At 42.2% G+C, this 72,089-nt stretch overlaps 1 protein-coding gene across 1 annotated transcript; it reads right to left on the reverse strand.

The window, feature by feature from the left end:
* Positions 1–702: 702 nt before the first annotated feature.
* Positions 703–53,532, reverse strand: Jam2 (junctional adhesion molecule 2). Its single transcript, XM_052158795.1, has 10 exons — positions 53,088–53,532; positions 22,252–22,320; positions 17,068–17,175; positions 14,811–14,963; positions 10,859–11,058; positions 8,695–8,794; positions 7,591–7,698; positions 4,782–4,797; positions 2,109–2,151; positions 703–804 (listed from the first exon to the last, which is right to left on the reverse strand). The coding sequence occupies exons 1-10, from the start codon at positions 53,152–53,154 to the stop codon at positions 772–774; spliced, it is 897 nt and encodes a 298-aa protein (XP_052014755.1). The 5' UTR covers positions 53,155–53,532; the 3' UTR covers positions 703–771.
* Positions 53,533–72,089: the final 18,557 nt, after the last annotated feature.

Genomic DNA, 72,089 nt, shown 5'->3' on the forward strand with positions numbered 1-72,089 from the left:
TTTCTCTCCCCTGTGCCTCTCCATCATAAGCAGATTGAGAACCCTTTATCTTCACCAGGGAGGAACTAGCTCAGTTCAGAATTGCTTTTAGAGACAAATAAAAGGTCACCATTCAAGCACAGAAAGATGTCTGTCTGTGGAGTTGTGTAGGTTCTAGTAGCATATTCTGACGTCCAGGTCATTGAGCCTCTCCAAAAGCTTCTGAGGAAATGGCAATAGCAGCTCCCTTCGTGTTGCTTTTGGTTCTGAGAAGTGAAAGAAAATATAAAGTGCAAACCCTAAGACCGAGTCCTGGGATTCCCTTACGGAGATACAGACACCGGACAATGGAACCCAGATTACTTAGAGGTAAGGAGGATTCTGGTAGGAATTTTGTGAACAAAGTTTCCATTCGTTAGAGTATTTCCAGAACACATGAGCCATTCTTGCATGGAGAGAGCACACAGTGCATTCTTGCCTCTTGGGTTAGCTTCACAGTCAGTACGATAGAGTCATCTCCAAAAATGACATTCTTTTGCATTTTGAAAACTCAGAACATTACCAGACATTTCACTTTAGGTCAGACACAAGATGCCAGATTGTATTTTAGTGATGGCAAGAACATTTTGCTTAAAATATTTCTTGTGAGTTAGAGGTCATAAAAATTATGTTGAATTCCCACTTTCATTTCTTCATCCATCTCTTTGCAAATGTAAGACAAAGTCGAGTTTTACAATATTTTAATAACTTGTGTGACAACTGGTTTTGGTGCATCTCAAAAGTGGAATTCTTTTAAATTATAAAGGATTTTGTGTGCTTGAAATCCTAGAAAAAAAGAAAAAAAGTTTAAAGATAAAGTGCTCTCTGATGTTTAAATACATTCATATAAATCTGATGAATGAGATTCTTCAAGTTACAGTCAGTATGTATCTAACTAAATCTAATTTTATGGACAGTTAAGTAAATGCTAGAAGCCAAGAAATCTGAACTTTGCTGAGAATAAAGAACTCGGACGAAGTTAGAGGCAGGGAGGAGAGTTTGGCTTGTTCGGAGCTAGTGCTCTACCGCTGCTCACGGATCCTGTGTGCTCAGGGCCTCAGCAGCATGGCCTGTGAGCTGGGAAACCCCACCGCAGAACAAAGCTGAGCTAGAGACGCGTGCAGCTCATGAGGGGACTGAGAGGAGAAAAGGAACATTTCTTTTCCTCTTAAGTCAGACACAAAGTCCCTTTTATAGTCTAAAGTCTCTTTAAATTGTAGGGGAAGATAAGATGTGGTATTTGTCCCATAATTAAAGAGTGTACTCTGCGTAGTCAACTATAAAATGCAGCAATTTTACATAGATCCTAAAGTAGGAAATTTTTAAAATAATGTATGGGGCAGGAGGCTAAAGGCCAGTAAGTGGGTGTGAAATGCTAGTGTCTATAAGAATCACTTAAATGTTTTAAGTACCGACACCTGAGGTCTGCTCTAAGACATCTGAGAATCCCTTGCCTAAAGAGCTAAGTAGTTCTGGGATTCCTCCTTCCTCGAGAAAGGGTTGAAGCCTGTGAGAATGTTGAATGTCCCTCTTCTGTTAAATTACCCAAAAGTAGTCCAGCTGGTCCAATGCTGTTTCCTAAGTAATCTCAACTAGATGATAATGGTTTTGAAATGTTCTTTTTCAGCAGTGACAAATGATATTTTATATCCCTAACATTTCCAAGTGCTTGCAATAACCAAAGGCAAGTTCTCTAACCAGACCATGCTGGTAGCCATCTACCGGGTCAGGCTGGTCTCCACCTTTGCCAGCGTTAGCCTGTGAGAACATGTCCCTCAGTTTCCTCATCCAGCAAGAATGGCAGAGAATGCTAGACTCTGTCCCATTAGGAAGGTGGCTTCAGAGCCTAACACCCTTGACAGAAATGATAAAAATCACATCTAGTAATCACTCTACAAATGCTACACATCCTCATTATGCCGACCTGGACGGAAAGGAGGCTAACTGTTGCCCAGATGTTTTAATGTACCAGTAGCAGATACCAGTCTAGAGTGTATTATAAACGAGGTCACAGTGTCCACACACTCGCCCCACTTCCCTGCCACAGCCCATAATGTCCTATTCAGTAAACATGCCTCAGTGATACTCACATTTTCGCTCATCGTCGTAGCTTTAGCTGCAGGACTACCCTTCCTGTTTGTAAAACACAAAAGACAGCATTTACCACACACTATTCCTCCAATCCTGGTACCCATCCTCATCCAGAGGGAAGAAAAACCAGCAGCCCAAACTGGATTCCTGACATTTATAGCAGGATCCAGGGAAGGCATGCAGCAAAGCACAGGTTTGTCTCAAACCCTGAGCAACAAACTGTTGTCTAAGGATAACTAACAGTTTAGGTTCATTTTATCTTTATTATTTTTTTTTGTGTGTGTGTGGAATACACACACGAGACTTATTTTCAACCTAATATATTAGCATTAAATATTTTAAAGTTTGGATTATTATCATGTGAAATTTCGTTTGTCCATGGAAAGTTTTGCGTGTTGAACAGGTTTCTAGTAGAAGCTCAATGAATTTGAAAACTAACTATATATATCATGAATAGACACAAGGTATAAGGCAGTAAATTGCTCCTTCCTGGATTATAAAGATTCCTGCCTGATTTGACAGAAGCTCAAATTAAGAGAGTGTAGATCTCCCTCACTGTTTATTTAAGATCATATGTCATTCTGCTGAAAACCCTCAATCACTTCTCATCTTAATAAAAACTAAGTGCTGGAAATTGGCTGAGGCTGGGGTGGGTTGGGGCGTGTCTACATATCCAGGCAGCTTTGATCGAAACTGTCTGCCTCTTTGCTAACCCTCATCTCTTAGACTTTTTCTTGTTCTTGTACTAGGATATCATGAGATCCAGACACCAAAGTTGAGGAGGGCATCTGAGGGCAGGAAGTCAGTGCAGTGGGAGTCTTCAAAGAGTGTAAGAGAAGCCATGGCAGCTGGGAAGGAGGAGGACTGTGAGAAGGGGAAGGGAGCTCTGCCACAGATCAGATGCAACAAACCTGGGACATGGTGACCTTAGTCATGTCTCATGCAGGACTGCAACATTTTTATTATCAATTAAGGAATTAGAGAGATGACTCGGTGGTATAGAGCACTTAATCTTGCAGAGAACCAGAGTTCAGCTGCCAGTGCCCACACAGTGGCTCACAAGTATCTGTAATTCCAACCCCTGGAGGTCTGACACCCTCTTCTAGTCTCCATGGATACTGTATGCACTTGGTACACACACATATATTCAAACAAAACATTCAGACAAATTACCCAAACTCTAGATTCATATGTATACTATCAATGACTATTTCTACTCTAGTCTAATAAGCTTATCAGAAGGTTCAAGTGCTGCACACCTCTGTGCCACGCCATCTGCAATCTTCCACGTTCAGTAAGCAGAGTGTATGTGCTCGTAACCCTGAAGCCCTCTCCATGTTACTCTTCCTACCAGCCTGAATCTGGATCAGTCAGTTGTGTGGAAAATAAATCCCCTGTGCTATAACCCGTCAAGTGCTCCAACACCACCATGCCAGCCTACGATATATACCACGTTGTCTTGGCTCCCTTACTCCCATTTTCTAATTGGTCGGACTGCTTTCCTCTTTAAATCTTATTCTTAACAGAGAAACCAAGGTGAGCATGAAAGAATTAAAAAGTTTAAAGCTGTAAGCAGCCCTTCCTGGACTTTCTGTTCCTGTGTTACTCAGAACTAGAGCGAAATGCTTCAAACTTCTCAAAACTGCCGGGCAACGTGTCCATATAGTCTTCCCCAGTTCCTGACCCCGTACTTCTGTGTTCCCTGCCTCTCTTTCCCATACAGCTCTAGGCACGATGCTCATCTTTAGATCATGACCTTGAGCTGTTTCTGTTTTCTCTCTCCCTTCTACAAGAACGCCATTGTGGACAAGTGCTTGGCTGGCTTCCTCCCTCAGTCTTTAGCAAGCATCACCTATGTCCTCCCTCCCTCCCTCCTTCCCTCTCTCCCTTCCTTTCTTCCTTCCTCCCTCCCTTCCTTTCTTCCTTCCTTCCTTTCTTTTTTTTTTTTTTTAATTTTTATTTTTTGGTTTTGCGAGACAGGGTTTCTCTGTGTAGCCTTTGCTGCCCTAGAACTCACTTTGTAGACCAGGATGGCTTTGAACTCAGAAATCTGCCTGCCTCTGCCTCCCAAGTGCTGGGATTAAAGGTGTGTGCGCCACCACTGCCTGGTCTGGCTATTGGCCCTCTATTCAAAATGGCAGTCTCCACCCGGCTCTGCGTATTCTCTGCTTCCTTGTTCTGTTTTTCATCGTTCTTGGCACGCTCTGGAGTGGCGCACAGTGAACAGGTTTAGTCATTTTCTGCTTAGTTAGGGGAATGGAAGCTGCGCAATTGATGCGAAATTTGATAGATTTCAACACAGATTTTGTGGGTGATTGTCGCACCTTTCAACTAACATAGTGGCCACACCTAGAGCAGTGTAGGGCGTGAAACTGATCACATTTCAGTTAAGTGTGACAATTACTAAGTGAAAGCTTAATTGAAAACTTTTAGTTTAGTTGGTGATACATAGAAATGTGTTTTTAAAGTTGTACTATGGAAATGTCCACACAGAGATCTCTTGTCATTTACAAATAGGCCCCAGGACAGAGGTAGTATGTTTTTCTTGATGAATCTGGTTAACTTCTCACAGGCTTACTTTATACATACAAATAAGCTACTTTTGCCATTAAACAGATGATTAAAAACTAAAAGTCAGGAAGAAAAAGTGAGTATTAAGAAAGAATACTTACTGGAAAGAAGTTTCTTCTGCAAAAGAACAGGTATATGTCATTAATGCAAGAATTCATATGCAGATATTCATATGCACAATGACTCTGGGTTGATTTACTTTTGAGTCTAACCAGTAACATTTGTTCCATCTAAATGCAAGTTTTCCTATAAAAGGTCATACATATAGCAAATGTTTGGGCTCTGAGGTTTTAGGGATAAAATCAAGGATACTTTGGAGTTAGTTATATAACCAAGAAGAAGACAAGCTTTCAAAAATGACACTAAAGTTCAAAGTAAAATAATAATAAAGTCTCATCAGCTTATTAATGAAAGGAATAGAATCCTTTTGGTGTAGGGTTCACATTTCTTTGACTGTTTCAAGACAGTGTTACTATTATTAAGTAGTTTCAAAATTGCCTTTCTAAAAAATTAGCTTATAGACCCTAGAAAACCAGGTAGGGGACTGAGTCTGGTGGTGTAAACCTGAACTCCCATATACTTGGGAAGCTAAGGCAGGGTGATCATAAGTTCAAAGCCAGTCTGGACAACTTAATGAGACCCTATCTCAAAAAAAAAAAAAAAAAAAAAAAAAAAGGCTGGCTTCCCATTCAAGTATTAATCAGGCCTGACCCTCTTAGCTTCCAAGATCAGAGGAGATCTGGCACATTCAGGGTGGTATGGCCGGTAAATATAATAAATACATAATACATTTTAAAAAGGCAAAGGCTGGCCCTGATGTTTTGTAGCAGAGCGGTTGTCTACCATGTACAATGTCCTAGGTACCTGACCAACTCCCCCGAGCCACCCCCCCACCCCACCCCTCACCCCACCCCCCCACCCTCCCACCCCCCCCGCCCCACCCCCACCCCCCCCACCCCCCCCCCCCCGCCAAAAGTAAAGAAAAACAGATATAAACTGGACTTGGCTAGAGGTTATAGTTTGCTAATGCTGATCCTAAACATAAGTTCAAAATAATGGCGCTCTTGGACAGGTTTTCTGCCATATGAAAAAGGAAGTAATAATCTAAGCTAATGAGCTCCCAATGCCCGTATCAACTCTTTCAGTGTTTTAAGAAATGGCTTTACTGATTCCTCATCAAAAAGTCATTAGGTATTTTTCCTAAGTAGGTAAAAATGACAGGCATTTTGCATGATAATTTCATCTGTACTTTCACTGTTGACCAGCAGAGGGACACAGCTAGAGTATTGATTGAATAGGATAGGATAGGCCAGACTGGACTCTCTCATTCACAAAACGGTTCTTTTTCTTTCTTAGTTTGGAGACCATGTTGGCCTTGATATTATGACCCTATTACCTCAGCCTCCGTGCATGCCATAATTCCACTGTGAGTTCCATGCCCATCAGCTATGCAGAAGGAATCACCTTGAATCAATTTTCAAGGAAACATTTATGATGTATAAGATTTACTTATAAATGCCGTTGTCAGCTCCTTTTGATATTATTTCCGTATGAATCATTTTTAACCTAAATTCTAAAACTGATACTATTAAATGATGTGTTCATGCTATAATTTATAAAGTTAAAAATTCAACTTCGCTGGGCGATGGTGCCACACGCCTTTGATCCCAGTATTTGGGAGGCAGAGGCGGGCGAATTTCTGAGTTCAAGGCCAGCCTGGTCTACAGAGTGAGTTCCAGGACAGCCAGGGCTACACAGAGAAACCCTGTCTCGAAAAAAACCAAAGAGAGAGAGAGAGAGAGAGAGAGAGAGAGAGAGAGAGAGAGAGAGAGAGAGAGAGAATAAAGTGTTTAAATTTCTGTTATGGTTTGTATATGTTTGGTCCAGGGAGTGGCACTGTTAGATGTGGCCTTGTGGAATAGGTGTGGCCTTGTTGGAGTAGGTGTGTCACTGTAGGCATGGCTTTAAGACCCTCATCTTTGCTAGCAGCCTTCAAATGAAGATGTAGAACTCTCAGCTCCTCCTGCACTATGGCTACCTGGAAGCTGCCATATTTTTGCCTTGATGATAGATAATGGACGGAACCTCTGAACCTGTAAGCCAGTTCCCATGAAATGTTGTCCTTCCTTGTAAGAGTTGCCTTGCTCTTGGTGTCTGGTCACAGTAGTAAAACCCTAAGACAGTCTCAAAAATCTACATCAAACCAATTGCATAATCAAATGTAGTTTGAAGTTATAAAAGTTCTAACCAAGAAGAGCTAAAAACCTTGTCTGGAAGCACCTCTAATTCAGTAGGGTCTATGTGTGCTCATTGGTTTTGCTTTGTAATTTTTTTTTGAAACAGGATCTCACTATGTAGTCAAAACTTGATATTCTTATGATTCTATGCTACCCTCCAGTACTGGGATCACATGTATATACCAACACACCCAACTAGGTTTCTAGTTGTGGCTGGAAGTTATTTTTATACTTGCATTAAATTAGACATTCAATTTTATACAGTTGTATACAAAAACATTTCACTGATGGTTTATTTTTAATGAAATTATTTATAAAATTAGAAATCAATGCCTATCCTGAGAGATAATTTCTAATATAAAGTATAAGGATCTCATATACTGTATATGTTAATACACTATAAACATTTGTCTACATTGAATGTCTTTGTGCTGTTACACTCCCATTCTCACACCTTCTATAGAGTTCTCAGAATTTCACAAGAAGGAGGCATTATTTGGTTCACAAGGTATATCCCAATCCACATGCACATTATTGTGAACATTGTCTATAGCACATTAGCAGTACAAAGACTCTCTAGAGTTGGTAGAACATCACAGGAGAAACAATCCTTTTAAAAGAAATTCTATATTCAGAAGACACCATGTATCTGAAAAGGATGAATTTAACTTACTTGAAAAGTAGCCTTTTCTCTGAGCATAGCATACACTAAGGCCACATACAGAAATCACGAAGGCCACCACAACAACAGCCGCAATGATGCCGCTTATGTTGAGAACATCTGGAATGTGAAATAAAGCATGTGTGATGGGCAGATGCTATCATTAAATCCAACAGTCAGGAAATTCCTTGGTAGCTATGCTAATGATAACTGTATTCTTCTGAAACCTACTTAACAAGTTAATTCCAATTCATGGCTCAGATGGACTAGAAATATTCAGAGAACCAAGCTTTCACAAAGTCTTAATTGTTAGGACCAGCAAGTGGGGAGAGGTGCTTGCCCTCTGACCTGGACACACCTGAGTTCCAGCCCTGAAACCCCCCTCTGACACCTACTCATGCCTTTGATTTGATCCCTACTGTTGCGGGTGGGAGGGGGTGTGCTCCAAAACTCATATTTCCTAGGAAAGACTAACACTCTCATTCTCTTGATTCCAAAAGTCATTTTGTGGAATACAATATACTGTCGTTACGTTTTGAACAATCTAGCCGTAACTATTCTGTGTGTCTTTGGGAAAATCTAGCCTGCAATTAGTATAAGCTGAGTGTTTCAGGGTCTTGACAGAGCCATCACCAATGACTTAGTGGCAGTGACCCAGATGGGTAACACTTACATACTGCTCACAGCACACAAGCACTGCTGTGTTATTTTCGTGTGACCCCAGGAAGAAAGAGAGTCTCTGCCACTGCAGACACCACAGCATGTAGCAAGTCAGCGGCAGCAATTTACACGGGCCCCTGGCAGTACATACTGTCGCACACTTGGCAGTGATTTGAAAGACAGATTGCTTAGAAAAGCATATTTTAAAACACATATTTGATTAATTTAAAACCTCTGTGTATATAGGCTAAATTGTCTTGCTTTGATTAGAAGACAGACAGAAAACAACACTGTTGGTTTTATTATTATTATTATTAAGCTTATTTTAAACATTTCTTCCAACGTGTCCATCCATCCCCTTGCTCCTTTTCCACCAAATATTCTACACTCTATTCACACACACACACACACACACACACACACACACACACATTCTTTTCAGTTTCCCGTGCTTACCTACTTGCATTCGTTTCCCAGGGCATCTGCGATGGCCAACAGAGTTCCTGGCCTCACAGTGATACTCCCCACTGTCCATCTTGGAAATCATGTTGAATTGCTATGTGTATGAGGAAAAATAAGCAGACTCTTAGGCTGTAAATCTATGAATAGGCTCCTGAAAGAAATAATGTCCTCGGTAGTGTGTCACCAAGTGGGTCTGCCCTTTTGTAATGACCCAGAAATGTATATTTTTCTTGTGATTGAGGTATCTACCAGAACCTGCCAGGTCTTTGAGCGGTAAAAAGGCCTGTTTAATTTGGCAGAGAAAGACAGGCATCTCTGAGGAAGGCTGTCTCCCTCCTCCGTTCCTCCTGGTACCTTCAACACTCTGCCACTATGTCACCCAGGCTGGTCCGCAACCCTTGAAGCTCACTCTCTGTCTCCCAGCAGCCAGCATCACAGGTAGGTGCCCCCTCAGTCTCTCTAATTTCTGGGAAGCGCCATTCATAAAGGAAGGCCTCCGAAGTGAAAGGGCTGAAAGGGCAAGTACTTTCTCGGCCACAGTGAGGTCACTGCAGGAGCAAACCACAAGCCCTTTCTCCCCAGAGTCAGGGCTATGGCCAGGAAGCAGCTCAAGGCCCAAGAAACTGCAACCGGATGTTCTTAGGATTGTAAATTACAGCAATTCCAGAGTACTTGAAAATTCTGAAAAGAAACATTTGAGCCCGCTGGGCTGTGGTGGCACCTCCTTTAATCCTATAGCTCAGGACACCAAGGCAGGCAGAGCTCTGTGAGTTTGAGAGCAGCCAGGGCTACACTGAGAAATCTGTCTCAAAACAAAAAGACAAAGAACCAACAAATTCAACCATCACTACTCCCTGCCATATAAGAGGTAAGAATTTGGTGGAAAGGACTTTATAATTTGTACCAGTAGTTTTATACCCTTGGAGAGTTTCTGGAAGGAAAGAAGAAAGAGAAGGAGCTGAGGGGAGGAGGAAGAGCTTGCTCAATCCAGTTTGAGCTGCCTGTGGGCATAAGGTGTCCTTACCACACACCCCAAGGGCTGACTCCCTGAGGAGAATGCGTCCCAGCACTTCAGACTTGCCACGGGCTTTTATCACCCACTCAGAAAAAAAAAAATAAACCTGAAGAGTAAATATAGCAGCAGTGGTGGCAGGGTTAGTGCCCAGCTTCCCAGTGTAAAATGGCTCGGACCTGCTGACTGCTCCTGAAGACAGGAAATGCTAGCACATGACCTTATTCTGAGAGCAGCACCCTCCACTGCTCTTCTACTCAGCTACAGAAGCAGCAGTGTGCTTTCCTGGGCATCAGAAGATCTGGCTTCTGTCTGCTACTGCACTAAGAGAAAGAATAAATGGAATTTATTTCCAAGACTCGTTAGTCATTTCCAAGACTCGTTAGTAATACCTTACCTATAAGAGTTTTTTCATAATACTTGTGGTAGTGATTCTGCATTGCTGCAAACAAAATATTTAAAACCTAATGCAGTATTAGCTTTATTGGAAGCAAAAGGTTTCAAATTAAATGATCTGATTTTTTTTTTCCTCTCCTACCTCTATTCTGAAAAACCACAGATGGAAAAGTAAAAATAGTCATGAAGTTTGAACGGCTCATTTAAGGAGCTATATCAGTTCTCTCCAGGAAAGGAGACAATCTGAGCTAAGTTTACAGATCAGGTAACAGATAGGTAAGTCACAGAGACGACAGTGAAGGATCTGGATCCCTGAGAAAGTTTACTGACTCAGACACCCTAACATGGCTTTCCTAGGGTCACTGTTTCCACATGGTTAGCACTGAGGTTCAGGTATCTCCAACTGAGTTTTTTGCACATTTCCTCTGTGGTTAAAATTGAGATTGAGGTTGATGATTTTCCAGGACATAGAGGTAGGTAGCTATAGAGCCCTGCCTGATCCATCACCCTGCCCTGAGTTACTGGCCACGCCCTGTTTACCTAGCTCTCTGTTTTCTATTGCATCTTCCCACTTCCTGCAGCAGTCAGTTCTGTCATTTCTTAGCACACGGACCATCCTCCGTCCTGCTACTACCTCCTCTCTTCACTTAGTAAGCAATGAGCTTGATCTCCTATTATGCATAAGTTAAAATTCTAATAACCCTTTTATCACCATGATAGACAGTAGTTTAGTACCCGAAATGACCTTACCAGAACTCCAGATTTCGTATTCATTGTGTATGAGCTGTTGTTGTGTACACCGCCTTTTGGATTCCCTAGCAAACTTGTGCCATCTTTAAACCATATGTACTCGGGGGCTGGATTTCCTTCTTTATCTTGACATCGTAGCTCCACAACACTTCCACTCATGACAGAAGTGGGGACTTCACATGAAGGAACAGCAGGAGCCACTGGACAGTGAAGCCAAATAGGACAGATTATTCATCAGCTGAACATGGATCTCAATAGTCTGTATTGAGTGGACAATGGAGACACAGATGGGCCACTACTCACTGGGCGTGTTTACTTTTCTTTTCTTGAGCACACAATATACCATATTTTTACCCTTCTTACTGCCAGATAGGTTATATACATTCGTTTGGACAAAGGAATATAAGTTAAAGAGATATGGCGGCCATTTTTGTGTCTGACCTATTAAAATTTCACATGAGCTTCATTGATCACCTTACACTCATCTCTTATTGAGTATTTATCAGTATACTTGAACTTCAAAAGCCTCGTGCTGAGGGGGCCAGTCAGTCATGTCTTTGTCTGAGTCTCTTCATTCCATAAAGTAGGATGTTAGGGTTTGAGGATGAAGCATCCTCCATGGGTGGGCTCACGTGTTTGAACACCTGTCCCGCAGCTGCTGCTGGCATTTGGGGAGATTGTAGGACACTTGTGAGGAAATGTGTCACTGAGACTCCCCCGGAGGATTAAAGTCTAGTCCTACTTCTGGTCCCTCTCTACTTTCTGGTCAGCCATGGTGTGAGCAAGCAGCCTCAAGTTCCCACTTTCACAGATGCGCTGGTCCCATCTCCGTGGCTTCCCCGCCATGCTTCCTTGTCATGTAGGTACTCACAGAAATCAGGAAAGTGACTAATAACAAAAATCAGCACCAAGAACTGGAAGCGTTGCTGGTGGTCCCTGACCACGTGTCTCATGAGCCTTAGGAACTGATTTACAGGACTGTAATAGAGTCGGGAGCTGTAGACTAAAGACGTGCTATAATGCCACAAATGGAGCTTAATGGGTCATTCTGAGGAGTGGCAACAGAAGGGCCAACAGTAAAGATTGTGCCTTTTAAGGCTTGGGGTGGGGATCAAGGACTCAGCTTGTATCAGAAATTAGACTAGAGGGCATTAATATGACACATTGACAAAGAATCTGGCTTCTTTCTGCAAGTGTCCTGAAAACTGAGGTGAGACTGAACTTTAAAGTAGTGGACCAAGTCGTTTGGCAGAGGAAATGTCAAGATAGCCTAGCATGCAAGTTGTGCATGGAATCCATGGTAACTCCAGGATAGAAAGATGTGAAAGTGACTGTTAGCAAGGAGAGGGGCACAGAGATGCTTAAACTGTGGGCGGAGAGGCCAAGGGAGTTCAGACAAAGCAGGTAATTGTTAAACATGCTGGCGCCCTGAAGGAAGAAAGGGTACCTTGAGGGAAAACCTACTTATCAAGAAGAGCTCCATGCTATAACAATTCAAAGTCATGTAGAAGGAGCGTTGCTGAAAACACAGCCTCATAGGTATCGTTCTGTCAAACAGGCATCAAGGGAAGAGGTTTTCCTGAGTTCAGTAGCAAAATCACATCCATCCATCCATCTATCCATCCATCATCCATCCATCCATCATCTATTTATCTATCTATCTATCTATCTATCTATCTATCTATCTATCTAATCTATCAGCTATCTATCATCTATTTTATCTATCTATCTCATCTATCTCATCTATCTATCTATCTATCTATCTATCTATCTCATCTATCTATCTATCTATCTAATCTATCTATCTATCTATCTATCTATCTATCTATCTATCTATCTATCTATCCATCATCTATCTGTATCTGTGATCTGTGGTCCAAGAAGGCCAGGACACATCTTGAGCAGGATATAGTTCTTGGCAGTAGACAGTATGTCTATGCTGTTGCTATTTTTGTGGGTTTTTTGTTTGTTTGTTTATTTATTTTTTGTTTGTTCAGTTGGTTCTTTTTAGGCATTCTGGCTGCGAGAAAAAGGCAGCAATGCCAGCATCCCAGAGAGCTGCTGCACTATCTGTACAGCGGGTCAGAGTCTGTGCACGGAGCTGCTGCACTATCTGTGCAGCGGGTCAGAGTCTGTGCACGGAGCTGCTGTGTGAGCAGTGTGTGGAACTGTGAAGGCCAAGCCCGAGGTGTAGTAGAATCTGCGATATTAGACCTGTAAAAGGCTCTGCACACACCTTCACCGAAAACCACTGAGGCAGCAAATGGAGCTATCCCATAAGAGAAGCCGCATGTGCCTCAGGAAACTAGCAATGGGGTCGTCAAAAGTCACTGAGCCCAGAAGATGCCACCAAGAGCTCAGGTAGTGGGCACGGGGCTGGGGCGCTTGGTGCTTTTCTTTCCATCTTGGCCTTGCTCTGGCCCAGCCTTTCCTTGCTGTGCCCCACTGTTCTCTTTTGGAATAGGAATGTTCATTCTGAACACTGCAGTTTTAAATTTTATTTCACAAGGGTTGACAGTTAAGCAATTGCCTTGAACAATTTAAGACTTCAGACTTTAGAACAGTGTTTGGACCATGAGAATAGTGACTTGAAGTTAGGCTTAATGCATTTCCCCTTATTAAATATCCATGAGTGTTTGGGACTCGGGAGCAGAACAATAAGATCTGAATATGAAGTGACTCATGGACCTCTCGTGTCTGAACACTTGATCTCCAGCGGTTGACACTTGTAAAGGGGTTGTGGAAACTTTAAGAAGTGGGGTCTTTTATCTTATCATATTATATTATAAAATATTTTTTTAAATAAAGGAAAAGAGTAGGGTCTCATTGGAGAAAACAGGTCTTAGAGACTTGGAATAAAACAGAATTTAGTAGGTGTGGTGGTTTGAATAAAAATGACGCCCAAAGACTCACGTGTTTGAATGCTTGACCCACAGAAAGTGGCATTATTAAGAGGTGTGGCCTTATTGGAGTGGGGGTGACCTTGTTGGAGGAAGTGTGTCACTATGGGGGTGGGTTTGAGGTTACCCATTACAACACACAGTTTTCTTCTGCTCCCTGTGGATCAAGATGTAGAACTCTTGGCTCCTCCTGCGCCATGTCTGCCTGCATGCTGTGCTGCATGCTTCCCACCATGATGATAATGGAGTGAACCTCTGAACCTGTAAGCCAGCCCCAATTAAATGCTTTCCTTTACAAAGCGTTGGATGACTGTGATGTCCTATCACAGCAATAAAACCCTAAGTAAGACCATAGATAACTATCAATAATCTGGAAAACTCAGGACTGACCATGGGAGGCAGAATTCTGACTGTTCCTCAATATCCCCATCTTCAGTAATTAAAATTATATTTATATATTTTTATATAAAATTACATTTATAAAGTACTATGAAGAAATCTGGAAGATGTAGTTAGGATTTCAAATCCATTCTCTGTAATCTAGAAATGTCAATATGACCACACAACATTGGTGAATGCTTATAGAAGCCAAAAGAGGGTAGAAGATCTTCAGGACCTGGGGTGACAGAAGTTTGTAAACCTCCATGTAGATGCTGGGAAATGAACTTGGGCCAAACTGGGTCATCTGTAGGAGCACCAAGTATTCTTAACCACTGCTGGATCATTTCTCCAGATCCTAGCATGGACTTCTTAAATTCAGGGTTCATGCCAGCTAATTACTGGAGGAAATGTCTAGTAATTCAAAGTACAAAAAGGATCCAGCATGTCTCTGTGGTACTGAAGACGAAAGGCTGAGGTGACAGGGAACTTATGTAAAACCATCTAGGTACTGAAAGGCAAACAAACAAAAGTCAGAATCTTTCTGCAGGGCTGGAGGCTGAGGATGGGACCGCTGACAGCCATTACATGTGTGTGTGTGGTGTGTGTGTGTATGTGTGTGTGTGTGTGTGTGTGTGTGTGTGTGTGTGTGTGTGTGTGCATGCGTGTATTACCCAGTACTTCTAGCATGACTGTATCCTCCTGTAGGTTCTGGCCTTGCTCAGTCGGAGCGCTGACTTCACAGCGATACTCTCCAGCATCATTTCTTGTAACATTTTTGATTCGTATATTGAAATCTATCATCTCAGCACGATCTTTAAAGTCACCTTTTGGGGGGAAAAAAAGGACAATAACATTAGAAATAATCAAGCAACCATCTATGTAGTATCTTCCTCAAGTCAATTCGTTCAAAACTAAAGCATTTGTTTTCCTGATTAAAAACTGAATTTTAAACCTTGAACTTACATGTACTCCCTCAGCGTCTTTGTCTCTGTTTCTCTTTCTGTCTCTCTATCTCTTTCTCCGAGACAGGGCCTCACTATAAAGCCCTGGCTGGCCTGGAGCTCTCTAAGTAGACCAGGTTGGTCTTGAACTCAGAGATCACCTACCTCTGCCTCCTGAGTGCTGGGATTAAAGGTGTGCACCACCACACCTGGCACCATGTTTGGTTTAAAAAAAATTCCACCAGTTGCCTGCCTCGCCACCTTTCTAATATCTATTTCTGCTTTCAACAAATGAAGAGCTTGATTTAACTGGTCAGAACAGTAAATATATATATATATATTCGAATGATACCAGAGAAGAAAAGGACAAAACATTATCTTGATTTGATTTTGATACTAACAAGCACTGAATTAAAGTTGGCTTTTGTGAACTGGTGATGACTTAGTTGGTAAAAGTGCTGGCTGCCGAGTCCAATAATCTGAGCTTCATCCCTGAGCTCCACATGGTGGAAGGAGAGCCCACTCCTGCTGGTTATCCTATGGCATACATGTCCTCATTCCCCCAAAATACATACATGTAAAATAAAATGGGGTTTTGTGTTATATGCAGGTACCTGAATTGACAGCTGTAGGGTCACTTTCATTAAAGTGAAAATCCCTGCCCTATTAGGCATTTGAAACATATAGTCCTATCTGAATGGAATAGAATCAGATGACACATTTTATTTATTTGATTTCTGATACCTAGTTTCATCACGAAGCTTTGAGCATCCTAGGACTCATTATGTCGACAAGCTTAGCTTTGAACTCACAGAGCTCTGGCTTCCTCTACCCGTGGAGTGACTGGCATTAAAGCAAGCAGGTGGCCTTCAGCGGATAGGATGGTGTGAATGAGAAATGCACTTCATGGGCTCATGACTGTGAATACTTGGCCCTGTGTTTTGGGAGGTTATTGAGCAGATGGCAAGTGGAGTCTTGCTAGAGGAAATGCATCACTAGACATGAGCCTTGAGGAAGTATAGCATCACCTCACTTCCTCTTGGACATCTCTCCTTCCTGTGTACAGATAGTATGTGGTCAGCAAGCTTTCTGCTCCGGCTGCCCGGCTTTTCCTGCTGTGATGGACTCCACGCCTCTGGAACTGTGAGCCAAAGTAAATGCTTTCTTCTTTAAGTTGCTTTTGCCTTAGCATTTTATCACAGCGATGGGAAAATTATCAATACAAAAACCAATGTCATAGTTCATCTGCCACTCTCACATTTTAATTGATAATAAATTATATAACCAGCAGGAAGAGAGAGTAGAGAGTGAAAGGCATGTACAGAAGGTGAAGAGTACGTGCTAACAGTTCTTTTCAGCGAATGGACTCACTCTCCACTCTCCACTGTAACTAGTCGCCCGCCATCTTAACTTAACTCTCCAGGCTACTCAGGGCCTGCTTTCTAGAGAGAACTGGAAGAACAGGGTAAGGCTGCTATTGCCGAGCAGGAACCCGACGTCCAATCTCAGACCCTTTGCTTGTTGGCTTTGTTCTTGTTTTTGAGACAGGATCTCTCTTTATAGTCCTGGCTGACCTGCTAATGTAGACGCCGCCGGCCTTAAACTCACAGAGAGCATCCTCCTCCTGCCTTTGTCCGTACAGGGCTGAGGTTAAAGACATGGGCCATCATGCCTGGTCCAATCTCAGATCAGCCTTTTTCTTTTTCCTCTTTGATCAACACTTTAATTTACTAGGCCAGCAAAATGATTGTATTTTGTGTTAATCACGCAACGGTCCCAGGACTCGGGGGAGTCCGCGGCCTTCTTTTGCTCTGTCTGGTGTTCATGGCCGTGGTATTTTAGTCCCAGACACTACTCTCTTCATCTCACACTTGCAGAAACACGTTTTCAGTAATCAGTCCTGTCCTGTCCCCGTTTCTGAGTTAAAGGATCTGGGCTGTCCTTGCTGTCTTCTTACTCTGGCCTCCTCCAGTCTACACGTTCTTACCTTGGAGAGCCTGTTGATAGTAGACCAAGGAGATACCCTGTCCCACCTTCTTCCACTCCAACCTGGAGGAAGTGGTCTTCTTTGGGGTTTTACAAGCTAAAATAGCCTCTAGGAACAATAGGAAAAATATGTTGTTTTTTTTTTTACATAGTTCCTGTGAGTTTGCACCTTATTTAACTAAAAAACAAAAACAAAAGCATCAAAACATCTTTAAACTACATTTTTTTTTCATTTCCATCCATCCACTCATTTCTACCTAGACATACAAACACGTACATAAATACATCATGTCAGTAGGTGCCATGTCGATTTAACCCAAAGATGAGTTGGCTTCATGATGGCTCTTCTCTGTGATAATTACGTGGCATAATCCTGCTTTCTCTAGTTGTGGAATCTGAGTCTTCACCATTGAAATGGGATGCCAGTTCGCAGAATTGTAAGTCCTCAGAAGTAGCAACATATGCAAAACCGACATGTCTAAACACTGTTCGTGCTTTACAAGCAGCAGCATAATTAATTATTTACTTGCTATCCAAATCTCAGCATCTGACAAGTCTACAGTTTGCTGGAAGATGCAGGTAAGGTATCATTCTAGGCAAAAATTGATGGGCATCAAGAGTGGGGTCTAAGCCAGGCAGGGGTGGCGCACACCTCTGATCTCAGCATACAAGAGACAGAAGGAGGCGAATCTGTGAGTTTGAGACTATAGCGCTAGCTCCAGGATAGCCAAGGCTACACAGAGAATCCCTGTCTTGAATAAAACCAATAATAATAATAATAATAAATTAAAAACAAAAAGGTCGAAGGAGAGTACTTTGCGTTTGTATCTAAGAAAGACAATTATTTCATTCCAGGCTGTGCTGGGGAAATGCATATAGACATTCCTCACAGGATACATTCTCACTAGGCTCCCTTGTGACTCACTCTATGAATATATTAATATACAGCTGTCTTAGTCAGGGTTTCTATTCCTACACAAATATCATGACCAAGAATAGGGAGGACAGAGTTTATTCAGCTTACAACTTCCACACTGCTGTTCATCACCAAAGGAAGTCAGGACTGGAACTCAAGCAGGTCAGGAAGCAGGAGCTGATGCAGAAGCCATGGAAGGATGTTTCTTACTGGCTTGCATCCCCTGGCTTGCTCAGCTTGCTTTCTTATAGAACCCAAGAGCACCAGCTCAGGGATGGCACCACCTACACGGGGTCCTCCACTCTTGATCACTAATTGAGAAAATGCCCCACAGTTGGATCTCATGGAGGCATTCTCTCGAGGGAGGCTCCTTTCTCTGTGACGACTCCAGTTTGTGTCAAGTTGACACACAGAACCAGCCAGTACAACAGCTATATTTTATTGTAGGCTCCTACTGCAAAATGACCGCCTTTAACTTTGTCTCAACCTGGATAAACGATTAAAAGATCGTCTTCTCATCAATTTGACTCCAGTGTGGCAAAGGTCACTTTTTTTTTTTACAGTGAATTTATGACATTTAAATCACTTAAGAATCCCTGGAGTCTCTGAGGGAGTCACCCTTTTTGACTGTCCAAACAAGATGAGTAGGGGACAGTCATCTAAATGACTAGGTAGACCTACACTGGTCTCAATGATACTCCAAGCTGCCAAGCAGAAGCTGCAGCTATAAATAGGTTAAAAGTATGTTTCCGCTGGGCGCCTTGGAATGTCTACTTCATATTTCTGAGTATTTTTTTAACCCTAAGGCGTGGGGTTTGACCTAAAACAAAACAAACAAACAAAAAACACCACAGGTTCTTTCACTGAAAGAAAGAATATGTTGAGATTGTTTCTCTATGTCTGATTTTGACAGTTTAAGAATACTTAATGCTATTTTTTAACAGTCCCAGTTTTATATGCACAGTCCTGGACAAAAATGTCTATAGACATATGTTTGAAACTTGTAACAGCACTGCAGGCTGGGTGGTGTAAGAGGTCATTGTTGTTATGTGTAGCCTTTGCTCTGTGTCTAAGTTTTCCATTCTACTTCTTCTGACAGAAATAAGATGAAAGGTAGTAGGAAACTGGCTGGGGAGAAGACAGGCGAGGGAAAACAGCTGTTTGAAGGATGCCCAAAGGTTTAAGCTTCCTCAGCACACAGAGTGGTCGTTTTCAGAGGTGTTTACAAGTATGCTACAAAGACAAATGTGTGCTGAGGGACCTGTCTGAGGAAACAGTTCTGTTCTGTTGATTAAGGAGAAAGGGTGGTAACTTCCGGAGGCTTGAGTTTTAGATAGGTTTCCTTCCCGTATTTTGTCGGGTTTTCCAACAATTACGTACACACCCACACTCTTTTCACTCTTTCTCTGTGACTTACTCCTATATCTTAAGAGATAATTTTATACCGTGCCACATTATTTTGTCTATTTTACCAAACACACACACACACACACACACACACACACCATCCCTTTTGGTGAGCTTCTCCTGACTCTCCTCTCACAGTTCCGTGGGAAAACCTGAGGAAATCCTATTAGAAAATGGGACCAATTTTTTCTCCCTAGCTATCACTTTGACTTTAGTCTTCTTCACCCTGAGCATATATAAGTGAAGAAGCTGTGCAAAATATGTTCAGTAATATTCTGTGGCTAACGTTGTGCTTGAGCTAGAAACAGTGAGCAGAGCAGGAATCCTTTGCCGGTTGGGATCTGACAATCTAGCAGAGAAAGTCAGGCCAACAAGAAACAAGACCGCCAAAGACTGGAGACAAAGCAGCATCAGGGGAGATGAAGGACCTCAGGGACAAGGACACAGTGTACAAATCAAAGATGGCCTCTTTCAGGAGGTAATGTCAGACCAAAGCTTTAGAAGGCAGGGAGCTTAGTTCTAACAGCCTTTGAGAAAGTGTCCTGTGTAAGGGAAGAGTCAGGACCAAAGGCCCTAGGTATTCAGCACCTTGATATTCAGTATGAAGATAGACAGTGCAAGCACTAGAATTATGGAGCTAACATCTCAGAATAAAGAACCTAGATACAAACTTTCCCTCTTGTCTTTGACAGAATTCAAAACTCACAGCTAGCATAATTTTCCGTATCTGGTGGTTGTGGACATGGTAGCTCACTACACAGTCTATCAAGTTAGACCTTTGTCACATAAAAGGCCTAAGATGATGTGACCATCATACTTACATCAGTGAAATGACATACTGATAATTCATGTCACAATTATATATGCATATGCCTAAATATGCACACATATATGTTGTTTGATGCACATTATATCTTGCATACAGCATGTGCCCTATGAAGGGTCTTCATTGTTTTTATCCATGGGGAAATTACTTTTAACTGTATGCTTGCCTCAACACAACAGAAGTTCACAGGCGACACCACCACATCTTATATGGCCCAAACCTGAACTAAAATTTCACCTCTGTTTTTGATAGTAAAGCAAACAGTTTTAGCATAAATCATATTTTTTCACATGACACATTTAATGCACAAAAAGGTGCAAACATTTTCTTCTAAGGTGGATTATGTTGTCAAAACACCTGTTTAATCTTCATAAAAATGATTATTGTTTAAGAAATTCGATATTGTAAAAGCTATTCCACTCTGACTAATAGCTGTCAGGTTCAGAAGCTGAGGGAGCGGCTCATGAGACGGGTACAAACCTGGCAGCGCTGCCCTGATTTCCAGCTTAATCTGCTTTTGGTGGCACCGTGGGAAGAGAGGCAGATAAGCAGTCCTGAGGAGCAGGTATGAGTTCACCAGTTTTTGACATCAGAGACTCATGGGGGGTCGGGGGTTGGGGGGAGAACCTGAATGAAACATGTTTCACGTCTATAAACCACAAAATGTCACAGACTTTAAAGTCACTTCAAAAATTACCCCTCAATAAAAAACGTGTAAGAAAATAGAAATTGATTGTTGCTTAGCGGAGAGCCAAGCTGGAATAAACAAGGCACAGATAAAAAAGAGTGAATGCACGCTCTAAGTAAAAGAGTGGGAACGAGGAAGAAAACGGTAAACATTTACTCTGGATCAGATTGTCTGTCTGTCTGTCTGTGCACGTGCGCACATCAGGCCCGGTGTCTTGACATAAGACAGTTTCTCACTAGGCATTGTAACTTCATCCCTGAGATTAACTTTTGATGGCAATAAATTATGGAAGGATTTTTTCTATATTAAAAATAAAGCACGTCTTTAAAAAGTAATGCCAAGCAGGCACCGGATATCTCTTTGGAGTGGAGGGAACGTTCTGAGTCTAGAGAGGGGTGGTAGTTTTAAGAACACCTCGGAGATACTGAGTACCACTGAAGTGTTTACATTTTAAGATGTCAGAGGGTAAAGTTATGGTGATTTTGCCTCAGCGTTTCAAAAGTTGAGTGAGAATAAAGGGTGCGATTTTGACATTTTAATAGAGATATTCAGACCCAGCCATGTACAGCCTGGGGCTGCCTGGACCTGGGAAAGTGCCTCTGGGAGCAGAAGCCGGAACTCACTTTCTGTGACTCCGGAGGTCACGCTCTCCTGCAGTGCGCACTCATTGCTTTGCCAGCCTCGCCCTGGCATGCTGCCCAGCTCGGCTTACCCTCCTGCAAGTGCGCCAGACATCAAATCGCTCTTGGGCGTTTACTTCCTCTCGGCCACCTTCCTCCTTTGAACTGACCCACACTGCAGTGTGTTGTCTCAGCTTAATTATGTAGTATATTACAACTGAAAGACCTTAACTGCAGTAGCCAAGGGCTTTACCTTTTACCCTCCTAATCTCGCACTGCCTAAGTGGCCTAACAGAGCTTCGGAGCAACATTAATCTCGCTAATCTTTGAAGACAGTACTCCTGAAGGCCAAACGTTCCTCTTCAGGGGCACAGACCAAAACCTGACTGGCTCTAACATGGCTGCCAGAGTGGCTATAGAATAGCTCTAAGTATGAGATAAAGACAGACCAAACAAGGAGAAAAATAAGGTGTGAGCAGGTAGGAAGATGGACCAGCAGTTAAAAGGCCAACTACAGAAGCCCAGAGTCTTGAGTTTGATCCCTGGGATCCACATGAGATAAAAGATAAAATTGACATACACACACACACAGAGAGAGAGAGGGGGGGGGGTGAGCACAAGATCTAAAAAAAATAGCATCATGTATATAACATCGTCATAACATTGTCATAACATCGTCATGAGGTATGCAAACAGATCAATGCATTTAAGCCAGTAGGATGCTATACCTTGGTACTCTATTACTGTAACTTCTTGACGGTGGTCTTTTGATGCAGAAAATCCATTTGCCTTATGATCTGAAAGAGTAAAATCAGTGGATAATCAATACGGAAGTTTGCTTTCAAGTATTTCATTGGGATACAGCATTCTACAAAGCCAGCCTAAACTGAGTAACAATGGCTACTTAATTCATAACACATGAAACATAAAATTTGAAAACAGGGAATGCATGCCACACAGTCACGTTCCTTTCTTTATGGTGGATTGGGCTCTTAGATATTTCTCAAGCAGAACAGATATCAGAAGGTACACTCTCCTCAGCACCTCTGAAAACGAGCATGCCCTTCATTTACCTTATTCATTCAATAGAGTGTCCTTTCACACATTCATGCAACTATCCACCCACCAGCCACCCTCCCATCCATCTATCTACCCATTCACCCACCCGTCTGTCCACCCATATGTCTATCCACCTACCATTCATCCACCCACCCACCCACTCATCCACTCATCCATCTATTCACCAACTCACCTACATATCCATCCACCCACCTATCCATTTGCCCACCCACCCACAACCCATCCATCTATCCATCCATCCATCCATCCATCCATCCATCCATCCAGAATTGCTTATCAGAGAAGACTCAACCATCTCTTTATAGTGTTTTATCTTCTCACTGACTCAATTACCATTTTTTGCAAACCCAAACAAAAACACTCTTCAATAAAACCCTTTACAAATCCTTATCACTAGTTCTGATAGCTCTTCAGAGATGAAACTGGCAAGCCTCTCTTTCTACTAGACACCCATATCCCCTTTCTCTACTTCCACCACGAATTCATGGGCAAAAACAATATATCACCTTGGATGCAAACTTTCTCTTATTTCTATATATTCAACTACAAGGAAGGGCATCTCAGCACGACTCAGGGTCGCTCCTGGCAGAGGCTCACACTTTTCCTGGGACATATCTCTATCTTTGTATCCATACGGGCTGAGCATCTGCCACCCACTTCAATGCTTTGGACTATTTGTCCTTTTTGCTCTTTGCCCTTTGCTACATTCATAAATGTTCCTGGTCTCAAGAGAGCACAAAATACCCTAAATCGCACAGGAGAAAAATAGGACACCCCTTGCTTCATCACCTTAAAAAAGACACTGGTCAGGATAGACATGGAAAAATTTGACAGCTTAGTCAAGCATTTGAGACAACCACCTTTACTAAAATACACCTGCTCCCCAGACCTGTGGTAGACAGAGGAAGTGAGTCGTCAGGCACAGATCTTGGTATACCGTGGAGTAAAATAATAATGGTTAGCATGTATTCAATGCTTTTGTGTCAGGCAAACACCCCCAGTGCTTCCTAATTATATACTCATTTAACTCCTACAAATGATCTGTGGTTATAGACTGAATATAAAATGTGCCCCCCCAGGATAGAAACCCAGTTTGTGGTTGTACTTTGGGAGGTTCTGGAAACTTTATTAGGTGTGGCCTAGTTGCAGGAAATTAGTCACTGGGGTGGGGTATTAGAGCTAACTTGCCCTTGGCCTCCTCCTGTCTACTGCTTTCTGTCCACCATGGGTTGAAGAAAGTTGTTCACCCCATAACTGCACTGCCATGAGGTTCTGCCCAAGCTTTTCAGGCCAACCAACCACGAAACCATGAGCTAAAATAAGATGTTCCCGCCTTAAGGGTTTTCTTAAGTATCTTGTTTACAGCTACACCAGTGCTCAAAGAAAAAGAGCCATGGGAATCTGAGAAGGTTCTTGACCAGGGTTCTTGACCAAGATACTATGACTTTTGGGGTCAGATAGTTTCCTGCAGGAGTCTGTCCTATACACTATCAGGCACTTATACTATCTCAGGCTTCTATCTACTAGATGCAGGTATCACCCCCTGCCCATTGTCTTGACATCTAAAACCGTAGAGATGGACAAATAAATCTGTATTGGAAGTGTGGTATAGAATCATTCCTGGTTGAAAAATCCTGCTCCAGTCCGGCTAGCTTAAGAACCATGTCTAGAAATAAACCAACAGTCCAAAGGAGAACAGAGAATTGTGAAGGATTTTAAAGTTCCTAGGAAATTGAAATTTTATAATGATGAAAGGTAATTTATTATATTTCTAGGAAGGGAAAAACTCTCATGTATGATGGCTTCTCTTTTGCTTATTTTTTCTTCTCAGTACTAAGGGACACAAACATAAGAAGGCAGCAGGCCACTGCACTCAGTGATAGGGAGGAGTCACTCCCTAGGCCACCAAAGAGGAAATTTAAAGCAACCCTATTGACTCCTGTATTTCAAGAACCGTGAAAAAGGTCCAGGGAATCTCTTCAAATGTCCTTTCAGCTTCCCCATGGACTTCCTTCACAAGCAAACTGGTTTTCCTTCCTCCTACATTCCCCTGAAGCCTCTCCCCCCCCCCCAGTGTTCTTTTTTCTGACATCTTTCCCACCCCAGTTTTATTCTCCAGAGTTCACAGACAGAGCCTGGACCTTCAGAGAGCATTAGATGGGTCAAGAGTACAGCTACAGCAGATTTTCATAAATGAGCGTGGGAGAAGGTAGGGCCTCCTTGTGTCGTCCTCCATTTAAGATGAGAACTCTGGATATTTCTGTAATAATTATGACTCCAAACTTGAAGGGGTTTGAAACTTTTAAAGGACACTTTGAAACATCTGAGTTAGTGTCCCACAGCAGGTCTTGATCATGACTAAGTCTTGAGTTTTGAAGTATGTTACTTGACTTTTTAGACAAAACAATAAAGACAATATTCTCTGGAAACCAGGTAAGGGGAAATCTGAGCTAAAGCAGGAGAGACCATCTTTGCCCCCCTTCACATTGTTCTGACTTTGAACTCCCCAAACTCCACACGCCTACTGAGAGTGTTTATTTTCTTCAGCTGCTTGAAGATTGCTGTTTATCCAGGAACAACTTCAATACAATCTGAGGCTGGGAGGTTTAGAAGCTAGGTTATATGACTCAAATAGGAACATGAATTTCTTCTTCTTTTTTTTGTCAATTCCAATTTTCTATTTAGAAAAACTTGTTTTAAAAAAATATTTTTAAAAATTTCAAAGATCACTAAAACTCCTATGGAAAGTAACACCTTTAATTCACAAGTTGTATTCACTCATAAATTTTACACGCACTTCTTTGAAAGTTTAAAACTTTATGATTTTATTAACTATTTTAATTATGAATTTTATTTAGTCTTTTAATTACATACATTAAAAGGGATTGCATCCTTATAAAATAAAATATGATCATATCCATCTCCATTTACTCCTCTCTAAATCTTCTGTATCTCCAAAACACATCCTTCCCCCTCCCAACTTCATGTCCTATATATGTATGTATGTATATATGTAGTATATATGTTTTTGTGTGTGTATATGTGTGTGTAACCGGGTGAGCTAAGTTTGATTCCAGAACCCCATGGTAGAAGGAAAAAACAGACACACATTTACACACACACACACACACACACACACAAAATGAAACAAAGTTTTACTTTGGTCTATAATAGACTTGGGCTGTGTTTTATAGACATTAGTCTTCCCACAAATATGGACTTCCTTTGTGCTATAATGTTGATTGGACATGATAATAATAAAATAGGCAACCGATAGCAGTGGAACCTGCTGATTTTTTATCCTAACGAGCACGAGTGTTCTTTTCCTGCCTCGCCGTGCTCTGTGCTGCCAAGGCTGGGGTCTTCCAGACTGTAGGTTGCCCCTTTGGTTCCACCGCAGATCCAGTCATGAACATCCCAAGCAGCTGTTTCCCTCAATGATGACCAGTGCCCTTTCTCACTCCTTATTTGGCACGAAAACCTTTGCCATTGCCTTTTAATATTTGATTTGAGTGAATTTCAAAAATTTGGACCTTCTTCTAGTTGCACGAACAATCCTGACGTCCTTTGATTGTTTCAGGACACAGATCCTAAAGTCCCAGAAGTTCGATGCGTGCAGATATTCAGCAAGCCATTTCTTAAACCTGTTTGTTTGCCTGGCCCGAGCACCTGTCTGTTTTGCGTCCATTCAAAGATGGGGGAATAGGTCCACTTTTTTAAAAATGAGAGTACGTCAGAGAAGTGCCTTTATCAAAAGAAAAAGGAAATGATAATCCTCTGATTTACAAGAAACGAGGGTAGCTAAATATGAGTGATTTTCGCCTACCAATCACAAACATGACAGTCAAACAATGCCAGACCATTGTTTCCATGTTCTGCATTTTAAAATAAATGGTTCTTGTTCTTTGGGTTTCCTGAACTAATCAAAGGAAACCTGGAGTGGCAGTAAGCAGGGTGCTTTTCCCTGGCTGTCAGATGCCTTCTGTAAGCACGTATGTCAGTAGGCTAGGAGTGGTTCCACAGCTGTGAGATGTAAAGGCTCAGATCCTTTAAGTCCTCGTCTTACCAGAGACTTGCAACATAACATACATACAACCCTCTCTGTTATGATCGAAGTTTGATAGCGCTCATGAGTGGACACATACACTCATGTAAGATCCTCAGTGTTTTAAAGGTGGAATCATCAGACCACAGTCTTGGAGACCCCTTCATTTATCCAAGCAAGCCCTGTGGCAGTTGAACTGGAGACCTAGATAAACCTGTTAGTAAGAAGCCCATCATTACATGCCCTGTGAAGGACACTGTAAGAAAGAGTCCTCCTTAGGCTAGGCACAGAGCTAGGGGAGAAGCGTGCCTGCCTGGCATACACAGAGCCTAGGACTATGAAGAAATAAAAAAGAAAAATACTATTCTTAAAATTTTTTTACAAAAATGTTCTTGTTAACAGGTCCACCTGCCAGCACCACGTGGCATCTACTAATATTTTATTAAGCAAAGGTCAGTGCTTCTCATGGCACTGGATTTCTCTCTCTCTCTCTCTCTCTCTCTCTCTCTCTCTCTCTCTCTCTCTCTCTTTCTTCTTCTTCTTCTTCTTCTTCTTCTTCTTTTTCTTCTTCTTTCCTCCTACTCCCTAGATATAGTATGGTTGAATGATAACCATGTTATCTAACTTCTAATCCCTCCCTCATGGGATTAGAAGCTACCACTTTCTAGCCACATAGGTAGTGTCCATAATAAATTTAACAGTGTCAGGTCCTGATAAACCTGTGCAATGTGTCCTAGTTGTGCAACCATTACCAGTTATTCTAAAAATACATAATGACTTAAATATTTATTCTAAAATGTAAGATAATTTATGTCCAGTTTCATAACGGTTTTATACAAGATACTGCCTGTACTCTACTTTTAAAATAAAACCCTTTCGTACTTCATATTTTGAATCATTTTTTTCAAATGAAGTATATTAATTTAAATAATACAGTAGTTTAAAATTATTGTAGTATAAAGTAAATATTCTTTGTACTAGCAGATTATCTGAGATAAGTAAGAGAGAAATACAAGAACTTTTATTCTTCACTTGTGGGACTGTTAGTGGAGAGGAACATGGTCTCCTCGAAGGAGACAGGACTTCAGCAAGAGCTGTTCGCCGCAGTGGAAATAATCATGTCTGCCCTTTTTTGTGAACTTCTGCCAGTGGTTTCGGAATACACCAATAAGAATTGAAGATGCCCTGTAGCTAACTTTAAAATAACCATTGACCTCAACCATCAGGCCTACATAAGCTTTTTGCTTATTTTCCTACTTTATTCTGAAAAAGAAAAACTTGGTCCAGTAAAGAAGCCAGCAGAGACTGCTCCTGACATCTGTTGATGGAACGCTGAGGTGGAACCCAACACTTCGTCTTGATAAAGACAATTATTAGGTCCAAGCTTTCAAAAGTGAAGTCTGAATGGGAAGGGCTGAGACAAGGCAGACAGGTTAAAATACTTAAACATTTACAGTGATTTAAAAGAATTAAGATTAGATTAGGACCTTTTCCTGCTTAAATAAGTTCAGTCTAAGTGGCTATCTTAGTCAGGGTTTCTATTCCTGCACAAATATCATGACCAAGAAGTAAGTTGGGGAGGAAAGGGTTTGTTCAGCTTACACTTCCACACTGCTGTTCATAACCAAAGGAAGTCAGGACTGGAACTCAAGCAGGTCAGGAAGCAGGAGCTGATGCAGAGGGCATGGGGGGGATGTTACTTACTGGCTTGCTTCCCCTGGCTTGCTCAGCCTGCTCTCTTATAGAACCCAGGAATACCAACCCAGGTATGGTTCCACCCACAAGGGGCCCTCCCCCCTTGATCACTAATTGAGAAAATGCCCCACAGCTGGATCTCATGGAGGCATTCTCTCAAGGGAGGCTCCTTTCTCTGTGATGACTCCAGTTTGTGTCAAGTTGACACACAGAACCAGCCAGTACAGTGGCCATATATTAAATGTCTTTATTTCATTTGCAAGCCGTATTTTAAGTAAATGGGGTTAAGAGAAGAGCAGTGGCCAAAGATGATCCTAAAGTCAAAGAAGTAAACATAGCTACCAACCTTACCTGTATTTCCTGTATACTACTAATATTAACTACCAAGAACAACTACCTGTATATTGATGTAGTCAAACTGATCTTCACAGTACTGGATATATATCCAACAGAAAGAAATCCCACATGAGAGACATCTGTCCCACTGTCCATTGCAGCACCACTCAAAGTGCACAGGAAATGACAGAACCTACTGGTCCATCACCCGAGGAATGAGTGAAGAAAATGTGGCGCATGCCCACTTCAGAATACTATTCAGTCATCAAAAAGAAATCTTGTCATTTGTAGAAATATGAGCAGGAGATTGTCCTGTAAGGTGCAATAAGTCAAGCCAGATCATAAGTACCATATGCGCCACACCTGTATGGAATCCACACAAGTTAGCCACTGAGAAGTTGAGGGTAGGATGGGGAAGATTTCGGTCCATGGGTGTTAAGTGACCAGTGTGGTCCTGGTGCGCTATTCATGACCACAAGCAGCAGCAATAGTATTGCAATTTTTTTATTCGATATAATTTTTATTAACATTTCAAATGATTTCCCCCTTTTCTGGCTCCCCACTCCCTGAAAGTCCCATAAGCCCTCTTCCCTCCCCCTGTTCCCCCATCCACCCTTCCCACTTCCCTGTTCTGGTATTCCCCTATACTGCTTGCTGCACTGAGTCTTTCCAGAACCAGGGGCCACTCCTCCGTTCCTCTTGGATATCATTTAATATGTGGATTGTATCTTGGGTATTCCATGTTTCTAAGCTAATATCCACTTATCAGTGAGTGCATACCATGATTGATCTTTTGAGACTGGGTTGCCTCACTTAGGATGATGTTCTCCAGCTCCATCCATTTGTCTAAGAATTTCATGAATTCATTGTTTCTGATGGCTGAATAGTACTCCATTGTGTAAATATACCACATTTTTTGGTATCCATTCCTCCGTTGAGGGACACCTGGGTTGTTTCCAGCTTCTGGCTATTATAAATAGGGCTGCTATGAACATAGTGGAGCATGTTTCCTTATTGTATGCCGGGAAATCCTCTGGGTATACGCCCAGAAGTGGTATAGCAGGGTCCTCGGGAAGTGTCATGCCCAGATTTCTGAGGAACTGCCAGACTGATTTCCAAAGTGGTTGTACCATCTTGCAATCCCACCAGCAGTGGAGGAGTGCTCCTCTTTCTCCACATCCTTGCCAACACCTGCTGTCTCCTGAGTTTTTAACTTTAGCCATTCTGACTGGTGTGAGGTGAAATCTCAGGGTTGTTTGGATTTGCATTTCCCTAATGACTAATGATGTTGAACATTTCTTAAGGTGCTTCTCAGCCATTCGAAGTTCTTCATGTGAAAATTCTTTGTTTAGTTCCATACCCCACTTTTTTAATAGGGTTATTTGGTTCTCTGGGGTCTACCTTCTTGAGTTCTTTGTACTTTTTTAAAAGCTAGAAGATCCAGGCAGTGGTGGTGCATGTCTTTAATCCCAGCACTTGGGAGGCAGAGGTAGGCAGATATCTGAATTGGAGCCTAGCCTGGTCTACAGAGTGAGTTCCAGGACAGCCTGGGCTACACAGAGAAATCCTGTCTCAAAAAAAAAAAAAGTTGGAAGAAAGAATTTTCTTTTTATGATGGAGAAATTTTAGAGATGTTAAGATAGAGAAATGATGTTTGAGGAGAAAGATGTGTTTAGCCTGGTCTGCACATTGCATAATGTTTATGTGGAATAGAACCGTGCTTGCTACTCCTTCGATGGGAACCATTTTTATGTATCAGTTAAAATTAAGTACATAAAATATACAAACAAAAATATCTCAAATCTTTATATATTTTGCCTACCTTGTTCTGCCAATTCAACTTTTTTTTTCTTTTCTGCTCAAATATTCAAATATAAGAATGTTATGTCAGGCATGATGGTACTTATCTGTAATAACTTGGGAAATAGAGGCAGAGGGTTCAGACATTAGGTCATCCTTAGCTACAGAGAACCCTGTTGTGTGTGTGTGTGTGTCCATCTGTGTGTATGTCTGTTTGTGTGCATGTGTGTGTATATGTGTGTGCATCTGTGCATGTGTGTATGCATATGTGTGTGTATGTGTGTGTGTGTGTCCATCTGTGTGTATGTCTGTGTGTGTGCATCTCTGTGTATGTGTGTGTGCATCTCTCTGTGTGTGTGTATGCATCTGTGTGTGTGTATGCATCTGTGTGTGTGTGTATGCATCTGTGTGTGTGTGTGTGTGGTTTGCTTTATCCCAGAAGTTTAAGACCAGTCTGAGCAAAATAGTGAGACTACATTTCACAAGTGAGTGACTCCACACCCTTGCACATAATGGAAGCACTGATTAGCTTTGGTGTCGTTTTTAGTTGTTGCGCCATCTTGCCATCCCAAAGTGGAATCTTTAAACAAAACTGTTTATTTAATTTATTGAAGTATAGTCTTTCTAAGTTCCCTGGGCTGACCCCAAACTCTGAATCCTGTGGCTTCAGCCCTTTGAGCTAGCATTTGAGGTATATTCCTGGCTTCTTAGATCCAACCGGGAAGGGGCAAGATCACGTGTGATGCATGTCAGTTTGGGTAAGATACAGTGTTGGTGAGCTTACAGATAAAAGGAAGGGACCGATGCCTTCCTTCACTGGTTTGGAAAGATTCAATTAAAGTCCATAATTGCTTACCCTAGTTCCTGGCACATAATAGCTTCTCTATAAATAGTTCTTGCTTCTTCCCCTTTCCTCGCTGTTTGATGCTTTTTATACAATGTGATCAGGCAAATTTAGTGTTCCAAAGCGACTCCACAATAATCACACACTAGGATGGACTATCAAACAACCAACTGGTAGGTATCTCTCTCTCCCCCTCCCCCTGTCTCTCTCTCTCTCTCTTAAAAACAAGACAGTTTCACTTCAGTGGCTACTCAGAGCAGGAGGGCCTATGTTTCCATTCTCTCTCTTCTTCCATTCTTGCTGACATGTTTTAACAGCTATTGGTGTTTTGGCCTGATGCAGCAGCACCTGTGAAACAGAATCGGTGACAGCGACAGCTTCCGTGCTACCCTTATCAGCCCAGGTCATCACACTTTTCTCAACACATGCTCTGCACTTAGCACCCAGGACGGACTCCTCTGGTCTGTCTTCCCACTGACCTTGTGCTTACCCCTCTTCTCTATCCATTTTTCTTCCCACAACGATGTGATCCAGACAGTCCTGACATTAAGCACCAACAAATGCCAACAGCTCGTAAATATTTATCTCCCGTCTAGACATCTTCGATGAACTCTGGGCTCAGATACAAATGTCTCTTCAGCCTCTCCACTTGAAGGCTTAAGACATCCCCAAGCCCGTATCTAAATGTTGTCTTCTAAGCTTACTCCATCTTTCCTACCCTAGACAGTGACACTCTTAACTGCCGGAGTTGCTCTGACCAAAATTTGGGAAGTTTTCCTTAATTGTTCCACTGATTGAAAACAAATTCAATCTATTAGTAAGCTCCCTGTTCGCTCCACTTTGGAGGTGCAGATACAACCTGAGGAGGTGCAGCTACAACCTGAGGAGGTGCAGCTACAACCTGAAGGCTTCCAACTGCTCTGACGCCCACCGAGGTCTGAGCACAAACGCTCTTGCTGAGACATTGCAGTGGCCTTGGCCTAGCATTCTGTTTCTCTCTTCTCCTCTCCACGCACTGGCTGCCGTGGCTCTCCTTGATGCGGCCACATCAGGAAAGCAGTTCTTATATTGACCCATTTTAGCAAGTATGCATTCAGTGGTCGCATAGCACTTTCTGCAGCCATTATTTCAAAGGGCCTTTCCCATTGAGTTTGTTTTGCACATCAGCTAAAAACAGTGCTTGGAAACAGGAAGTTTTATTTTTTTTTTCCGTAAAATACAGTATCTAATAAACTTCCTGTCTCCTACTACCACAAACTTAAAACTTTGATTCAGTGACACAATGTATATACTTTGCATGTGTTCATTTTAATTCATTGGTTCTTAAGGCTATTAGAACTTTTCTGTGTCAAGGGAGGAGAATACCAGTACATGCATGTGTGTGCACATGAGTGTGGAGTATAGAGGCTAACCTTAAGGGCTGTTCCTCAGAAGCTGTGGACCTTGTTTATAGAGAAAGGTCTCTCACTGGAACCCGGAGCTCACCAGTTCAGTTAGAATGGCCAACAAACAGCGAGTCCCAGAGGTTTTCCTGTCTCTCCATCCTGGGGCTAGGACTGCAAGTGTGACTCACCAAACCTGACTTTCTATGTGGACACTGGGAATCAAACTCAAGTCCTCAGACTTGCACGTAAGCACTTCAGCAACTGAGTCATCTCCTCAGCCTGGGCGCTCTCTGTAAAAAACGCTGACCCCTTTGAAGCAAAATATATTTATAACATTGTACACACACACACACACATTAAAAAACTAAATGTGGCTGGGCGGTGGTGGCACATGCCTGTAATCCCAGCACTCTAGGAGGCAGAGGCAGGAGGATTTCTGAGTTCAAGGCCAGCCTGGAGTACAGAATGAGTTCCAGAACAGCCAGGGCTATACAGAGAAACCCTGATTCGAAAAAACCAAATCCAAAAAAAAAAAAAAAAAAAAAACCCCAAAACAACCTAAATAACCTAAATGTGATGTTACTTAATGTTAAGTAGGAATAGGAAGAAAACAAAACAGTAGATATTTTAATTAAGCAGTGCTTATTCATGAGTATACTGGACAACTAGGCCTTAGAAAGTTACATCTAGACTCGACCAAGAGGATCAAAAACCTGTCCAAATAAAATTAAGAACCTCATTACTACAGATATTAAAATAGAAATTTGTACATTTAGTTAGATGAGACCTACAAAATTGCTTAGAGGTTAAATAGTGCAAATTACAGGCTTTGATAATTACACACTTTTCCCTTAGATGAGTGTGCCATTGGATTTTGGAAAAGCATGAGGATTGAAGGGCATGTGAGGGGAATTCTTCATTTTGATACAAGATTGATCCACTAAATGCTAATTGAAACCCCCACTGCTGACTGTTAACTCCACAGCATCTGCTTATCTCTTTGGCAATCAAATAATTCTCCTAAAAAAGCACAACACTCTCCTTTTTAAAAAATTAATTATTTATTTTTGAAGGTGGCTGAGTTTTTTAATGACTTATTTATGTTCATTTTATGTGTATGAGTGTCCAAGAAAACTGGATCCTCTGGAATTTAAGTTGCAGTTGGTTGTGAACCCCCATGTGAATGCTAGATCTGAACCTGCATCCTCCGCAAGGGTGCTTAGCTGCTGAGACATATCTTCAGATCCTACATTTATTTTATTTGGCAACTGCACACATGAGCGCTGAACTCACACCACTCCTTTCTTCCTCCCGGTCCGACTGTTCTATGCTCCACCCTAAAATTCATACTCCTATTTTCTATTATCATTCCTAGATGTATACACATATGCATATGCATGTATATATACACATACACACATACGTATGTATACACGTATATACTGAGGTTAACATTACCTGCGTGGACATGTGCCCAGGGGAAACCCCAAGGGACTGGACAGTCTATATGGGAGCTTCATCCTGTAGACTAATTCTTCCTCTTCTGCAGCCACTGACCACCCCTAGCTCTTCATGTAAGAATGGGACAAGGGAATGGCCCCTGTCCATATTACCATGCCAATTGGACATCATTCTCTGTCTCTCGTTGATAACTCCTGGTTTAGTTCATGAACACACTTTTACCTAGAAAAGTTTGAGAGTTTTGTTTCATGAACCTTTTATACCTACACTAACATGACTGGAAGCTGATTTTTAAAGAGTAACCCATCCTTTTCTCTATGTTCTGTGGGCTCTACTTGTTTTCACGATTACAAAAGACACACTGAAGGGGACACAGGATTTATTCACAGTCACTGTTTGTACAGTTTAAGGCTTTTTGACTCTTTGATCTTCTGTCTGACCATTCTGGATTTTTAAACAAAGCCACATAAGGGATCACATTTTCACCTGAGAAAATGCTAAATAATTTTCATTTATTTAACCAGGATAATTACTGTATATTTCAATATTTGATTTTTCAAGCAGGTACGATTATATTTTAAAATTATCTTAAAATCTTTAAGTAAATCTTTGAAAAATTAATTAAATCGTTAAATCATACTCCGAGTTTTTCTACTTTAAAAGGTGCTACACAAACAGTCATAATAATTAAACTGCAACTGTCTGGACCCAAGTTAGAAATCCTGGACACAAGACTTTAAACTAGTTCCAAGTACTTTATTTATCCTGTTGCCATAGGAACTAAAGTTGGGACGCGGTAGAATACAAAAGACATTGTGAAATGTGACCAAAGGGAATTAGTGAAAAAAGATATCCTTTGTTTCAAAATACAGCTTGCATCCTTCCCTCAGATAGCACATTGCAGCTGTAAAACTTTGCACATGTGTAGACGTAAGAAAATGTAGGGGAGCCAGGGAGATGGTTCATGGGTAAAGGCACTCACCATATCTTAGTTTGGTCCTAAGAACCCTCACAGCACAAAGAGAGAAGCGATGAATGGAAGTCATGTGCGCGCGCGCGCGCGCGCGCGCGCGCACACACACACACACAACCCAGGAAACCTATGCCATAAAAAAACGTTTAACTTTAAGAAAATATTAGTAGGTGTCACGCGGTGCTGGCAGGTGAGCACAACGGAGAGATGCCCCGCCCCACTCCACCCCACCCCACCCCTTTATGCTCTCTTGCTTCTTACCCTCTTCCTCTGCTGTTCTTCTGAGTTGGGCATGTCCTCTCTCTGACTTGTTCTGCAAATCTTTCTCACATTCATCACTTTTATCTGCCCCTCAATTACACATCAGTTTTAGACATGACTGCCTCCTTCAACAAACTAACCTTATTTTCTTCTTTTTTTTTAAAAGATTTATTTATTTTATGTAAGCACACTGTAGCTGTTTTCAGACACTCCAAAAGGGGGTGTCAGATCTCAATACGGATGGTTGTGAGCCACCAGGTATTTGCTGGGATTTGAACTCTGGACCTTCTTAACTGCTGAGCCATCTCTCCAGACCCTAACCTTATCTTCAGTGTTAGAGATTAAAGGTGTGTACTGAGTGTACGGCTGCATTCCAGGCATGATCCTGGGTGTGTCTGCATTGTTGCTGGATCCTATCTTTGGATGTGAACCATTTCCAGAGCAGCCATGCTGTTAGATTAAAATTCCTCTACAAAGAATCAATTAAAAGTTTTTTGAAAAAGAAAATATTAATGTTTTCTTTAATATATATCTTCAATGGTCTCTTTTTCTACTTTCTTTTGACTACAATCTGTAATCCTATTAGATGACATAATTGAATAATAAATCTCTCAAAACATTGGGTGTGCTTATATCTGGAAATTCCAGTTAGCTTAATATTTTCTACAATAAAATATTTATTGTAGGTTTATGGCTTATGCTTCATTTTAATATTGCTTTGAGATTGGTTTGTGAACATAGAAGCCATTTAATTATGTTAAGAGACAGCTATGGTCCAAACATACTTGGTGCTCAAAAATATTTTAAAGATGCTCTAAGATATTTATACTAGCTACCACATCCCCAAGTAGAGTCCTCTATTACTGGGACAGACCCTGAGTCACGCTTACAGCATGTCTGCAGATACTCATGCTGACTATAAATCTACACTTGGAAAGACTCTCTGTCCCGTTGCTTTCACGTTGATAAGGGACAGCAAAGATAAACAACTTCATTTCTCCTGAAATCTCAGACTCCTTCCTTTCCTTATGCTTTCCAGAATATTCCTCATATTCTGGATCCAAGGGGAGCGTGGGGCTCTTGTTTACGAAGCGGTGAGATTCAATAGTCTTGCGGGCCCAAGAGGCTGACATGATACTACGAATGAAAGATGTGTCTGAAGGGCATTCCGAACAGTGGGACACAGGTTAAGTTGGCTCCTTCTTTGCCTTCAGGCTTCTGGTTGCTCCTTCCTTCATTTGGCCAGCCCTTTCCCTCCCCTCTCCCTGACCTGCAGACAAATGGCTTCACAGAATTCCTCTCAGGTGACCAGGACATGGTATTGTGAGTGCGTTATTTTTCTGCACTCTTTCCTGCTTGCCTTTACTTGTCATGATCTTTAACCAAGCATATATCTTAGAGTTCAGTTTTGTTCCTGCTAATCATCCCATGTTCCGCTCTGGAGTGGTTTCATATTTCTGTCTTTTTTTAAGATTTATTTATTTAATTTATGTACATCAGTACACTATAGCTGTGCAGATGGTTGGGACCCATCATGGGGTTGCTGGGAATTGAACTCAGGACCTCTGCTCACTCTGGCCCCTCTTGCTTGGACCCAAAGATTTATTTAAAATTATATGTAATTTTAAATACACTGTAGCCATCTTCAGACACACCGGAAGAGGGTGTCAGATCTCATTATGGATGGTTGTGAGCCACCATGTGGTTGCTGGGATTTGAACTCAGGACCTTTGGAAGAACAGTCAGTGCTCTTAACCTCTGACTCACCTCTCCAGCTCTCGTATTTCTGTCTTGATCTATCGCCTTAACACAGAGGGTGTACAGACAACCACTTCTCATCCTCTGTCTCACACAGGCTTGAAATCCAAAAACACTGCTCCATGCTGCCATTTGTGACAGCTTGAGAAATTAATTTTAGAGATCTTAGGGAAAGTTAGGATTCTGGACTTCACTGTAGAAAATAATATCAGGACAAGCGGTATGAAGTACACTTGGAGATTATGATGAGATTTTAGCAGAGATTTAAACATAAGAGTGTGGGGAAGGGAGGCACTCAGAGGTGGGGGGAGAGCATGTCCGCATATAGGTGTGCTTTTCTCAACAAAAAGATGGTTCTTAGTGTCTTGGCCATCACTATAAGACTATTTTTGGGGCTCTCATGTCTTGAAGACCCCCCTCCTCACCATAAGTGAGATTATGGGGTAGCCCCACAGGTGAGTTGGATAGGACGGTAGCCTGATAAGGTAAAATCATGAGTCATAAGAATGTCACACAGGCACTGATGTCTCCTTAACTGTTGCTGTTTCTTGTGAGATTCCTAAAACATGACAGGTTTACATCTGGGAAAGGAGGAGGGTCATATATACTTGGGCCTTAAGCATTTGTTGCTGTTTAGACATTTATATTGGAAATAGCTCTGCATAAAAGAAACACTGAGACTACAGTCAACCTTCACAGCAAATGTTCTGCTAGAGCTCTTGACTCTTGGCTTTTTAATCAGGACGAGGTGCACCTTTCCTTCCATGTCTTCCTAATTCTCTGTCTTTATCCTGTCTCATTTCCAAGGACCCACACAGTTTCTGAAATAGAAAAATACCCATTCCTTATCCATTAAATACACACCATCTTTCCTCTGGTTTTATGCATTTATAGCCCTAGAACTTTGATTTTTATTTCATTAATGCCTCCTTTCTGAATCTAACCAATCACTAAATCTTAGTTTCTATTTTTCAATTGCTTTGAGAGTCATCAACATCACCATCATCATTATCACCACCTTCATCATTAGTTTTGATATTGATAAGGGGATTTTACTGGGAAGCCCTAGGCTGGCCTCTAATTTGTAATCCTCCTGGCATCTGGGACTACAGTAATGGAACACACTACCCGGCCAATTTTAAGTTGCACTAAACCAATTGAACAGTTGCTACTTTAATCCTGGAATCCATTATCTAATGCTTCATTTAGTTTTGGTACAATTTTTTCCTCTCCAAATAAAAATGATTATTTACCATAAATAGCATTTTTAACATATTGCTTTAGTCTTCTAAATATCCAGAAACTTCCTGTTGCCTATTGCTCCAAATGGAGTCTCTACAGCATAATATGCAAACAACTCCATAAATACCAAACAAATGTTGGAAAATCTCCTCCCACTTTTATGTTTCTTTCCAAAAACCTCTCTAATCCATGATTCTGAAGGAGATAGTTTAGAATTTAAAAGTAAAATGCATTCATGTATACACAAAATAAATGTATCAAAGACTAATTATGGTTTATTTTCCCAGAAGCCTTTAATCACCATTTTTTAATATTTTAATTTCTATCTAGCTTTTGTGTGGTTAGCATCACTCTTAAGTTTTTTTTTTTTTAATTAATTTATTTATTATATGTAAGTACACTGTAGCTGTCTTCACACAATCCAGAAGAGGGCATCAGATCCCATTACAGATGGTTGTGAGCCACCATGTGGTTGCTGGAATTTGAACTCAGGACCTTCAGAAGAGCAGTCAGTGGTCTTAACCACTGTGCTATCTCTCCAGCCCCAATAATTACCATTAAAGCAAACTCGTTTATTGTCGAACTAAGAAAAACAAAATCAAATGAACTGAAGTAACTTTTCTAAGGCCATATATAGGACTCACTAGTAGCCAAACTAATTCAATCTTGGAATGTTAGTTCTATTTTATTGATATTATGCTTTTTGAACAAATTTCACTTGACCAATGGACTTAAGAAGTGAAGGTAATTTGGCCCACTACCCCTGACTTTGAGACAACAAGCATGTCAGAGAAGATAGAACTGGTATCGCTCCTAGTACAAGATGCCCACTGTCCTCTGCAGAGAGGAGTTGGGAGTCAACATATCAGTAAAATCACTTTGTTCTATGAAGGCAATGTTTCCCTAGCCACCTCCACAACTGTAGTCTCATAGTTTTTAATAGTAATGGTTCCTCAGTCATTCTGGTCCTCATAATAAAAGGTCTGCCCACAAGTGCTTTGGCTATGAATTAGAAGATTTTAGCGCCTTCCAACTAAAGATAAATATTTGAGCACAGAAACGGTGAAAGTGAGAGAGACATGACTGCTTATTCGAATCACTAAGGCTCTGAATATATGTTCTATGAAACAGCTGGTGCGATGCTGTTTCTACTCTAAATGTGACATGTAGGGAAGGACTGGAGTAAAAGTTGTCCCACTGGTCACATCCCTTGCATCCCTTGAATTCACAGTGTATTTGGGGAAAGGGGTACCAAGTATGGAAATAGCTTCTGATGTAAATGGCCGGATCGTGTGCCCATGTCGCTCACACCGGCTTTAGGCTGCTTCTAATCTGGCAGCTAAAGTCTCGACTTTTCCTCTATGTCCCCCATAACCACTATCTTGTTGGAAGCATTCCTCGGAGCCTGTGTGTCTTCAGTGTTAAAGCAAGTGTGTCCACTCACTTACGTAAAGAGTACAAATGGTGCTCAGGAGGTTGCTCAGTTAGTCAAGCGCTTGCTGTGTGGGCATGAGGGCTTCAGTTCAATCCTGGGGCCTGGATGGGAAAGCCGGGCATGGCAGTTCCTAATGTCGAGGATATGGGGCAGGAAGATGCTGGGGGCTGGCAGTCAGTAGCCAGACTTCCCTGTTAGCTAAGCTCGAGATCAACTAAAAACCCTCTCTCAAAAATCAGGGTGGATGGCTCTTGGCGAGTGGTACTCAAAGCTGACCTCTAGGAAAACATTCATTCACACACACACACACACACACACACACACACACACACACACACACATACACAGAGAGACAGAGAGACAGAGAGACAGAGAGACAGAGACAGAGAAGTGTCCATACAGATCTCAACATTAAATTTTTGAGTATTAATGAATTTGAAAGTTAAATGGGTTATGTCACCAAGTACAAATAATTTTAGGTGTGCTTGAGTTTATGTCAAATGTTAGCTGTATGGCCCTGTAGATTGATCTCGTAAGTATTTTCTTTTGTTGATCAGAAGAGCCAGAGGGTTGACATGAAAGGCTCAGACAAATTGCCTTCATTTAGTGAACCCAGGGGAAGTTTTTAGATGTTTTGGGGGAATAAATCAACTTCACAGCGTTTGACTCTTCTTGCTATCTGTGTGTGCACGCCACATGTGCTGTCTGGTTGGCAATGGAAGCCCCCTTCGAAAGCAATGCAGCAAAAAGTCTGGTAGCAAGAACAATACCTACAAATTGGCATGCAGCGAGGACTATTGGACTTTGTCCCAAATGCAGGATCTTCAAGTTCTAGATGACGATTATATATTCTGAGTATTGTAAAGGAGTTTCATCTTCTGTTATTCTGAAATAGACTGAATACATTTTAAAAAGCACTACTTAAAGATCATTCTCTTTTCTATTTCTTTCTCTCTCTCTTCCTTCCTTCCTCCCTCCCTCCCTCTTTCCCTTCCTTTCTTCCTTCTTTTCTTTCTCTTTCTTTCTTTCTTTCTTTCTTTCTTTCTTTCTTTCTTTCTTTCTTTCTTTCTTTCTTTCCTTCTTTCTTTCTTTCCTTCTTTCTTTCTTCCTTTTCATCTTTCTTGAAATATAGACCACCCTGGTGAAGCGATAGAGACTAATGTTAGTTTGTTCATGTTGCTATGATAAATAACATTAGACTGGGTATTTATAAACAGCGGAATTTTATTATTTATGGCCTGGAATCAGGGAAGTCCAAGACAAGGAGAGGCAGATCTGAAGTCGAGGAGGGGCCAGCTCCTTTCAGATGGGCCTAGAAAGCCCATCTCTGTTGTCACACACCAGAGGGAGGGGAATGTGAGCAAGGTCCGCCAGGACTTTCTTCTCTTCCTTCTGTTTCTTTCTATCTCTTTTTGTTCTTTCTCCCATCCCCCTCCTCTCCTGTTCTTCTCAGGCCTTTTATGTGAGGGCGCTAATCCTATTCCCAAAGGCTGTATCCTCACAACCTGATTATGTCCCAAAGGCCTGCCTCTCTTAGCACACAGTGGCACCAGGATTAGCAATCAATATAAGCATGGGGGAAGGGCATAAAAGGGCGGACATGGTCCTTAAGTCATAGAACTCACTCTGGTCAGTTTCTTTTGCCTCTTAAACCAGTCATGAACTCACAGGAGCCATGTTACCTACAGAGGAGCCCTGCATTCTCAAAGGACTCAGTGTGCCAGTAGGCAATTGGGAGGGGTAAGAGTGTCTCTCCTTCCCTCAAGAGCTCCATTTGAAAGTTGTTGGAGGAGGAAGAGTCAGGTTTTCTTCAGGGGAGTGCCCTCTGGTAGCGTGCCCATTCTCCAGTAGATAGCCTCACACCCGTGTATGGGAAGCACTAGTTGAACCCAGTGAGTTATAAAAATAAATTAAAACTTTAAAAAGAAGATATAAAGTTAAAAACAGAGTGTGGATAGGGTCCCAGAAGAGTGAGCAGTGGATATGCTCTTGATACATTGTATTCATGTATGAAACTTCCAAATAGTAAAAAACAAAACAAACAAAACCAGAGCATTTAAAAAGAAATGATGTTTTTAGCTTGTATTTTAAACATTTCTTGTGCAATTTTAAACCAACACATCTGTTATCAGGGACAATAACTCTTTAAGACTTAAATCGTAATATATTGTTCCTCTGTCACTGATGTTCTGACTTTTTCTGTGGTGCTTTCTTCTCCTGATGCTCATTCACACAGGAGGGTAGGGAAACGTAGTCCTGTCTGCTTTATTTCTGGAGGAGGGTGGTCTTGCTTGCTTTCTTGCTTAGATTCAGATATGTGATCTGTTTGGAACTAAAATGCACTCTCAGGTTCAGATCTGTTTTCTCCCCAAATGGCTACTACTTAGTAGGGCAGTTGATTGAGTTTCAACATGAATACACATACACACATAGCTAATTTCCAAAACACTAATAGGTTGATGTCTGTCTGTCTGTCTGGTCATGTACCAACCTCATAGTGCTTCAAGTCTAGATATTCTACAGCATGCTGCAATAAGAACTCTCAACCACCATTTCATTTCTGCTCATAGCTATTTAATTTCATGATTTTATTCACCGGTTCTTATTCTACATGTTTTTATAAGTAACATAGCATTGATATAGAAATGCATATATATGCATATATATAATCTTATAATCCAAAGTTTATGTTGGGTCCTGGTGTTTTGTAATAATTACATTTGAAGATTCTTGCCCCAGACAGTGACATTTTTACCCCCAAGCATTCTAAGACCTCAGTCAGTTATGGGAAGTAGAACATCAGGGGCAGGAAGTCTCAGAATGAACCTAATCTTGGTGTTGGGGAGATAACAATACCTTCCAAGGGGGTTCATGAGTCAGATGGATCAGAGGACTTTTTTTTCCCCACACTTAGGAGCAGGTTCATGCCAGAATATGTTATGAATATTTGGCAAGAATGTCTAACAACATTATGAGGGGTTTAGAAACAAAGGCCACTTTATCAGCCTTATTCTTCGTCCTTTTTAATAATCTTTTGTCAATTATGTGGCACAGATTCCTGTAATCCTAGTTGAGTGGTAAAGAGATTTGACCAGAAGAGAAAAGTCTGAGTCCCTCGTTCCAAAGAGTCTATTTCCACATCTCCAGTATCTTTTGTTTAATTTCAGTCAACTCCACCGAGATGTACTGTTGTGTTTATCTGAATTTGTAGGCAGTACTAACCAACTCAAGAGACCTGTGTGCTTCTACAATTAGACAACCAGTAAATGTCTTACAACTCTGAAAGGCAGGCCAGTGAATACATTTCTTTCTAACTGTAGGAAGGTGTGATTGAGAGTCTTCAGTGTTGATGAGCTTAGAATAAGAAACACCTAAGGCACTGGTGAGTCTGTCTGTGGGGGCATTTCCAGAGAACATTATTAAAGGGAAAGACCTAGTTTGAATATGGTTGGCACCATTCCATTGGTTACAGGCCTGGGCAGAATAAAAAAACAGATTGCCTTGTGTCTGTTTTCTGACCCACCACAATATGAGCTATCATGGTTTATCGATTTAGCCTGTGTCCTAGAATTTATCAGGAAATAGTCATATAAATTTATGATGCAAAAAAACAAACTCCAGTTTACATATTTTTGTTTAGCTGAGGATTCAAACACAAGACAACAAAAACACATACTAATAGAAGCTACACACACATACATACACACACACACACACACACACACACCCCTCACCTGTTCTGGAACCATTGTGAGCCCAACTGAAATGATCTCACAGCTCCAGATACATTTATCCAGCATGTTATTATTATTTTTATGATATAAATGGCTGCACGTTTAGGTTTATCAAAAGAGAGAGAGAGAGAGAGAGAGAGAGAGAGAGAGAGAGAGACTTGAGTCACAGTTCATCCCATTGAGTCACGTCTGCTGCTACTCCGAACCCATCCCTATTTTAAAATACCTCTAGAGCAGTTTTCTAAAACACCAGCCTCCCTTTCAAAATTACACTTCTCCAGCAGCTCTCCACGTTCTCTTTTTACTTGTGGTCATTACTTCTTGTCTGGACTCCTTAAATAGCAGCCGTTTGCCCTTGTCTGGAGTCTTAGTGGTAGCCAGGGCGCTCTCCCGGTCTGGCACACACACCCTCCTCCCCGGACTTTCTAATGGGATCTGGGTTGGCATTTGTCCCTCCTCAGCTTCGGCTGGTCGCTGGTTTGGAAGTTTACTTCCCTCCATTGTGTTAATTACTCTCTGCCATTATTTGTTTTTGTGAGTGGATTGCTTCTGTTGCATTTTGCCCTAAAAATTGTCAAGGCTTTTCTACGGCATTACGTTGAGTCCCAAGCAGGAAGTCTAACTTTGCATAGGGGCTCCCTTGCTAACCAAAAGAACTTTTAGTAGGAAGAAGAGAGCACTCATGTATTCTACCATACTACACAGTATAATTTTACTTGCTACTTGCTAGGGGACACAAAGTAGCAAACTTTGATCTAAACTCCTTGGTATCAGAAGCCAGCTCCAATCGGCATGGAATTCCTTACCTGGCCCAAAGTGATGGCAAGTTATTTGTCTCAGTGTGCAGTACCCTACTTGTCTTTTTCTTTTGTAAAGAAACTACATAGTCATATTTGTATTTCACTGGAATCGTTTTCTGTTTCCTGAAACTGTACGCAAGAGCTTTAGAGCAATTACCTGTAAGTCACACAGCAGGAATCAGATGCTGCAAAGGAGGCCTTTGCACGTATGCGGTTTACCACGTGTATATGTTATTTTTACATATGTATTATATAAGTAAGTATATTATTAAGTCTTATTTTTTGTTTGTTTGTTTGCTTGTTTTTTATATAGTAAATCCCTTGTGGATCCTCACAACGGGAAGAAGTTCCGAGAACAGATCAAACAGTGCAGCAGACTTGAGAGCAAGAGAACCAGACACTCCAAGCCAGGAGACTAGGAGCGCTGTCTTCACACCCTACGGGCTGAACCCTGCTCTGTCTGAAGGGCTTGGCACCACAACTGTTTCAGTTTCTAGCATATTTTCACAGACATAAGGAGATATCTTAGGAAGAGGATCCAACTCTCAATACAACATCTGTTCCTATTTCGTGTGCACCTTGTGACCTGAGAGTAACTTAGACACGGTTTTCATGGTACCTGTGTCTCCTGTAGAACCTTCAACTTCTGGCTTTAAGCCAGCACTCAAAAAGTTACAGAATTTTGAGCACCGCAAAATTTCATATCAAGTAGTTCGGTGTGTAAAAGATAAATCATCAAAAAAAACCCAAAACCAGATAAATTGTCCCTCTGGAAAAGGCCAGTGTTGGTAACTTAAAACAAAACGTAAAATCTTATACAACTAATTAAAAGCTGGGTGATGATGATGATGATGATGGTGAGAGGGACACACACACAGAGACAGAGAGACAAGAACTTCCAATAAAGAGCCAAATTTTCTGTCAGTTAAGGTCACAAGGATTCTTGCTCAAGACTTTTGGAGCCAAGACAGTGAACATGTATTCACAGCGCTGGGCCAGTGTGATTCGTTGTTTAGGTGCTCATAAACTGTAGGAACAATTCAAACCAGAGCACACTTCCTACCCACTCACTGGCCCACCCGAAGGCTGCAGTTTGGTGACTTGCCCACTGAGCAGAACAGACATTTATTTATCCATTTAAATATCTATTTAAACAGGTGGATATTTATATTCTCTCTCTCATTTGTGTTTGTGTGTGTGAGAGAGAGAGACAGAGAGAGAGAGAGAGAGAGAGAGAGAGAGAGAGAGAGAGAGAGAGAGAGAGAGTCTATACATAAAACAAAATAACCTTACTAAGGGTGGCAACATACAGGCACTTTTAGGAGCACTTATATAAATGCTGAAGAATGAAAGACCCAGGGGTGAGAAAGGAAACAAAATTGAAGAAGATAAATAGTACCCAAAGAGCTAATGCTTCATATCTGAGGTGAACAGGAAGTTGGACACACCTGTGGCGGACTTTACTTTTAAAATTTCCTTAGGGACTGGAGAAATTAATCACTGGTAGACTTAATGCTCAGCGTGTGTGTGTGTGGGGGGAGCTAAGTCTAAAGCCTACAGAAGGAGAGGGGTGGGGGTAGGAGTAGGGAAGGGGAGAGAAGAGAGGGAAGGGGAGGCAAAGGGAGAGGGAGATGAGAGGGAGGAGAACCACAAAGATCCAAGTGTAATTCGTCAACTCCCCCATTAGATTTAAGTACTTTTCAAATATAAGACAATTCTCTGTGGGCATATAAACTGTGTAATTAAGTGTGTGTATATTTTAATAAACATTTAAGAAATAATTGTAGAAGTAATTGCCAACTTGATTGTCACCCCTACCCGTGTGTTCCCCATATACCACCCCGTATGCCCTCTTCCAACTGTAGCTCTAACCGGTTGCCTGTGTATAATACATCGGGCTGGCAGTTCCAAGTTCCTAACTGTGTCGACACACTTAATTCTCCCACAACTGCTACACATTTAATTTTATGCCAACTGCTATAAGGTTAGCATCATTATAGAGATGATCACCCTCACTTTTGAGTAAACTGACAGAGAAATTAAAGAATCAGGACCAGGGCACCTGGCTGGGGAGCAGAACAGAGTTCAACATCACAGACCGTTGTTGTGTGGTTTCTAACATTTATTTATTGTTGTATGGGGGTGCATGTGGTGGCCAGAAGCAACCTTTACAGGTTCATTTTCTCTGTAGCATACGTCCCAGGGATCTAACTCAAGGCATTAGATTTGGCAGCCATGTGCCTTTTTTGACTGAGCCATCACTCTGGTCCATAGTATACGCTCTTTACCACTGTACCACACAGTGAAATGCAAAGCAAGAAATATAGCTTTAAATTACTATGAATGACAGTCTACAGCTGAAAGTTATGCTTCCCCTTAGAAGACGTTCTAACATGACACTGACCGCACCTCAGCAGTGCATACATGCCCATCTTCTATTCTCCCAACCTATAAATGTTGCTTTCCTTTGGAGGTAGGGATTAAGGGAGTGATGGAAATGAAAGTGCTAATCAGTTGACTTTGAAAAGGCTACAGTAGCCTGAATTGCTCAGGTGAACCAGACAAAAGGATGGGACCCACAGTGGCAGCTGCTTGGCTTTGATGCTGCCTTTGAAGATAGATGGGTAGGTCCGGTGGTGGCTTCTAAATGCTGGACATTGCTGAGAAACTAGTTCTCCACTGTGACTCCTAGAAAGATTAATAGTTATTGATACATTGGTTTTCTCCCGGTGTCTATTTCAGACTTCTGTAATGTTAACATGACGGCTTAGTGTTGTATAGTGTGGACTTTATTTTCACAGCAATGGATAGCTTATCATTTGGGTTAGTTTTCTGAATCCTGCACTTGAGCACAGTAAGGCCTTCCAAGCAAGCAGTACTCAGTTGTCTGTTTGCTTTTTTTAAGATTTTATTTATTTAATATATGATGAGTAAGTATACTGTAGCTGTCCTCAGACACCCCAGAAGTGGGCATCAGATCCCATTACAGATGGTTGTGAGCCACCATGTGGTGCTAGGAATTGAACTCAGGACCTCTAGAAGAACAATCAGTGCTCTTAACCTCTGAGCCATCTCTCCAGCCCAGTAGTCAGTGTTTAAGACTTCCTTTCCTAGTTTTGTCAAAGGAAATACCTGACCCAGTCTGAATTCCTCTTCTCTCTTCAGTACACCCTCGCCTTCCTCTAGGAGTCTGGAAGGATGGACTCAGCAATCTACCATTGACACCACGTGAAGAGACGACAAACAGCCAGGCAGCCAGACAAACAAACCAAAGTATTTGATAATACAACCTTAACAGATCCCAGGTGGTCCTCCACAAAAAAAAAAAAAAAAAAAAAAAAAAAAAAAAAAAAAAAAAGCAGCTTTGGCCAGTTCCTCGGCTGACAAACCCCTAGGGAATAATCGAGCACAAAGGAAGGTGTGGGTGGTCCACATCACATGCTCCAAGGTTCCTGCTGAGTCCCTGCTAGGCCTTGTAAGGGATGGAATGTCATGGTTCCTGCCCCTGGGACACAGAGCCAGCGGGGCGTGGGCCTCCACAAGTGTTGATGGTTGCTGTGGGTGTAGGGCTTGTCTGTATCATAATGGGCATACTTTCTTGCTCCTTTTTCGAGGAAGGACCTCCCCTCTCTGCCAAGGTTAATGACACAATCAGAGATGCCACAGGACTGGGAGGTGAGGGTGTCTCAGCAAAATGGTGGAATGCTGTGACCGTCAGGACAGCCCTTAAGGGTGTGGGAAAGGACTCTGAAAACATATATGTTCAAAAATATATGTCTCAACTATGCAAAATATAAGGATGCATGCAATATAAATGGTACAAGGAACTTCGCAGACCTAAAGGCACTGAGGCAGCTTCACTATGAGTCTCTTTGTCAGCAAAGAGAAGATAAAGAGATTTAGGGAGCATGGATCACAGGGCAAGATCCCACCTAGCTAAAGTGTTTTTGTTTATGCTTACAAAGGCAAAGCAGATTCCTGAGTTCAAGGTCAGCCTGTGACAGAAGGAGTTTAGGTTCAGGCCCAGGAAAGGTAGGAATGGTAATTTGGGGCAGGGTCCCACCCAGAAGTATTTTTGTCAGTGCTTGGGCTGGCCATCCCTTAATAAGAATAAAGGCCCAGGTGTCCAAGGACGCAGATTCACAGGACAATCAAAAGGGAACCTGGGGTAATGACTGTATTGATATGTAAATAAATGACGGGGCATTGGTTTGCAAATTATGAGCTATCTAGAGAGGTTTGGGAATTACAAAAAAGTTGTTTTGAGCAAGAGAGCTGTCCGGAGATAACCAGAGAAAGCAGAACATAGAGCTCTCTGGAAAGCTGTCTCAGGCAGAGCACACTCCATCAGCTTGTAACCCACAATTTGACTTTGAGTTGTTTGTTCCGCTGCTCCCTGACATCCCTTCCTTCTTGGAGAAGAAGGCTTCTCCAAGCTGAGGCGGTCCTAGGCAGGCTTCATTCCTCATGCACAGGTGAAAGGATAAATGAGCGTTCTTGGCCAATGGAAACTCACTTTTCTGCTTTAGGCCTGAGCTTTTGGTAGAGACTTTTTGAAATGCAGTACCTGACATAGTCTTTAAATGGTCGTCACTTCTACCAACAGACTCTAGATTTTGACTTTTATGTTCCTTAGATAACTGAGACTGTCCCAGCTCAAATTATTCCCTTCAGTCAGCTCATTGTGATATTTGTCCTTGACAACATTTATAAAAGGCAGACGGTTCCTGTCAGTGGTCTCCAGGAGTCTAGGATGCAGAAAATGAGCCACACCTTTCTTTCCTAACTTATCACTGGTTACTTTAGGAGAGATTACAGACTTGGGCCAAGTAGCTGGCTAGGGGTCCAATCCACTTTGAAAACCTAGCTGTTACTAGTCTCTTAAGTGGCAGGAGAGTGCTCAGTGCTCTCTGAGAGATAGAAATACTCATGAGACCCCCATTCCCAATACCGAACACTCATTCCTCCCGTTTTAGGAAAAAAAATCACTTTATAGAAATGTGAGACTCCATCCACTCAGCCTACAGCTGGTGCTTTGTGATTTACAGGATTACAGGATTATCATTAATTCACTCTGTCCACCACGCCTGTCTTTCCTATGTCATCCCCATCCCATTCTGTAGTCTGAATGTTTGTGTCTACCGAAGTCATATGTGGAAACTGGATTACCAACATGATAGATGGCATTAGGACATGGGACTGTTGGATTAGGGATTAGGTCATGGAGGGGGCCCTTGCATGACAGGTCCCCAGAGAGATGCCCTGCCCCTTCTACCACATGCGGATGCCACGAGGACCCATATATGAATCAGACACTGGGCCTTCGTCAGACATTGAACATGCTTTCGCCTTGATTGTGAACTTTCAAAATGTAGCTGCAAGAGAAAAAAAAATCTTTTAAAAAATAAACTATCTAGGTTATGATATTTTGTCGTAGCAGGCTGCATGGACTCTGGAGTCATCTGATCGACAGATATATACTCATATCTACTCTGGATCAGGCGCTTGGTTCAGTCACGGGGAAATAAGAACAGCAGTGAAAGATAAAAAAAAAAAAAGGTCGGCTTCACTGGAGAAGGAAACAAAGTACCAACTGTTTATAGCTTGGATGAGTATTCTCTAAAAACCTATGTGCTAAAGGCTTGGTCCCTGGCCTGTGGTGCTGTCGGGAATGGCAGTCGGTGAGGCTTTGAGAGGTTCTACCCCCCTATCTATCTGGTGTTCTACCCCCTATCATTGGCAGCGTGCTCTTGGAGAATAGGGAAGCTTATTCTTTCCTCTCTTTGGGTCCCTTGTTGGGGCCAGAACTCTGTTCCTCATGTTCCCTGTGTGCTGTGCCAACACAGCCACAAAAGCAGAGGCCAGACATAGTCTGAAATCTCTGAATGTGGGAGGCAAAGAAACCTTTGCTCTTTGTAATATGATCAGCCTGGATACTTTGTTACAGTAGCTGATAGGGGACCAATGCACCAACTAGATACAAAAGTGAAAGACATTAGAAACTGACAGATGTGGAAAGAATGTGATAAACATGATATCATAAGTATACATGGTTGGGTTGGGACAAACAGGGCACAGCTGTATCTGAGAGGCATATTAAAAGTACAAGGATGTAAGTTCAACATAAGGGATGCTCTAGTTCTTTAATGAATAAAAATAGTATTCTATTACCAACTAAATACATATTAGTTATATATTTATTAACCGGCCCAGGCTGATATTAAAATAAGTGATTAAATAAGATATTAAATAAGTGTGTAAATAAGTTTGAGAAAACCTATTTCTGATGCATACAAATCTGAAATAATTTATGAAGAAATTTTACCTTGAAGAAAATGAAACATATTCCTTTGTGTGTGTGTGCATGCTCACACATACGTGTGTTCATGTCACGTAAGTACTCATTTCTAGCCCTTACTTTCTACCTCTGAGACCCACTGAAGCCTTCATTCCTTGATTATTTTTGGAGATATTCTCACTGTAATCAAGGCTGTTATTGAATCCTTTACGGCCTCGAATGATGTTTCTGCCTCCTGCCTGACTGCTGAGATTATAGTCAACCTAGCCTCTGTCTGTTAGTGTGAGCTGCAAACATATTGACGGTCCTTTAAAAAGTATAGTATGGAATTGAGGACAAAACGGTAGGGAGCCCGTGGAGAAAGCTGACACACACTGCCTCCACCAGGCAACGAAGGTTAAACATCACAGTGGCAGAGCGTGCCCACATGTTCCCTGGATTATGAGAGGATGAACATGGCTTTTCTCCCTCTCCGTTCTTACTCCAAAAATCCTATAACGTCATCTCACCGCAAGTGACGTATCTGAGGTATACCAGTGGAAGGAAATGTAACAGCGTAATTGACCAGCACCTGTCAAGGTCATAAAAAAACAAGGGGTATCTGAAATACTGCCACAGCTCGAGGAGCAGAAAGGGACATGGCCGTTGGGCCCGATGTGGAATCCCAGGACAGAAAAGGACATTCCATAAGAATGAGAAAAAGCGAAGCATAGTATCCCACATGACACTGTAGAATACTAGGACAGTAATGGTGGAGCACATGGGAACTTTCTATGCTGACGTCCCTTTTCTTTACATCTGAATTGTTTCGAAGGTTTTAAATGTATTAAAAGGAAAGAAAACAGGCATGAAATGCCAAACTTTCTGGCACTGGGGGAACAGTATGTGAAAGGTCGCACACTGTTTCCCAACTTATTCCTTACAGGTAACATCAGAGCCCACAGATAACCTCACACTACAGTCAGGAAGCCTTTGCTTGCTTCTGGATTGACTACAATACAGATCGGATTGAGAAATAGCATCTATTGTGTCTATTTTGATGATTGACTGGGAATAACAGAGAAAAACCATTTTTTCTGTTTTTTTTTTTTTTAAATAAACAATTCTACACCACAGTCACGCTCCTGTTAAAGTGACACTTAGGAGCTCAGAAAAACACACTTTTTTCACTTTAACTTTTGTTTTTAGTTATGCTTCCTCCAGATTTCAGCTTCGTTGCTGACTTTCATAATTGAGTACATTACCGCTCAATCCCCCCTCCCGAATGTATCCCGTTTGATACACGCAGATATTTCAGACAGCATAAAGATTTCATTGTGAATCGTCAACTTCCTAGCTTGAGATATACCTCTCCCTGAGTCAGCAGGCACCCTGACTGGGCTCTGAGGCACAGATCGCTTTCTGAGCTCCCATCGCTTTGGCCATAGGCTAAGGGAGTCTGAGAAAAAGGCTTAGTGTTAGTGTTGAGACGTTCATCCATCGGGCAAAATAATGTAACTGCTATAAGTACTGTAACTAGAACTTGAAAGTCAACAATAACACGTTTACCCCTCCCCAGGAAGGGAAAAAAAATCAACAAAAGGTAATGGGGTGGGGGCGGGTTATCATCATCATCATCAACAACAACAATAACAACAAAGACTTCATCGCTTAAAAATCTATTTTAATTTTCTACCTTTTCCTAAAAAGTTAACGTGAAGAAAACGAAATCAAATTCCAAATCACATTAGGCCAGCATCCGCGCAAATCCTCTTTAAAAGCACCCAGCGAGGCTTTGGGACGCCTCGGCAGCTACGCCAGCTGCCAGAAAGCTCATTCATCTCCTGCGCCTTTCTAACAATCCTAACAGTCAGTCCTGCTGGCTGGGCATCCCCTGAGGACACGGCAGCCGGCTGGAGTGGACAGACAAGACTTCTATAACTAGGTTTTGCAGGCGTAAGGGCGGAAAGCTACTGTGGCTCAGCGAACTTCTCCCGCACCTTGCCGGGGCAGCTGGGGCTGTGCCACTGATCCCTCAGCCGCCGCTACTTAAGAGTGGCCTTCGCCAACCCCGGATGCCATCTTTCTTGGGCTCTTCGCATCTTGAATACTCAGAGAGTTTTGCATTCTGATCACGTCCCTGTGTCTTTGAAAACTTCCTCGGACTTTGCAAGAAGATGAGAATCATCTGTTTTCTTCAACTCTAACTGCCCAGATCCAACGCTATTTACAAGACACTCAGGACTTCAGTCTCCCGGTCCAGAGCCTGCCCTCATCCACATTACCCTTCGTGCTCACAGACTGCAAAATCTGGCGCCCCGAGACAGACCCCCTAGCCCTGGGCACCATGCCTGCAGGCAAGGGTCCGGGAGGCTGGTGTAGCGAGAGGGGAGAGTAGGAAGGATTGGGTCGCGGGTGGAGTTACCCCAGAGACTTACAGTCCAGGGCGAGCATCAAGTAGTGCAGCAGCAGCAGCATCAGGAGGCCTTGGGGGCTCCTCGCCATCTACGCGGGCGCCAGCTGGCTGCCCAGCCGCGGGTCCCCCCAGCAGGAGCGCGACAGGCGTCTGGTCCCCAGCACTTCGCGGGGCGGCGGGGCAGAGGAGGTCCCTGGGAGGTGGAAGCAGAGGGGCGGATCCTGTCGCGTTGTCAGTCTCTCTGGTCAGGGGTGTCTCCACCGGCTGTAGTGGAGCAGGTCTTCTGGCCCTGGGACGTGGTGTCTGGGACGGTCCTTCTTTTGAAGGGTGGAAGAGGGTTGAGGGGAGGGCGTGGACGCGGGACGCGGTGTCCGCAGGGTCCTAAGCGAGGGGCGGCGGAGGACTGGCCTCTTGAGGGAGAGCCCTGCAGGTCGGCCCCCGCCCCCAGGCTGATCCGCTTTGTGTCTAGTCGCGCGCTGGATTGCCAGCTGTCCCCAGGGCGAGGAACGGGGGGGGGGGGGGTGCGGGAGACGCGCAGCCGGGTGGGACCGGCAGGGTAGTGGTGTGTGTGTGTGTGTGTGTGTGTGTGTGTGTGTGTGTGTGTTGGGAGCGGTGGTGGCTCGGTCTGTCTCGCCATGTCTCTCCTTCTCTTGGCGCAAAAAAACTTGCTTTTCAGTGTTTTGCCTAGCGTGGGAGATTTTTGGAAATTTTCTACCTAGCGGAGAGAACCGCTGGAAAAGCGCTCTTAAAGTATAGGGGCATGAGCTCAGCCCCCTGACTCTAGAAAGTGTGTGTGTGTGTGTGTGTGTGTGTGTGAGGGGTGGGGGGAACACAGCAATCACCCATACTGCAAGCCAGGTCCCAGATTTTATCATCAGGCTTAGCCTCCTCTTGCTTCAAGTCGGTCCTCCCCGCTCCCCGCCCCGCCCCCGCACTTAGAGAGTTAAGGTGTGTTCTGGGTTCTTGGCTTCTTCGTTGTCATCTGGAAGTTCATCTAACGGTGTGAAATATTTATCTTGTTTCTTTCCTGTTATGTAACTGCCGCCTGTGGAGTTTTCCACATGTTAAAACTCTACAGCTGCCCTTTTGTCAGGTTTATTTTTGGTCTCCTGTGCTTTTAAAAGGGAAATCCATTATGAATGCTCCAGTGCGTGCTTTAAAATTGACCCGCACTTCGGAAGCACGCCCTTGCAAAGGCGATTTTCACATTTCCTCTCCAGAACTGATGTCTGGGGCATTCAAGAAAATTGACCCGTCTGTGTAAAGATCGTCTTCAGTAGAAGACATTTAAAAAAAAATATTTCGCTTTAAATAAGGCTAAATAATGAATAATTATGTGGAGAGGATGTGTGATTTAGTGGTGGACCACTTACAAAGAACTAAGCCAGCCTTGCGGACAAAGGCTTAAGATGATATACTTAGATATGCAGAGCAGTGAGGAAAGAGGCATCCCCACGGTTGCCTGGGCGACAGTGATGAAAGCTTTGTCCCCATGGGGGAAGAGGGGGGACAGAAGACCCCTGGGGGCAAGAAAAGCAAAGTTAAGAAAAAAAAAAAAGGCAAAAATGGAGCTGGTGGTCCAAACGCACAAACAGTAAGGGTGTCAGGGTGTCTTCTAACTTAAGAGTTAGGGACTGTGCTCCAATCAAAAGAGTCAGTAGTGAAAATTGGGAAAAGAGAGAGTGAGAGGGAGAGAGAAAGATTGATTGATTCAATGTGGCTAGCTGAAGAGACCAGGTGAACCCCAAGTCTGTCTTTGGGGTCCTGAAGTGAGATAAAATATAGGGCCAAGGATCTACACATCTAAGCAGTCTACACCTAAGCCATCATTGTCACTGTGTGGGCTTCAGTCTCATCCAAAAGTTCTTAGAACTATGGGAATTCTTTTTCTGGAAGATGAGTGGCCCCTCTGTTTTTGTGGTCTGATACTGATGGTGAGAGACAAATGTGTCTCTTTAGAATGTTTTAATTTATTCCAGCCTGTTTAAGGAATACAGAAGAAAACAAAACAAAACAGAAAACCTACTTGGACTGTTTAATCTGCTTTTTTGGGGGATTAATCTATCATTTTGTTGTTGTTGTGTTATGGGTCTGGGGTTGCTCAGAGATTCACCATGACCATAAATGAATTTTAATAAGAAGAGGGTTTTAATTTTTTGTTTTGTTTAGGTTTTTTTTTTTTTTTTTTTGGTACTAGCATACAATGTGGGGGTCAGGACAGCACCTGAGAGTGCTCCCAAGATGTAGCCTCTAGCCATAGCAGCCTAAGGCTTATAAATAAAGGCAAACCCCACAAGATTATATGTATTCTGTATACATACATAGGCAGGGTCTAATTTAACATATATGTCTTGCCATGGTCCTAGTCATATTTTTGAGCAGAGTAATCGAGTTTGATTACAAAAGTAGAAATATCAGTTAGTATTATGACTTGTTAGAACAGCAAGTTTTACAAGATTATTCAATTTAAGAATAGTCTTGAATGTCTGGGGAAAAGGGGAAAGGGGGCTGGTAGAATGGACCCTGTACAAGCCAGGGGCTTGCATGTTAGAGGCACTCTTTTTTTTTCCTTTTGGTCTCTCAAGCATAGAAAAGATAAACTTTAAATGTAATATTAACCATCATAGTTGCTGTTGGTTTTTTTGAGACGAGGTCTCTCTTTATATAGCCCTGGCTGACCTGGAACTCACTCTGTAGACCAGGCTGGCCTCAAACTCATAGAGATCTGCCTCCCTCTGTTTCCTTGCACCACCACAGCTGGCCCAAAATTTTAATACATTCTTACAAGACCAAGTTGTTATAGTCCTTTTTCTCTCATCTTTGCTATAACTATGTCTTTTTTGCTCCTCCTTAAAAAAAAAAATCAAGGAAAAAAAAAAGGACAGCGAGCTTATTCTGTGATGTTCTATTTAGTCATTGACTCATTTATTAATAAGTTGGCCAAGGCATCTGTCCAATGGCTACAGTGTATCTCCAGGGAGAGTGCTGAATAGGACCAAGCTTTGCTGTTAATAAACTCACAGTCTCCAGGAATGAGACACTTCCATTTGTGAATATTTCTACCATCACATGATAACTGTTGGGATGGGGGCCACAACAGCTGGCTTTATTTTATGCTTTTTCAATGATAGAGTTTAAAAGTAGCAATACTTAATCTTCCTCAAAGGAGGAAATGTTAGCATTCCCGCTTTACAGATGAGGAAAACTAGGCTGAGAGACACCTCATGACTCACCTAAAGTCAGGGAAAAGCGGTCAGGGCTTTATTTATTAGGCCTTCATATATGGAATATTTGAAAGGAAAGAAATAACAGGTGGATATTTTAGGTAGGACAAATAGTTGTGATAGCTGGGAGATCTGAAACTGAGGTTTGCTTAGGGGAAATTAGTTTTAACTGTAAGCTTGCCTCAACATGACAGAAGTCCATACATGACACTGCCACAAGTCTTATACTTACACTGTCCAAATCTGAACTAAGATTTACCTCTGTTCTGCTTTTCTTTTTTAAAGATTTATTTGCTTTATTTATGAGTACACTGTAGCTGTCTCCAGACACACCAGAAGGGGGCGCCAGATCCCATTACAGGTGGTTGTGAGCCACCATGTGGTTGCTGGGCATTGAACTCACGACCTCTGGTAGAGCTGTCAGTGATCCTAACTTCTGAGCCATCTCTCCAGCCCTCATCCCACTTCTTTGTTGTTGTTGTTGTTTTGTTTTGTTTTGTTTTTGTTTTTGTTTTGTTTTCCCCGAGACAGGGTTTCTCTGTGTAGCGCTGGCTGTCCTGGAACTCACTCTGTAAACCAGGCTGGCCTCAAACTCAGAAATCTGCCTGCCTCTGCCTCCCAAGTGCTGGGATTAAAGGCGTGTGCCACCACCACCCCAGGCTCTCAACCCACTTGTTATTGCAGTTATTTATGCCCCACCCCCACCACCATTTGATCTCATTGACTCTCATGGCTTCCTTTGTCTTCCAGAATCACCTCCTGCCTCAAACTTTCCATCCCCCTGCCTCTGCTACCATGATCAGCATAAGAACCATATTTAGAACTGCATTATCCAGTGTAGCGGACTCTAGACCCAAATGACAATTAGGTTTGAATTTAATTTTATTTGAAAATTCAGTTCTTCAGTGCCACTTGCTGTACTTGCAGCTCCCAATAGGTGCTCTGGGAGAGGAAGGAGGTGCAATATAGATCGATGCGCGCATAAAGCGTTCCTGTTATCATAGGATGTAAAGGGGATGTTGGAGATAAGAGATTCAGTGCCTCAGGCAAGTCTAAAGCCATTGTTGTGTCTGAGAGAAAGTCGAAGATGTGAAATAAACCGGCAGAACCCAGGAAGGAACCTGAGTTCTGTGGGTATTTTTCACAAACAGGATCACATTTGCCATTAGCTGTAGGTGAGGCTGAGAGAGGACAGAAGGAAAGGAAAAGTGGGAGCATATCTATAGTGTTACTGAAATTAATTACAGAAATAACCACCCGCAGCCCACCGAAGCCCTGTCGCTCTGACTCACTTTCGCTTTAAGGTTATAAACAGGATTTTTCAGGTAAGCACAAATGGAGACTTGGTATTTTGGGACTCATCACCATTTCCTCTCCTTTCCACCCACTCTAATTCTGGGTTCGGATATCGTTGAAGAGGTGTGGAGGTGTATTTCCTAAAACAAGCAAAGAGGAAAAGGGCTGGGTTTAAACCCGCTTCTCACGGCTTCTCAGAGCTGGTGTCTCTGTGTCGCAAGGGTTATTTTTCCTCACGGGTGTGGAGAAGGAGCTGGGAAGTGTGCCCACGCTGTAATTTTCAGAGAGCAGAAAACAAATCTCCTGTTTGCTGTGCCACATGAATTCTCAACTATCTCAACAGATAAAGTTTAACCTTCTCTGGATAAAAGTCAAGGTCTTTTAGAAAGTCCCCCATTATCCAGCTTCCCTATCACACATCTCCTCCTCAGACCTCAGACGTCAGTATTTCTTGGTTCAACATTCCACCCTGAGTGCTTCTGATGATGACCTTGCTTCCTCCCAAAAGTCCCCATGTAGAGGTTTTGCCCTGAGAGGGGGCGATCCTGGGAGGTGCTGTGGACATTTAGGAGGCAGGACCGTGTAAAAGGTCTTCAGGTTACTAAAACAGTGTGGCAGTTTGAAATAAGAATGGCTCCGTAGGCGCATATATTTGAATGCCTGGTCACTGGGTTGTCTTTCTTCTGTGTTCTTTATTACTAAATTAAATATCATCACTGAGAAACTTTGACCTTGTAATTCAAGTGAAGTTTCTTAGCAATCAGTTAATAAAGGTTTTGATTCTTTTTTTCTTTCTTAAAAAGGATATTTATTACCAGTTGAGTAGCTGGAGTCTTTATTAGCAACATGATGGAGAATTGATAGGAAAACATTTTATATAGTATTTCTCTGGGGAGGGGAACAAAGGTTACCAGTGTCAAACACGGGGTCCACAGGTGCTGATTAGTTTATAATTATGGAATCAGAATAACCACAAGTTGAGGAAATTTAGAGCGGTTTCCAACCCCACGCCCTGCCCAGCCTTCTCATCTCCTTCACTTGTCACATTAGGAGAACGAGGCTGGCTGCGGTTTTATTATCTGTTTGTGATCCCGCATGGTCAGGAAAGAGCCCTGCTTTGAAGCAGTTTCTCAGCACAAATCCTTCTGTATAGACTGGGAAGGGATTTGCTGGTTTGAATATCATAGGGTCTAAGGTCAGAGCCCACTTCCAAGTTTGAAAGCTGACCAAAATCTACCAATCCCTGGCCTTGCCCTGAGCTCAGGACTTGAAATCTCACCAATCACCATGTTGGAAAACTCTGCCCCGCCCCCAAACCTTTATAGGCCCGCCTCCCCGGCAGTGCCCTTCCGCTTCTTGCTGGAGCAGAGACGGGCAGACGTCCTCTTGTGTCTTTCCCAATGAATCTGCTGTGTGGGGTTCGTTGTTCAGTATGATTTTGTGGTATTCCTTTGCTCAAGACTGCCAGGATGCCTTTCCCTTCAGAGCAATAACACTTACATTGAAGATTTCACCTTAGTGTTGTAACACTTATATTAGGGAAAGCTTTTCTTCAGAGCTTGTTACACTTGTAAGTGTAACCTTATAAATGTAAGTGTAACCTTATAAATGTAAGTGTAACCCACCTTGTGCCTTGCTTAGGACAACTAAGCAATCTTGATGGGAGTGACAGAGGGTATAACTCTTCATGTGTTACAGGGAACTACAGTTTAACTCAGTGTATTGAACAGAGGAGATATAACCTAGAGAAGAGGATGCTCAGTGGATCGAGGGGTCTGTTCAGTCATTCTTCCAGTTGGACCCTATCCTACTGGGCTTTCTAAAATACGATGGTAATGGTTTCCTCTGGCTAGGGAGAGGGATTGTCTGTGCTTGTTGAAGGACAGATGTCTTAAGTTGGGATCTGGTGGGCGTCTGCTACCATTGCAACCCAGAACCCTTGCGTGTTTATTAGACACATCACAGAAGGAGGGGTTGGTTAACAGTGCTGCTTGGTAGGAGATCTCTGGAGGCGAGAAGTCTCTGACTGCCACATACTAGAGAAGGAAGTTGCAGTTGCTAGTTTTCGCACATACTGTAAATCCTTCCTAAGTACTCATACTCAGACTTTCTGAGGAAAGTGTTGCCATTCCTCTTGAACATCACCTAGGTACAGCTTTGTCACTACCTTGGGACTGAGGCATAGAGTGAGTCCTTAACACGGCTATACCCTTGTTTACAAGACGCATACTTTCAGGACTTCACTCAGGATTCTCCACTCCTTACAAAGTATGAACACTGGGCCCAGGGAGATGGCTCAGTCTGAAGGGCACTAGCTATGCAATCCCAAAGCCCTGAGCACAATCCCCGAAAACCCGTGTAAAAAGGTAAATGGGGTGGCGAGCACTTGTTATCTCTACACTCCCCTTGGGAAGTGGAGGCAAAGGCATGAGAAGTTCAGGGCCAGATAACCTGAAGTAGACGTTGGAGTAATGGAAACCAAAGGTAATCTGCTTCAAAATCAGGGGGCAGACGCCATGCCGGAGGAGCTGCGATGGGCACTCGAGCTTCTGGAAGATGGCACACCGTTTTTCACAGTGGGTGTAGCTGGAGAGGCCCAGCCCCAGGGCCTTCATCCCAGGATTGCTTCTTGCTCTGGCTGTGCCTTCTTGTGTTTGCAACTGCTGTATTCCACATGTGGCGTGAGTGGGCATGGGAAGACCCTCACTGCCTATAGCCTGGTGTGATCACTTCCTGTGTGATAACCCCACTCTTTTGGCTCATTTTCCTGTAGATCAACATCAAGATGAAAGTTCATAAAATAATATGGTTTAGATGAATTAATGATCTCATGGTTTGATTTCCTGGTTTGATTTAAACTGTTTTAGGAAGTTAGATTAGTTGATAGAAATGTTTGAGTTGTTTTGCCTGGAAATAGATAATAATTAGAATTAAGAGCAGACTATGCCCCCTTCCTTGTAAAATAGTGATGTCTGCATAGGTTAGAAGTACAGTGAGTTTTCATGCTTTGCAAGTGTGGATTGTCCTTAGAAGAGAAAAATAGGCTGGAGACGAGTTAATGATCAAAGTAAACATTTCGTTCTAGGTTGGGTCTGAGTTCCTGGATCTTGTGATCTTAGGGATGTGGTCATATGTTTCAGTGAGCACCATGAAAAAACAGGGTTATGAATAAAGAGTAAATCTTTTTTGTTGTTGAAATTGTTTTTTATTAGATATATTCTTTATTTACATTTCAAATTATTTAAATAATTCTATTGTGATATAAGAACAGAGAGCAGATGATTAGCCAGTATAACTGAACAAGACTTCAAAAAATAAGAACTGAAATAGATAAGTATCTATTTCTTGCTAACTACAAATTGCCAACAGCTATGCATAGGAGAAATACTTGCTACTATAGACTGGTTTACTTAAACGCTATTAATCTATGACAAAAGCGTTATTGCTTTGGGATTATGATGAGCTTGTGGAGAGAACCATAGATGAGAAACGTTTAGTTAGGTATGAGTCTCAAAAAAGAAAAAGAAGACATAATCAGTAATCCTGTTGTAATTTCCTGACTGCCAAACTGATGGGTTTACGTGGTATAATCTTCAGACTGTAGTTCCACAGTACATGGACAGGATTAGTTCCTTTACACCGGGCCTTGTTAAATGCTATTCAGCAAACCAGGAAGTGAGTTCTTACTAAGCAATCAGCTAGCACCTTGCAGTTAGACTTTTCAGTCCCTAACCTATGGGAGTAAGTGCTTATTTCTTATGCCTCCCATCTATGGTATTCTGCTAAAGTACCTTGAGTGACTGAAGCTGCTCAGAGTGAGATTTGAGCCATGCTTGGCTGACTGCAGATCCCTGTGTTTAACTGCTCAGTAGAATTGCTTTGAGGGTCTGCCCCTTGGTGACTGTCAATCTCAATTGTCAGCTTGGTGGATCTGGAGTCAACTAAAAGACTCTCCGCAGGGTGGGCCTGCGAGGACCTTCCCAAGAAGGATTGAAGACTCACCTAGGGCAGGTAGCACCTTCCAGGGATAGCCTGAGGAGTAGGAAGGGGCTCTGAGGGAAATGCAGTGCTGTGTGCTTCCCTGTCTGTAGCTTTTGCTGGTTAGTGCGTCTTCGCCTTTGCTATTGCAGCTATCCTTCACTGACGACAGGCTTTGTAGTCTCCAGCCTTCTAACATGGACTACGAATCTTTCGGGCCTTCACAGACAGACTGTGACATTAAGACTGCGACCACCCTGCTTTGTGGACTGGGCAGCTGCTGGGTTCTTAGCCTACAGTATACAGAGCCATTGTTGGCTTACTCAGCCCCTACCGTGTGAGTTAATCTAATAAATATATCCTTTAAAAGACCTATAGTTATTCTATGAGTTTTTTCCCACTAGGGACTTTCATATAGCATTTCATCTGATCAGTGCCTCATCATCTTCCTGCCTCTGCTCAATAGTTATTTTCCTAGGGGACATCTTTCTGTCCCCATGGAATCAAACCCAGTATTCACAGTTCTTGTTCCTCTATCTCTCTTGCATTAGAGCTTCATTTTGACATTTAGCTCATCACAGGTTGTCAAAGGCTAATAGACTGGTCCCATGAAGGCAGTCTGTGCATTTTGGGACCTCTTTTATATTCTCTTTGTCTAATAACCTGCCTGTCAGTTAGTGAACATACGGTGACTATTGGCTATTGGACAAATACACAGATGCAAAGAGAAAGTAATGTTTTCAACACAACAACATCATTTTTTAAAGTCAATAGAAAATGTAAGGTTTAATATCTTTTCAGGATACTGGATATATATCTTTGTACAGTTTCTGCTGCTACAACTCTGTCCTCCAGGTAACTTATAAAGAAGTTTGGTGACGGTTCTGGAGTTTGATGCTATGGGTCTGTGATCGCTCAAAGATTCACCGTGACTGTGAGTACGACTTGATAAGAAGAGGCTTTAACCAACCAAAGAGCATACATGGGCTGGTTCAAGGCCTTGTCTGGCCTCAGTGGGAGAGGATGAGCCCAATCCTATAGTGACTTGATGCCCTATGAAAGGGGGTGTCTGGGGGGGGTTCACCCTCTCAGAGACAACGCAGAGAGCGGGGTATGGGGGAAGAACTCTTCGAGGGGGACAGAGAAGGGATGACCCTTCAGCCCCAGCAGCTTTTTTAAATACTGGTGCTGGAAACACTTGGCACCCTGTCTGCAACCAATGGCATTCCCAATGTGCAGCACCTGGCCATATCAGTACAAGGCTTACAAAGTCAAAAGTCACAAGATTTTCTGCATTCTGGGGCTCCATGGCCCAATCGCTTCCTAAAGATCCTTCCTCATAATACTTTACAATAAAGAATAAATTTAACACACATCTAGGTCTCTCTCTCTCTCTCTCTCTCTCTCTCTCTCTCTCTCTCTCTCTTCCTCCTCCTCTCTCTCTCTCTCTCTCTCTCTCTCTGTGTGTGTGTGTATGTGTTTGTGTGTGTATCTCTGTGTGTGTGTCTCTGTGTGTGTACAGTTGTATGCATAGACCAAGGCTCAATGTTTAAATCTTGATTCATTCTCCTCTTTATTTCTGAGATTCATCTAGGTTGGTATTGCGTATGGAGAATGATATTTATAGCTGTACTTCTTAGTTTGGAATGCATATGTAGCAAACAAAAGTTAGAAGAAACAAGTATTAAGTAGCACATAGAAACAACATGTAGTTAGCAAAATATCATCACAGCAATGCTTCCAATGCCCAATGGAAGTGACTGGGGAGGCCCTTCTGAAATGGTCGTCCTGAAGTTCCTTGGTAAAGAAAATCCCTTTTCATTTTATTTTATGTGTATGGTATGCATTTGGCCTGCATGTATGTCTGCATGTATGTCTGCATGTATGTCTGCATGTATGTCTGCATGTATGTCTGCATATATATATTGTTTCTTTCTCTCCTTTTTTCCCCCCAAATGATTTGCTCTCCTCCTGTTCTCAAGGACCCCGTGTTTTAACTCTGGGATGTTTTGCTGATTGCCTTTCTCCCTGCTGCAGAGACAGCTTGTCCCAGGAAAGGGTGTGGACATTCGCACTAAACATGCTTGAGGTCTGAGACAAAGCAGCTTGTCTTTGTCCTTAGCTTCAGTTCTTGGCAGTCACAAATACTACATGACAATATATCGGTGTGATTTGTATTATAACTGGCTGGGCGGTGAGCAAGAGGGATCCCGTCTCTGCCTCCCAGCACTGGCATCAGAGGCACATTCCACAGCGCGACAGGCTTTTCCTGTGAGTCCTGGAGACCCTAACTCAGGCCCTCCTGCTTGCCCGGCTAGTCTTTTACCAATGGAAACCTCCCCCAGCTCCCAACGCAAATTTTGGGAAGGATATTTAATACTATTTAAATGGCCGCAATAAGCTAAAAAGCTAGGCAGATTTTTCTTTTTTTCTTTTTTCTTTTTCTTTTTTCTTTTTCTTTTTCTTTTCTTTTTTTTCTTTTTTCTTTTTTCTTTTTTCTTTTTTTTTTTTTTTTTTTTTTTTGAGTCAGGGTTTCTCTGTGTAGCCCTGGCTGTCCTGGAATTCACTCTATAGACCAGGCTGGCCTTGAACTCAGAAATTCATCTGCCTCTGCCTCCCAAGTGCTGGGATTATAGGCGTGCACCACCACGCCTGGCTAGCTAGACAGATTTAAACGTCTCTTGGTACAAGTTTTTGATAAATTAGCAACATTATTACTTGAATTTTTCATAAAAGATTCTATTATCTTGCCTAATAGCTGAGAGGATATTTCTGCCACTGTACAAAAAAAAATAGAACAAATATAACTTTAGAAGGAAAAAAAAGGAGAAGATAGGGCCTCTTTCCTGTGTGAATAAACTCCAAGGCACTCTTTTGAAAGACCAAGTTTATTGTGTATTGTGTATCTCAACTTAAGTAGAGAAATAGCAGAAATAAGTGTTTATGGTTTACTTGTGTTTCTAATCTATCTCCATGAACACATGCATGTAAAACATCAGCATCCCAACCTCATGTTTTCCCCTGGCAGAGTCATCTTTTAGTGGAGAGCAGAGAGCGAACAGGACATGTGTGGAAACCCGGCCCTAGACAGGAAACATGCCTTCTCCCTCCCAAAGACTCACAAATTCTTCTCTGTTCTTGGGTCTGTCCACACTAACAGGTGGATGATTTTGGTCTTTCTGGAATGTTACTTTTGGCTGATGAAGTAATTGCAGACTAGAATAGCAGTAGAAGATTAACACTTAGGGTCATGATTGATAACAGTGTGACAATGTCCTCTGCTCCCCTTAAGGAGACGGAGATATTAGGAGTTATATGATTACTATTTAGCAAAGTAATGGGGTTGGATTTTTCCCCTAAGATCTGTGACTTTTTTAGCTACAGGGTCTTGGCCCCATTTAATAACGGTGTCAGGAATAAAGTCCATCTCTTAGAGTGAGACTTTGATCCTATCTGAAAGAGGTCATTTACTTCCACAGCATTTGTGCCATTAGGGCCTCAGTGAGCCTCTCTGGTCAGGTGCTCACTGTTGTAACTCTCCACAGTCACAGTGGGATGAGACTGAAGCTTGCTTTTCTAGTATGACAGAAACCAGCTGGTAGAGATGAAGTCTGTAGGCAAGTGCCAGTGCGATGTTTCTTTCTTTCTTTTTTATTTATTTATTTATTTATTTATTTATTTATTTATTTATTTATTTTTGTTTTTTTGAGACATTGTTTCTCTGTGTAGCCCTGACTGTCCTGGAATTCACTCTGTAGCCAGGCTGGTCTCGAACTCAGAAATCCACCTGCCCCTGCCTCCCAAGTTCTGGGATTAAAGGCGTGTGCCACCACTGCCCAGCTTCAGTGGGATGGTTCCATGTCCTGGGATTTAAGTATGTGGTGTCTTCAGCAATAAGATCTCACTGTCTGAGTTCTAGAGAGTGGCCAGGAGTAATCACAATAACCCACAATGTTTGGAGATCTATGTGACACCACTGGGCAACATCTCGAAAAGAAGTAACTCATTTCCAGTGTGTGACCCCTGGTAGATTAACCATACCCCAGGGCAGGCCATAATCCCACACTAGATGGATTCGATGGAGAAAAAAAAATACATAGTACAAAATTGTCTATTAAGAGTATTTTCACAAAGGAGGAACGCTTGCTTATTTTTTGTTGTTGTTTTTTGTTTTTGTTGTTGTTTTTTTTCAAGACAGGGTTTCCCTGTGTAGCCCCGGCTGTCCTGGAACTCATTCTGTAGACCAGGCTGGCCTCAAACACAGAAATCTGCCTGCCTCTCTCCCAGAGTGCTGGGATTACAGGCGTGCACCACCGCCGCCGCCACCACCACCACTGCCTGACCTGCTTGCTCATTTAACACTAGCTGATTTTAAGGCTTGCCCTGAACTTTACAGATGTGAATGCTCAGGAGTTAGAACCATCTTCCGAAGTGTTCTTTTTCCTGGAATGATAACATGAGGAAAGCCTATTTTTGGCTCTTAAAGTGTTAAGGTCAGAGTTAGAAATTCAAATGTTTGTCAGTACACTTTGTGGTACATGGTGGCTAACAACCAGGATGTTAGAGCAGAGAAGGAGTAGTCGTTGTCACCCTTTCTAGAAGAGGTACCAACCATTCTGGAGTACTGAAAAATCAAAGATTTTGAAGATTCCCGGGCTACTCTAGAAGCAAGGATAATTGTCTCTTGACACTGTAAGTTAGGAGCCTAAGCACATCTGCAACTTTGCTTCTTCCTATATAAAAAACAGGACTCAAAGATGTCATTTTACAGCTGTTTTCCAGTACAAAACTAAACTGCCCTTATATTTGAGTCTTCTAATTCAGAAATAAATTCTCATAACAAAACTATTTTCCTATTAATTGAATTTGTTCTTTGACATATACATTTCATATATTTATATGCATATATATACATGCTAGTTACTCTCACCCAACTCACTTTTTCTTTCCTTTCTATTTTTTTATTAATCATTTTGTACATTTACATTTCAAATGATATCCTCCTTCCTGGTTACCCCTCCACAATCCTCCCATCCCCCTCTCCCCTTTGCCTTTATGAGTTTACTCCTCCACCCACTCACTCACTCCAGCCCCACCACTCCAACATCCTCCTTCGCTGGGGCATCAAGGACCAAGGACCTACCCACACTGATGTCAGATAAGCCATCCTCTGCTACATATGCATCATGGATCCCTCCATGTACACTCTTTGGTTGGTGGTTTAGTCCCTGGGTGCTGGGAGGGGGTTGTCCAATTAGTTGATATTGTTCTTCTTATGGGGTTGCAATCCCTTCAGCTCCTTCAGTCCTTCCCCTAGCTCTTCCATTAGGCTCAGTCTGAGGGTTGGCTGTGAGTATCTGCATCTGTATTGGTCAGGTGCTGGTAGAACCGCTCAGGGAACAGCCACATCAGTCTCCTCAGCAAAGTGCTTCTTGGCATCAGCAATAGTGTGCGGTTTGGTGTCTGCAGGTGGGATGGGTCCCTAGGTGACTCACCCCACTCGCTTATCTCCAGTCCACTTCTGTTAGCTCGCTAAACATTCATTTCCCACAATCCTGTCTTCTGGTTTTTGTTTGGATGCACTGAGTTTAATCAAGGTTGTTTGCGTGGCTGTGGGTTTAGAGTTAGCCACTGACATCCAAAGACATTGACTCCTCTCTCCCAGAATATTCCAGTAGCCAGTGGCTCCACAGGCAGGAGCAGGACTCCAGGAGTTCTCGGCAATTGACAGGCCCAGTCTGAAGCAGCTACTATCAGTGCACAGTGGCAATAGCTGTGTCATACCCAGAAGGTGACAGTCCAGGCTCTTCTCCCTGTCTTTTGGCTCTTATATTCTGTCTCCTCTTCCCCTGAGTTCCCTGAGCCTTAGAGGGGGTGCTATAAACGGCTGGTTTATGGTTAAACACTCAACTGTCAACCATTCTGAGCACCCCAAGAAGCTGGGAATTCCCTCTGTGTTCACCACCATTCAAGGAGAGAGAGTTTCTTTGATTAAGACGGAGAGTGACTTCTGTCTATGTGCATCAACATAAATACTCAGAAGGTGTTCTATGCAGTGTCAACTTAACTGACAAACCAGTTAGCTCTCTCTTAGGACCTACGACTTTCCCAGCTGTGTTTTTGACCCGGCTTACAGAACCCGGAAGTGGGCTAGAGAGTTGTCTCAGTGCTTAGGAGCACTTGCTGCTCTTGTAGGGGATGCAGACTTGACTTCCTGTATCCACATGGTGGCTCACAATCATCCATAAGTCCAGTTCCAGGTAATCGGATGCTCTCTTCTGACCTTGAGTCCATCATGTGGGCAAAGGACTTATAATCTAAAAGCATTACATCTTACCTTTGTGTGTTTGAAGAAGGGGATATATGCAGACAGAAGAAGGAGGCTTTGACTCATAGGACTTGGGGTTTGTAAGAGTATTTTTCTTCTCTCTTCAAGTCTTTCTTTTTCCCTTTTTTAAAAAAAAATATGTATTTATTTTGTTTATATGAGTGCACTATAGCTGTTTTCAGACACCCCAGAAAAGGGAATTGGAAGCAATTACACATGGTTGTGAGCCACCATGTGGTTGCTAGGAAGTGAACTCAGGACCTCTGTAAAAACAGTCAGTGATCTTAACCGCTGAGCCCTCTCTCCAACCCCTTCAAATATTTCTTTTATAACTTCTCTATATTCTCTTCTTTCTGCTTTCAAATTTTAACATATTGACTGAGTCTCTCTCTCTCTCTCTCTCTCTCTCTCTCTCTCTCTCTCTCTCTCTGTGTGTGTGTGTGTGTGTATTGTTACCTTTGCACATAGGACCACTGTGCATGTGGAAGCAAAACATATATGGTGGGGTCTTCTTCCACAGTTCTCTACCTTATCTTGTGATACAGGGTCTCTTTCTAAACCCTGAACCTCATGGCTCTGACTAGATTAGCTGATCAGTAAGCCTCAGGGATACTCATGTCTGCATTCCTATCTAAGAGTTCAGCCATGGCCTCCTGCCCCTAGCTTAAAAAAATATTATTATTATTATCATTATTTTTCTGTTTAAATTAGTTTCCAAGGTAGGTCCCCTTAGGGCATATTAATACATTTCAGTTTTGATTTTACATCTGCTCATCTTTAACTCTCCCTCATCTCAATATTCCTCATCACCACTGTGATGGTTTGTAGATGCCTTGCCCAGGGAGTGGCACTCCTAGGAGGTGTGGCCTTGTTGGTGTAGGTGTGTCACTGTAGGCGTGGGCCTTAAAACCCTCCTCCTAGCTGCCTGGAAGCGAGTCTTCTCCCAGTGGCCTTCAGATGAAGATATAGAACTCTCAGCTCCACCAGTCCCACACCTGCCTGGACGCTGCTATATTCCTGACTTGATAATGGACTGAACCTCTGAACCTGTAAGCCAGCCCCAATCAAAAGTTGTCCTTATCAGACTTGCCTTGGTCACAGTGTCTGTTCACAGCAGTAAAACGCTCACTAAGACACCCACTTAGATCTTTGCATTTCTAATGTCTCCCCAAATTTGTTTCTTGCATGAGTGCTAGATTTTAAATTCAGATCCTCATGCTTGTGTATCCAGTACTTTATCGACTGGGACATCTTCGTAGCCCCCTTGACTAAATTCTTAAACAAAAACTCCCAGTACTTACGCACATTTTTTTATGGCATTTCCCATTGAGGATCACTTCAGCTTTTGGCCTAAGTTGACTACTGTCATAATCAATGGTTCAAGATGAAAGAGAACTTGGCTTCCTTTTGTCAGATCCTTTCTGGAAACAGCAAAACAGAAAGTGCCAGCTGTTACTTCATCCTATTCTAATGAGTCCAAGTTACTTTTTCTCCTCTCCCTTGCTAAAAGAAGAAATAGTGACAAGAATAATAATAGATGCTTTTAAATACTAGAAATGACTTATTTTAATTGTAAAGATTTCAGAAGTAAAATTCACTCCCTATATAAGAAAATAGTATGCTTAAAAATGGATACACCAGAGAGCCAGAGATGAAATAGTATACTACCTATAGTTTATGTTAAAATACTTCAGAAGAGTAAAGTGGCAGCAACATGTGACAAATTGTCAACCCAGGCGCCTTAGTTTGTTGAGACTGCTGTGACAAAATGCCATCATCCAGGGAGTGTATAAACAACAGCACTGTTTTTCTTGCTGTTGTCAGGGCAGGGAGCTTCACAGTCTAGGTAAGGGAAGTTTCGGTGTCTGATAGCTCTACGTTCTGAGGGATGTGAGAGTCTCTTTCATGGCTTTCTGCAGAGTGGGAGCATAAGGGCTGCCCAGGGCGTCTTTTATAAAGGCACTAGTTTCATTCTTGAGGACTCTACCCAATGACCTCATCACTTCCCACTGCTCCTGCTCCTAATGCTATCACAATTGCAATCAAGCTCAGTGTGGTAATTATGAGGACTTAGCATCTAGACACTAGCACCACAGTTGGGTATACAACTGTGCTTCTGTTATCTGTTCCTTCTTTCCTATAGGTGTAAAATGTCTAATACACATACAAGCTGTCTGAGGGTTTTATTGCTGTGAAAAGACACCATGACCAATGCAACTCTTATAAAGAACAACATTTAATTGGTGTTGGCTTCAGAGGTTGAGTCCATTATCATCAAGGTGGGAGCATGGCAGCATCCAGGCAGACATGGGGCTGGAGGAGCTGAGAGTTCCACCTCTTGTTCCAAAGGCAGCTAGGAGAAGGCTGGCCTCCAGGAAGCTACAAAGAGGGTCTTAAGGCAGCCCACATCCACAGTTCCTCCAACAAGGCCACACTTTCTTTAACAAGGCCACATCTCCAAATAGTGCTACTCCCTGGGCCAACCATATAAAAACCATCACAAAAACCATTAATAAATTAATCTCATCTTCACCAAGGAAAAACTTTAGTATGCTGGAGTACTTTGTGCCCCTTTTTCTTATGTTACCTTTTATTAATTTATTTACTCACTTTACACCCTAATATCAGCCAGTTACCTCTCATTCCCCAGAACTTCCTGGCTTGACAAGTTTATGTAGCTGCAGTTCTTGAATAAATCACATCTATGCTAGAGATCCTGCAGAAAAACCTTGGCCTGTAACACTGTGATTGCAGAGAGACTGATTTCATAGGTCTAGAGCTAACAAGAATCTTTAATAATGTTTACTAGAGCTAACACAGAATGGTTAATAGTGTTTATATTAATATGTCTTACTTAACATGACTATAGGTAAACTCATATCTTCGCAGCATAGCAGATGCCTATTCTTAAAGCTATATTTAAATGCCATAGCAACTAAAACCCATGGAAAAGACTTCCTGGTTTGTGATGTCCTACTTCCCTAATGCCCCGCCAGTGTATTGTTTATATTTATTGGCCATAAAGCTCATGTCGCCTTTGCCACAGTGGAACATGTCATTCCAGATCATTTAAATCTGGGTTCCAGGGTCAGGGGAACTCATGTTTTGTTCAAAATAAACCATCTTCTATTTTCACTAGCAATAGGTAAAATCTTTTTACTGTGTTTCTGTCTCTACTTATTTATTTGATCCAAGAGAATCTCTGACAAAACAACTTTGATTTTTGTGGAGGCCTTGAAACTCAACTGGGGAGAAAAAAAACCCCAAACACTTTTGTTCTTTGTTTCCTTTTGCTTTCTAAAGTGATGTCTAACATCCTTTCCCAGACCACATATGAAATTTAAGTGTGGTGGCCTGTGCTTTGATCTCTGCACCAAGGAGGGCAGACATAGGCACGGCCCTCTGGTTCACTGGTCAGCCAGTCTAGCCTAGTTGGTGTATGCTACACACACACACACACACACACACACACACATGCAGCAGCAGACACCTCCATTTACACAAAAGGTAACTTTGGGAAGTGGCATAGTGAGAAACATTTTGAAAGATGCTTCTTTGAACTATTATAAAATCTCATGAAACTTGGAGAAAAGAAACATTAGTCCATGGTGCTGTTTAAATAGCAAACATTCAGCTACTAATACTTGGGGTATCAGCTATACATCATCATGTAGGTTCTCAAAATCTCAGTGACAAACACAACAGCAATTTTTTTATTAATGTAAGAAGAAATATTTGAATTTTCCAGATTTTCAAGCATCTGAATATTGTAGATTAAAAGGGAAAAGAAGGGGTTAAGAATATTATGAACATCAAGGTGTTTTATGTTAAATAGGGTGAGTAAAATTACAATGAAAATAAATGATCAAGTTACAACTAAGTGCAAAGTTTTAAAAACTTGAATATACAAACCACCTTGTTTTTCAGTATTTATACATTTACTGCCCTCTAAATGTCCTCAATATCCCAACACAAAGAAGACTATCCCAACATTGCCTGGAAGAACTGGGATTACTTCTCTCTGAGGTGTTGCCCACCTGGCAATGCTGACTCTCCTCAGGACATACCATCCCCATATTTTCTCTTCCAGTCCCGTAAATACACTCAACTCTCAGTAGATTCCTCTAAGTTGAGGTTCAAAATTTGGCCCATGTGCTTTGTACTTCAAAAAGTATTTGGGGTTTCTCGCTGACACAGG

The sequence above is a fragment of the Apodemus sylvaticus genome, chromosome 15 (assembly GCF_947179515.1).
Source record: "Apodemus sylvaticus chromosome 15, mApoSyl1.1, whole genome shotgun sequence".
In the NCBI taxonomy this organism is placed as follows: Eukaryota; Metazoa; Chordata; class Mammalia; order Rodentia; family Muridae; genus Apodemus; species Apodemus sylvaticus.

Bases quoted from the DNA above. Each gene is read 5' to 3' on its own strand.
- Jam2 (XM_052158795.1), bottom strand. From the start codon at position 53,154: ATGGCGAGGAGCCCCCAAGGCCTCCTGATGCTGCTGCTGCTGCACTAC. The intron at 11,059-14,810 runs GTAATACACGCA...TTCACTGTCCAG, and splicing joins AGTCATGCTAGAAGTACTGG to TGGCTCCTGCTGTTCCTTCA. The intron at 8,795-10,858 runs GTAAGGTCATTT...TCATACACATAG, and splicing joins ATACGAAATCTGGAGTTCTG to CAATTCAACATGATTTCCAA.